The sequence below is a fragment of the Salmo trutta genome, chromosome 4 (assembly GCF_901001165.1).
Source record: "Salmo trutta chromosome 4, fSalTru1.1, whole genome shotgun sequence".
Taxonomy (NCBI): domain Eukaryota; kingdom Metazoa; phylum Chordata; class Actinopteri; order Salmoniformes; family Salmonidae; genus Salmo; species Salmo trutta.
Genome location: NC_042960.1, coordinates 59,028,398 through 59,100,486, shown reverse-complemented (window position 1 = coordinate 59,100,486; position 72,089 = coordinate 59,028,398). Strand labels below are relative to the sequence as shown.

General features: G+C 42.6%; 1 protein-coding gene and 1 pseudogene across 1 annotated transcript; one reads left to right on the top strand and one right to left on the bottom strand.

Moving 5' to 3' along the window:
* Positions 1 to 21,521: 21,521 nt before the first annotated feature.
* On the bottom strand, positions 21,522 to 30,205 carry LOC115191554 (hyaluronidase-like; annotated as a pseudogene).
* A 12,616-nt stretch (positions 30,206 to 42,821) lies between these two features.
* LOC115192732 (neural Wiskott-Aldrich syndrome protein) lies at positions 42,822 to 57,404 on the top strand. Its single transcript, XM_029751540.1, has 11 exons — positions 42,822 to 43,296; positions 45,641 to 45,775; positions 45,903 to 45,989; positions 46,085 to 46,181; positions 46,977 to 47,000; positions 49,665 to 49,884; positions 50,275 to 50,317; positions 52,773 to 52,926; positions 54,827 to 55,398; positions 55,482 to 55,590; positions 56,361 to 57,404. The coding sequence occupies exons 1-11, from the start codon at positions 43,192 to 43,194 to the stop codon at positions 56,420 to 56,422; spliced, it is 1,608 nt and encodes a 535-aa protein (XP_029607400.1). The 5' UTR covers positions 42,822 to 43,191; the 3' UTR covers positions 56,423 to 57,404.
* Positions 57,405 to 72,089: the final 14,685 nt, after the last annotated feature.

Here is a 72,089-nt window from a genome sequence, read left to right as displayed (position 1 = left end):
GCATTGAAGCTTGTTTGGAGGTTTGTTAGCACAGTGTCCAAAGAAGGGCCAGATGTATACAGAATGGTGTCGTCTGCGTAGAGGTGGATCAAAGAACACAGAAAATATTTGGCCCGAGAATTGAGCCCTGTGGCACCCCCATAGAGACTGCCAGAGGTCCGGACAACAGGCCCTCCGATTTGACACACTGAACTCTATCAGAGAAGTAGTTGGTGAACCAGGCGAGGCAGTCATTTGAGAAGCCAAGGCTATTGAGTCTGCCGATAAGAATGCAGTGATTGACAGAGTCGAAAGCCTTGGCCAGGTCAAGGAAGACGGCTGCACAGTACTGTCTTTTACTGTCTTTTCATGCACCCATGACCAGCTTGGAAACTAGATTGCATAGTGGAGAAGGTATGGTGGGATTTGAAATGGTCGGTGATCTGTTTGTTAACTTGGCTTTCGAAGACTTTAGAAAGGCAGGGCAGGATGGATATAGGTCTATAACAATTTGGGTCTAGACTGTCTCCCCCTTTGAAGAGGGGGATGACCGCAGCAGCTTTCCAATCTTTGGGGATCTCAGACGATATGAAAGAGAGGTTGAATAGGCTAGTAATAGGGGTTGCAATAATTTCGGAGGATCATTTTAGAAAGAGAGGGTCCAGATTGTCTAGACCAGCTGATTTGTAGGCATCCAGATTTTGAAGCTCTTTCAGAACATCAGCTGTCTGGATTTTGGTGAAGGAGAAGTGCTTGTGCAAGTTGCTGCAGGGGGTGCTGAGATGTTGGCCCGGGGTAGGGGTAGCCAGGTGGAAAGCATGGCCAGCCGTAGAAGAATGCTTATTGAAATGACCGATTATTGTAGATTTATCGGTGGTGACAATGTTTCCTATCCTCAGTGCAATGGGCAGCTGGGAGGAGGTGCTCTTATTCTTATTATTGATCCTCTGCCATATTCAACAGTCTCCAAGCCTCTGCCATATTCAACAGTCTCCAAGCCTCTGCCATATTCAACAGTCTCCATGCCTCTGCCACCTCGTTGTTTCGAATAAAAACAGTTAGCAAACAATCTAAATAGCTAACTTCTCAGAACAGTTGGTAAAATAACTGACTTGCCAGTCTTGCACTGAATAAACTGTCTTGACACGCTCTCTTGTCAAACGTATCTACTTTGGTGCTAAAAACACAGATATTGAATCTGTATATGTATCCTGTTTGAATGATATTCCAAATATTCGTGTGAGTTGTTTTTGAGTATCCGAAGGAGTATAAATACTGGTGCCACCCGTCTTGCATTACGTCAGAGCTGGGGCTCAATTGAGCTGAACATGATCCTGACTGTCAAGTCTGACTCAACTCAAAGCCAACTCAGAGTACAAGTTGCCTTTCTATCTGCTACGCAACACTTCTTCGTGATGAACCTGCATCTAACACAGAACAGATGGTGGACGTCTATTAGAAATCGGAGATTTGATGTGAACACACACACGCACTGTTTTCTAACTGTTCACGTGAATGTTAGTTTTGTATCAAATTCTCCTTTCATGCTATGCCCGCTGGGGACCATGGGACCACACCCCACCCCACCATCCTCCATCTTATCCACCCCCATTTCCCAGTGCCCCAGCCAACAGACATCCTTTGCGTGCAGTTAGTTTGGAGACAAGCGTCTTCCCAACAAGCGAGAGTCTGGGGGTGGGTGGTGGTTATGAGCATTTCAGAGAAAACCACATTCCCACATTCCCACATTCGGAGGGGTGGGATGGTTCTTTTGGCCTGGGGTTGAGATACTTGCTCCAGCCTCTAGATTCACTTTACAACCATCTTGGATGAAAGCCTGTCTCTTGACATTGGAGCCCCTAGCTCACTCTCTCACTCTCCAACTCTCTCTCTCTCTTTCTGGTTGGAAAATGTACTTGTCCATTGAAGATGCTATTTGAACTGAATTGCCATGTTTGTGTGAACATATGGCATGTGTTATGATTATGTCTATGGTTTCACCATGATGGAATTGGGCTCCAGATACAGTGTCTAGGTATAAGGAAAATGAACATCTCTCGCAATGTCTTGGTGTCCCACTGGTTATAGTGTGCATCCTGTACCTGAATACATTGCCCCAGTAAATCCTTTTTTACACTTCAATGAACAGCTGGCTGATGAAAGGTTATGTCGACCCTCTGATCAATTGAGTGAATGTCCCAAACCATGATGTCACGATAACAGATGTTACTCATACCTTTCACCTTTAAGGGCTGAGCCTCAAGAAAAAGGGTTCCAAAAAAGGGTTCTTCAGAACCTTTTCTGGTTTCAGTTAGAACTCTTTCTAGTTCCAGGTAGAACTATTTTGGGTTCCATGTAGAACCCTCTATGGAAAGGGTTTGAAATGGGACCGTTTTAGGTTGTAGAATGTACCGTTTTCTCTAAGAGTGTAGGAAACAGTGGGGTTGAGAACACCCAGACCCATCCAGATTCAGTGGGGTTGAGAACACCAAGACCCATCCAGGTTCAGTGGGGTTGAGAACACCAAGACCCATCCAGATTCAGTGGGGTTGAGAACACCAAGACTTATCCAGATTCAGTGGGGTTGAGAACACCCAGACTCATCCAGATTCAGTGGGGTTGAGAACACCCAGACCCATACAGATTCAGTGGGGTTGAGAACACCCAGACCCATCCAGATTCAGTGGGGTTGAGAACACCCAGACCCATCCAGATTCAGTGGGCTTGAGAACACCCAGACTCATCCAGATTCAGTGGGGTTGAGAACACCCAGACTCATCCAGATTCAGTGGGGTTGAGAACACCCAGACCCATCCAGATTCAGTGGGGTTGAGAACACCCAGACCCATCCAAATTCAGTGGGGTTGAGAACACCCAGACCCATCCAGATTCAGTGGGGTTGAGAACACCCAGACCCATCCAGATTCAGTGGGCTTGAGAACACCCAGACTCATCCAGATTCAGTGGCGTTGAGAACACCCAGACCCATCCAGATTCAGTGGGGTTGAGAACACCCAGACCCATCCAAATTCAGTGGGGTTGAGAACACCCAGACTCATCCAGATTATAGGTGGGGTTGAGAACACCCAGACTCATCCAGATTCAGTGGGGTTGAGAACACCCGGACCCATCCAGATTTGGTGGGGTTGAGAACACCCAGATTCAGTGGGGTTGAGAACACCCAGACCCATCCAAATTCAGTGGGGTTGAGAACACCCAGACCCATCCAGATTCAGTGGGGTTGAGAACACCCAGACCCATCCAGATTCAGTGGGGTTGAGAACACCCAGACCCATCCAGATTCAGTGGGGTTGAGAACACCCAGACCCATCCAAATTCAGTGGGGTTGAGAACACCCAGACCCATCCAGATTCAGTGGGCTTGAGAACACCCAGACTCATCCAGATTCAGTGGGGTTGGGAACACCCAGACCCATCCAAATTCAGTGGGGTTGAGAACACCCAGACCCATCCAGATTCAAGAAGGCATGTATCATCAATCCTGGATGAGGACCAATACCACAGTTTGGTCAAATAAAAGGCCAGAAGTAATCCAAGGCATCTCTTTTCGTTTTTTCACACCTGTTGTGAACAGCTAATGATTATTTTAGCAGCCTTTGTAAACACATGAAGGTTATCGATACATTCTTAAGGTTTTACAAACATGTGTTTTGTAGAAAGAGTTACCAAGACTCCTCTCTGACTGAAGGGAGAAACATGAGTTTCCTAGCCAACACAGCTTTTACAGTAAAGGATTGCAAAGTGTCACCGAAACCTGTTTTCTGTTTGAATGAGTGAATTAGCAGTGTAATGATCAGTGATAGTAGCCTATTAAACACAAAAACTATATTTCAAGTGAGAATTAGGCAGGTTATTTACAGTGCCTTTAGAACTTATTCATACCCCTTGACTTATTCCACGTTTTGTTGTGTTACAGCCTGAATTCAAAATGGATTAAGTATTTTTGGTGTCTCACCCATCTACAAGCAATACCCCATCATGACAAAGTAAAAACATGCTTTTAGAAATGTTAGCAAATTTATTGAAAATGATTTACATAACTATGCACACCCCTGAGTCAATACTTTGTAGAATAACCTTTGGCAGCAATTAAAGCTGTGAGTCTTTCTGGGTAAGTCTTTCCACACCTGGATTGTACAACATTTGCCCATTATTATTTTCAAAATTCTTCAAGCTCTGTCAAATTGGTTGTTGATCATTGGTAGAAAACCATTTTTAGGTCTTGCCATAGATTTTCAAGTAGATTTAATTAAGTCACAACTGTAACTCAGCCACTGTCTTCTTGGTAAGCAACTCCAGTGTAAATTTTGACTTGTAGGTTATTGTCCTGCTGGAAGGTGAATTCATCTCCCAGAGTCTGATGGAAAGCAGACAACCAGGTTTTCCTCTAAGATTTTGCCTGTGCTTAGCTCCATTCGGTTAATTTTTTATCCCAAAAAACTCCCCAGTCCTTAACGATTACAAGCATACCCATAACATGATGCAGCCACCACTATGCTTGAAAATATGGAGAGTGGTACTCAGTTATGTGTTGAAATGGATTTGGTCCAAAATAATAATTTGTATTCAGGACAAAAAGTTAATTGCTTTGCCAGATTTTTTGCAGTATTACTTTAGTGCCTTGTCACAAACAGGATGCATGTTTTGGAATATTTGTATTTGTATTATTCTGTACACCCTTCCTTCTTTTCAGTCTGTCAATTAGGTTAGTATTGTGGAGTAACTACAATGTTGTTGATCCATCCTCAGTTTTTTTCATATCACAGCGATTACATTCTGCAACTGTTTTAAAGTCACCATTGGTGAAATCCCTGAGTGGTTTCCTTCCTCTCCGGCGACTGAGTTAGGAAGGACGCCTGTATCTTTGTAGTGACTGGGTGTATTGATACACCATCCAAAGTGTCATTAATAACTTCACCATGCTCAAAGGGATATTCAATGTCTGCCTTTTTATTTTTACCAATCTACTGTACCAATAGGTGCCCTTCTTTGCGAGGAATTGGAAAATCTCCATGGTCTTTGTGCTTGAATCTGTGTTTGAAATTCACTGCTCGTCTGAGGGACCTTACAGATAATTGTATGTGTGGGATACAGAGATGAGGTAGTCATTCAAAAATCATGTTAAACACTATTATTACACACAGAGTGAGTCCATGCAACTTATTATGTGACTTGTTGAGCACATTTTTACTCCTGAACTTATTTTGACTTGCCATAACAAAGGGGTTGAATACTTACTGACTAAAGACATTTCAGCTTTTAATTTTTTATGAATTTGTAAAAATTTCATAAAACATAATTCCACATTGACATTATAGGGTATTGTGTGTAGGTCAGTGACCAACGAATCTAAATGTAATCAATTTGAAATTTAGGCTGTAACACAACAAAATTTAGAAAAAGTCAAGGGGTGGGAACACTTTCTGAAGGCACTGTAACTTACTAGTTGAACTACATGTACTGCAGGTAGCCTAGTGGTTAAGAGTGTTGGGCTAGGAACTGAAAGGTTGCTGGTTCAAATCCCTGAGCCCACTATGTAAAATATCTGTTGATGTGCCCTTATCCAGAGCAATTAGGGTTAAGTGCCTTGCTTAAGAGTGTCTGCTAAAGGACAGAAATGTAAGATATACTCCCCAACACTGGTAATGAGTCAGCTATAGATCTGAGTAGGTGACAATTAGCAATGATGGGTGTGAGATGTGCCTCTTGTTTTTCTGAGAGAGTGCAAACATTTCCAGCGCGACATAAGCCTATGTTACAGTTATGCTGTGTTGTGAATCTACAGTATGCTGCAAAAGCTTGGCATCCATTGAGTTTTGAAAAGTTTTATCTGAAACGATTAGTCATGAAATATTCCAACGGTCACTTGTTGACGAGTTGCAAACTGTTCTTATTGTGCCGAATGGTGCCAGTTTCCCCCTTGTTATATTATTGTTGGTAGAGTCACTTTAATTTATAATTGTAAGTTACTCTGCAATTGCCCAAAACTGTCCTGTCCGTCTCTTGTTTCTGTAACAGACATAGGTTCAAATATATATATAAAAAAAACATATATATGTGGGGTGGTGCTGCGCTTTATTGAGCTTGCCTGGAACCAAAACATAGTCCCAAAAGAGCAAACAAAGCCCATCTGTCATTACATGCTAGCTCAGTCAAAAACAAATAATATTTTAACCCCCATTACATCTGTAATGTTACTATGACTTTCTCATTGTCCTCTTTGACTGTGTATGGGTTGGAAATGGGCATTGCTTACCTCCTCAATCACATGAAATACTGCAGCATGGGTCCAGTGATTACAATACTCAATTTCCTTTGTTTCTGGCACACTATTATTCAATTCCAATACTTTAACGCTCCTGTTTTTCTTTTTTGAGCTATTTTTACCAACAAGTGTGAATGTAAGAGGCTATAATGGAAAATAAATGTTTCTCTTTCTATTTGTTTTGAATTTAATCCCAAATGATTTTTTTTGCACAACATAGACCTACGGCATAACATCTGAACTGCTACTATTTGATCAGATTAAATACTTTGTTTATCCTCAACAATTAAATAGTGTATCTTTTACAATCAATTAATGATAACTAGTTAATTTATTACCTTACTGAGAGTCAAGTTGCGTGCTTTGTTTACGTCTGGACATAAGTTAATGACGTGTTTTTCAGACGTACAGGAAGTAAAACTCATTGCCTTGTCTCTGGCTCCAGGGGGTTAGGAAGCAGCAGCGACATCAGCTGCAAGGAGACATCATGTTGCATCTGAAGTTGTTGGTGTTTAGGCCTTGTAAAGTATTTGTGTAAGAAGGGGCCTAAGATGTTTACCTCTGCAGTCTCCTTCTCTCCTCTAATTATCTCAAACAGATGAGCCTGATAGTCAGACCACAGAAATGAGAGACCAACAGATAAACAGACGGCTTACAGTAGAAAGGAAAGTCCATGTCAGAAAAGTCAATTTCCTCAACTAGTGCTGTGCAAGCGCGCGCGCACACACACACACACACACACACACACACACACACACACACACACACACACACACACACAATAAAAGTACACTACTAAATTGTCACCCAGTTTGCTTAGTCTTGAGACCCCCCATCTATAATAAAACGGGGTTTATGTGTTTTGTTGATCGATGAAAATATCAGGACTCATGTTGGCAATATTATGACCTTAAGTTAGTTCCCTAAGCTGTCAATAAGCATAATCCTTTAACAGTACTGAACACAAACACATGTCAAACTCGTTCACAAACTCTTTTTATGGACATGAGGGGACAATCATTTTCTATTTTTAACCATGAACAATAACCAATATATTGCTAAAGTTCTTTGACAGATACAAGTGCTCAATTAAATTGAAATATTACCCTTTATGTTTTTGTAATTTCTCCTCGTGGTGCATCACAAGTTTTAGGTTCTGGTGGTGGGGCAGGCAACTCGGATAGCAGTTTTGATTGAATATCGCCCTGGATCTGGACAGCCAACTTCACCTTGATGTTGACAGGCAACAGCATGCCTATACCTGAGTAAAAACCAAAGTGTATGACATTTGACCCAGTCAGCTGGCCGAGACCTAGTGTTAGTGGTGAATGGTAGTTTTGGAAAGGAGAGGTGGAGGGAGAAAATTGTTAGGGTGATCGCTTCATGCTTAATTTGTTATAAGCAGACTATTACAGTGGCTAGGCTTCAGTTGTATCCCTCCGAATCCAGTTTGGTATGAGTATAGTGGTGAGGATGATGATGGTGATGATCAAAAGATACCCAAAAGTTATGGAAATGAATCACAAACTTTGTGTATGACATGTTCCTGTAAAAAACAAACTCACGCGTGCACACACACACATACACATTATTCCTTTGTAGTATCCCCAATGTGTATGAGGTTAGGGTCCTCATGCCCTTCATGTTGGGTGTTTCTTTCCTGTCTTCCCCCCTGTGGGTCTGTCTGCTTGTATTGGACGTGACCATCACACTCCACCAAAAGTCAAGGAGGAATTCTATAGTCTACAGATACTGTAGCCCATTCCTGTCACTGGATCTGACTGCAGTCAAAAGCACAGCTGCTACCCTTGAACCTTTGATAGTGTGTGTTCAGAATGTTCAGTGCTGTTTTATGATTGTTTCAAGACTTATAAATGAACAGAGACTTAAAGGGGAATGGAAACACTTCAGGAAGTAAAGCTGAGCAAAGTGATGCCCTCAATCCACCAATAGAGGCTGCTGAGGGGAGGACGGGTCAAAATAATGGCTGGAATGGAGTAAATGGAATGGCATCAGACACACATGGAGTTCATGTGTTTGATGCCATTCCATTTATTCCATTCCAGTCATTACACTCCATTCCAGCCAAAATTATGAGCCGTTCTCATCTCAGCAGTCTCCACTGCAATCCACTAATACTAAACATGTGCTTGTAACTAAGAAAAATCTATACATATACAGTTGAAGTCGGAAGTTTACATACACTTAGGTTTGAGTCATTAACACTCGTTTTAGAACCACTCCACACATTTCTTGTTAACAAACTATAGTTTTGGCAAGTTGGTTAGGACATCTACTTTGTGCATGACACAAGTATTTTTTCCAACAATTGTTTACTGACAGATTTTTTTCACAATTCCATTTGGTCAGAAGTTTACATACACTAAGTTGACTGTGCCTTTAAACAGCTTGGAACATTCCAGAAAATGACGTCATGGCTTTAGAAGCTTCTGATAGGCTAATTGACATCATTTGAGTCATTTGGAGGTGTACCTGCAGATGTATTTCAAGGCCTACCTTCAAACTCAGTGCCTCTTTGCTTGACATCATGGTGAAATCTAAAGAAATCACCCAAGACCTCAGAAAAAAATGGTATACCTCCACAAGTCTGGTTCATTTTTCGGAGCAATTTCCAAATGCCTGAAGGTACCACGTTCATCTGTACAAACAATAGTACGCAAGTATAAACATCATGGGACCACGCAGCCGTCATACCGCTCCTAGAGATGAACGTACTTTGGTGCGAAAAGTGCAAATCAGTCCCAGAACAACAGCAAAGGACCTTGTGAAGATGCTGGAGGAAACAGGTATAAAAGTATCTATATCCACAGTAAAATGAGTCCTATATCGACATAACCTGAAAGGCTGCTCAGCAAGGAAGAAGCCACTGCTCCAAAACCTACATAAAAAAGCCAGACTACGGTTTGCAACTGCACATGGGAACAAAGATTGTACTTTTTGGAGAAATGTCCTCTAGTCTGATGAATCAAAAATAGAATTGTTTGGCCATAATGACCATCGTTATGTTTGGAGGAAAAAGGCGGAGGCTTGCAAGCCAAAGAACGCCATCCCAACCGTGAAGCACAGGGGTGGCAGCATCATGTTGTGGGGGTGCTTTGCTGCAGGAGGGAATAGTGTACTTCACAAAATAGATGGCATCATGAAGTAGGAAACATCTCAAGACATCAGTCAGGAAGTTAAAGCTTGGTCGCAAATGGGTCTTCCAAATGGACAATGACCCCAAGCATATTTCCAAAGCTGTGGCAAAATGGCTTAAGGACAACAAAGTCAAGGTTTTGGAGTGGCCATCACTAAGCCCTGACCTCAATCCTATGGAAAATGTGTGGGCAGAACTGAAAAAGCGTGTGTGAGCAAGGAGGCCTACAAACCTGACTCAGGTACACCAGCTCTGTCAGGAGGAATGGGCCAAAATTCACCCAACTTATTGTGGGAAGCTTGTGGAAGGCTACCCTAAATGTGTGACCCAAGTTCAACAATTTAAAGGCAATGCTACCAAATACTAATTGAGTGTATGTTAACTTCTGACCCACTGGGAATGTGATGAAATAAATAAAAGCTGAAATAAATCATTCTCTCTACTATTATTCTGACATTTCACATTCTTAAAATAAAGTGGTGATCCTAACTGACCTAAGACAGGGCATTTTTACTAGGATTGAATGTCAGGAATTGTGAAAAACTGAGTTTAAATGTATTTGGCTAAAGTGTATGTTAACTTCCGACTTCAACTGTATGTATTTTTGGTTAGCGAGGTATGGGTAGCGCCGTCTTGAAATGCATAGTAACGACTGACCAGTGTTCTTTCCTAACAACAGCAGTCAAGCACCCAAGCTAACTGGCTAACATTGGCTAGCTTGCTAACTACTTCCAGACACTGACAATTTTACTCGCCCTAGCAGAGCTGGTTGGCTGTTTTTATGTTATCCATGTCACGCGGAATGACGCTGGAGAGACGAAGCAGGTACGGGGAGTCAAACATTTAATTATAACGGACAGAGATGAGACAGGAACAGCGTCTGAAACAAATTCAAAAGACAAAAACAATACAATGCAGCAGCGGGGAACAGAGCTAGGGAACTGACAAATATAGGGGAGGAAATAAATAGGAGATAAGTGAGTCCAGGTGAGTCCAATAACGCTGATGCGAGTGATGAGGGAAGGCAGGTGTGCATGATGGATGGTAGGAGTGCGTGATGCAGGGTAACCTGGCGCCCTCAAGCGCCAGGGGAAGGGAAGAGCGGGAGCTGCGAAGGGTTAGGATGTTCATCATCATCATCTATGGCTGACTTTGTTTCCTCCATCCAACAGGTCCAAGCTTTCCTGTGCATTACAGGTTTGACATTGGGAAAACATTAAACAAATTGTTACTTCAATAGTCCACGTTACAATGCAATGTCATATTACCGTATACACCCCACTGTATCCTGTGCATATGCCAAAAAAAACGTTTATTTTGATCAAGACATTGATCTTGTTAACTTTTAACAAGGCACACCTGTTCATTGAAATGCATTTCAATTAGCAGGTTTGCCTTGTTAAAAGTTAAATTGTGGAATTTCTTTCCTTCTTAATGCGTTTGAGCCGATCAGCTGTGTTGTGACAAAGTAGAGGTGGTATACAGAATATAGCCCTATTTGGTAAAAGACCAAGTCCATATTATGGCAAGACCACAGTCCATCATTACTTTAAGACATGTCAATCTGCAAAATTTAAAGAACTTAAACAATATTTTCAAGTGTAATCGCAAAAACCATCAAGCGCTATGATGAAGCTGGCTCTCATGAGGACCGCTACAAGAAAGGAAGACCCAGAGTTACCTGCTGCAGAGGATAAGTTATTTAGAGTTACCAGCCTCAGAAATTGCAGCCCAAATAAATGCTTCACAGAATTCAAGTAACAGACACATCTCAACATCGACTGTTCAGAGGAGACTGCGTGAATCAGGCCTTCATGGTCAAATGGCTGCAAAGAAACCACTACTAAAGGACACCAATAAGAAGAAGAGACTTGCTTGGGCCAAGAAACATGAGCAATGGACATTAGACCGGTGGAAATCTGTCCTTTGGTCTGATGAGTCCAAATTTGAGATTTTTGCATCCAATCGCCGTGTCTTTGTGAGACGCAGAGTAGGTGAACGAATGATCTCCACATGTGTGGTTCCCACCGTGAAGCATGGAGGAGGAGGTGTGATGGTGTAAAAGGGGGTTTGCTGGTGACACTGTGTGTGATTTATTTACAAAAATGTAAATGTAAAAGGGGGGTTTGCTGGTGACACTGTGTGTGATTTATTTAGAATTCAAGACACACGTAACCAGCATGGCTACCACAGCATTCTGCAGCAATACGCCATCCCATCTGGTTTGCGCTTAGTGGGACTATCATTTGTTTTTAACCAGGACAATGACCCAAAACACACTTCCAGGTTGTTTAAGGGCTATTTGACCATGGAGAGTGATGGAGTGCTGCATCAGATGACCTGGCCTCCACAATCAACTTACCTCAACCCATTTGAGATGGTTTTGGATGAGTTGGACCGCAGAGTGAAGGAAAAGCAGCCAACAAGAGCTCAGCATATGCAGTGGCGATTTTAGCATGTAAATCTTGGTGGGAAAAAAAAAAAAGTGGAATTCATGCCAGCAAACCACTACACAACACAACACTAAACAATACATTCATTGCACTATAACGGTGACAAACGGTGCCCACAAACTGTTAGGGCCTACATAAAGCTGTCCCAACAGCAGTCCAAACACCTTACCACTGCTACACCTGGCTATCAGAGGAGACTTGTCTGGCAGCGAAACAGTTCATTCAGCCTCATTTACTGCCTTTTAAAAAAACATAGCTGATACTGTATGGCTGACGTGCTTAAACAAATGTGGTTTCTACTGACAGTTGAGATGTACAAACTATGGCATAAGGGGACGACAAGCAGATAAGAGGCAATCCATAATTTCGATTATGACTTTAATGAGCGAGCTAGGACGGATGTAGTCAAAATAAACTGCTGCTACTCTCTGTTATTATCTATGCATAGTCACTTTAATAACTCTACCTACATGTACATATTACCAGAGGTGTGGACTCGAGTCACATGACTTGGACTCGAGTCAGACTCGAGTCACAAATATGATGACTTGCAACTCGACTTTGACTTTAACACCAATGACTCGTGACTTAACTTGGACTTGAGCCTTTTGACTCGACCTGACTTGATACCCTCCCCAAGCCCAAATATTAAAAATGATGCTATTTAAAAAAGTGTGCAGCGCATCAACTCTTCATTTAACGGATTACAGTTTGAATCGGACAGCAGGCAACCCAAATTGTGCCAGCTGAGAAAAAGTTGCACATGGCAGTGCAGAGGAACGTCGGCGAGTGAATTCAGATGGAGCTCTTGGGAAGATGATACCCCAAATTATTATTTTTGGATATAAAGACTACGCTGTATCAACAAAAAATGGATTGAAACTTGCAAAACATGCGGAAGAAAATGACAGACAACTTCCAACTTTGTACGACATTTGAAGCTGCACAAAGAATGGTAAGTTGTGGCTAATATAGCCAATAGCTATATCATTCATAACTTTGCTAGTGTAGCATGTTGGCTAACCATGTTGGCCTCCACACGGTCAGTCAGTGCGAGAACGTGATCATTACACCCAAGATTGAGCTACAACTGGCTAGGCAGTTGGTAGCCTAAATCCTGCCTGATGTTACTGCTGTTCCTAAAGCCATTGACATATGTGTGTGTGTGTGTGTGTGTATGTGTGTGTGTGTGTGTGTGTGTGTGTGTGTGTGTGTGTGTGTGTGTGTGTGTGTGTGTGTGTGTGTGAAGGTTGGGCGATTGTGTACAAGCCTACATCGCCCGATTGTACCCCATAGTGATCCTCGATAGTCGATCGCTATTGGGGTGGGGGAGGGTCTTTATTATGGCTATTATGGCTATTATGTTGTATTCGGCGCATGTGACAAATAAAATGTGATTTGATTTGATTTAACTATTTGTTCAGCACTTTTGAAATGTACAGCGACAGATTTCATAACATGGGCCGTTCTTACAGTGTTCTCCCTGTACACAAAGTCTGAACCGTAGCATAAATAAAGGGGGCATATGAGCAGACAATGAAAGCTCTTACAATATTCGATGATTACATTTCTCAAAAACAGGTTATAGACTACATGTGCACCACCAAGTCAGAACAGTAGGTGAAATTAAGAGGTGAAAATAGACCATTTTTGGACTCACCTTGTTGTGCTGCGTTCACTTGAACAAGAAGGTGGAGCGGCGGTCCTTCGTGGGCAAATTTTGTCATCAAACTTTGTCATCAAAGTCTGGCATTCTCTGGATTCATGGTGCTTACAAGACAACTGGGAACTCGAGAAAAGAAAAAAAGGTTGAATCATGATGACGTCAGTGATCTTCAGGTCGTAGCTCTAGAAAGAGGCCCGAGTTCCCGATTTACAATTCCGAGTTGGATGAAAGTTCAAGACGTATTTTCCCAGTTGTAGCTCATTTTTCCTGAGTTTCCAGTTGTCTTGAACACACTAAAGTCAAATGTTGCAGTTCCGAGTTAACAGTTGTTTTGAGCGCAGCACAAATGATGCTTCATTGACAACATGGCCAATGTTGAATGTTTATCATTTTAAACTAGGAAAAGAGGCCCTTAATATTAGACTTGGGACCACACAGCCACTCCACTGAATAGCAGGCGAATGATTGTTTTGCAATTGATGCAGTTAGCCACTGATGGCAAGTTGGTGGTTGAAGATATCCCTCTAGTGGTGTGGGGGCTGTGCTTTGGCAAAGTGGGTGGGGTTATATCCTTCCTGTTTGGCCCTGTCCGGGGGTATCATCGGATGGGGCCACAGTGTCTCCTGACCCCTCCTGTCTCAGCCTCCAGTATTTATGCTGCAGTAGTTTATGTGTCGGGGGGCTAGGGTCAGTCTGTTATATCTGGAGTATTTCTCCTGTCTCCGGTGTCCTGTGTGAATTTAAGGATGCTCTCTCTAATTCTCTCTCTCTTTCTCTCTTTATTTCTCTCTTTCTCTCTCTCTGAGGACCTGAGCCCTAGGACCATGCCTCAGGACTACCTGGCATGATGACTCCTTGCTGTCCACAGTCCACCTGGCCGTGCTGCTGATCCAGTTTCAACTGTTCTGCCTGCGGCTATGAAACCCGGACCTGTTCACCGGACGTGCTACCTGCCCCAGACCTGCTGTTTTCAACTCTCTAGAGACAGCAGGAGCGGTAGAGATACTCTCAATGATCAGCTATGAAAAGCCAACTGACATTTACTCTTGAGGTGCTGACTTGTTGCACCCTCGACAACTACTGTGATTATTATTATTTGACCATGCTGGTCATTTATGAACATTTGAACATCTTGGCCATGTTCTGTTATAATCTCCACCCGGCACAGCCAGAAGAGGACTGGCCTCCCCTCATAGCCTGGTTCCTCTCTAGGTTTCTTCCCAGGTTTTGGCCTTTCTAGGGAGTTTTTCCTAGCCACCGTGATTCTACACCTGTATTGCTTGCTGTTTGGGGGTTTAGGCTGGGTTTCTGTACAGCACTTTGAGATATCAGCTGATGTAAGAAGGGCTATATAAATACATTTGATTTGATTTGATTTGATTTTGATTCCTTCCAAACCACTCATTGTTGAATTTGCGATTTCTAACTTATTGTGTAATGTTTATGTCCAATGGCCAATGAGAACTGATACGTTTCTTCATATGACAATGATTAAAAAGGATTTGCCAGTAGATTGTCAACTTTATTCATGATGATGACTGCTAGTTAAGATTTTTAAAGTATGATGTTGATGATGTTTATCAGTCCAATCTAAGCTACTGTAGATATAACATGATTTGACATCATTTTGTCTGTGGCCAATGACCTTGAGTCTTCTTGCATGGGCACTTCTAATGTAACTCAATGGCAGCTCCCAAGGGGCTTGCCTTTTCGAGCTCTACCCCTAGACTTGGCAGTGACGTAGTGTCCCCATGAGTGACAGAACACTGAGCCAATCACAGCACAACGCTCTGTATTTTCTGCTGGCTTTCCCCACCACCACAGAAAGCACTGAGCTAGGCTGAAAAACCTGTATTTTGGAGCTCCCTTACTCAAGAAAACAAAAAAGAGACCATGTTTGTATGCAGCTTTATTAACTCAATGATATATATATATATATATATATATTTTAACATTGTTTGCAAATTGATATGTGACACGTATTAATGCCAAAATAACATGCAAATCAGGTGGGGCACTGCCCTGAATGACGGGTTGCCACTGAGCATATGTGGGAACTCCTTCAAGGCTGTTGGAAAAGCATTCTTCATGACGTTGGTTGAGAGTATGCCAAGAGTGTGCAAAGCTGTCATCAAGGCAAAGGGTGGCTACTTTGAAGAATCTAAAATCTAAAATATATTTTCATTTTTTCATTTTTTTTAACCTTTTTTTTGGATACTACATGATTCCATATGTGTTATTTCATAGTTTTGATGCCTTCACTATTATTCTACAATGTAGAACAACCCTTCAATGAGTAGGTGTGTCCAAACCTTTGACTGGTACTTTACATAGGATGTGGGGTTGTGTTGTAATCAGTGTAACATGTGTCATGCTAATATAACCATCCTATTACTTGATGGCCCATAGTTCACCAATATGTCATGCAGGCCATTGTCTACTTGACAGACCTCACTGGATATTCATTCAGCCGTACTGATAGAAATCAATGCTGTATATAGGCAGCCAATGTGCTGAATTGGTCAAAAGTAGCTAACTATTTTGGTCGATTACCAACAGAATCATTGTTGAATCACAAAGCATAACAGAAATGCATACAGCATTTCTTATCTCTCTCGATAGTGGGGTCACATTCACAACTTGTGATTTCAGGTTCCCTTGAAATCAGACTGTCTACACCAGTATCTCCCTGAGTAATACATTTTTGTTATGTTACTGTACCGAATTCTATAGCTAGATGCATTTTTTTGGGGTGCAGTCGACCACTTAGTCAGCTAGCATTATCATCTACAAACCAAACACACTAATGTTAACAATCTACATATCAAGCTTCAACTAGCTATTTAATATTAGCTAGTTGAAATAAAGGCATGGGGCATCTTGTGGGGTTTGTGCAGTGTAGCTACATCAGGGATTGGGCGACTGACGTCACCCTTTTTGAAGGCCCATGGATCACCTTCCCACTTTTTATTTACTCAGTTGGGATCTCAACTTACTGTTGCAAGTTAGAATAGTAGAATACACAAAGTGCAATTTTGAAATTTGGTTGTGCATGAGCAGTTTTTCTCTTGTTATCTCAGTCGCTACAACCGCAAAAACATCTGCTAAATATGTGTACGTATGTGACAAATAACATTTGATTTGATTTGAATTAGCCCATGTCAGTTAATATGTATAAGATTGCTAAAATAGTTGACAGCTATCTAAACTTGTTAAAATGGTTGAATTACCGGCCGGTGGGCCCCAATTGATTTTGTCTGTCAGTTTCACTCAGATATCATATTAAAAACTGCTAATATTTCTCACCACCCTATTGCGAAATGTGTAGAATTGCAGGAAATTAGCTGTCAAATAGAAAATGTTCCTCTCAGCCCCAGCGCAAAACGGTCTGAATACAAATGTTAGTTAGCTTGAACATTGAATACACTAAGGTTAGCAGCTAACGTACCTAGCAGGCCCAAAACACAATCCTACACTTACCTACCAGTCCATTAGAATAGTGGCCATTTTGGCATCATTCTTCCACCATTCAAAATTAATTCCAATGTTTATCCGGTTTCTGTATTGGTCATGAGCAGTCTTTTTCTCACTTATTTTTGGGGTCGAGTTGATTCAGATTCAAGAACAGAGTATGATGCTTGTTTCTGTTGTCCCTGCTACAGGGACAGTTTATCTGCAAACAAGTTGGTTAGCTTATTGGCTAAGTCTGCACTGTGTTTGTTTCTGGCGGCTGTAATGTTAGCTTGCAAGTGACATATTAAAAATAAGAAACGGAAATATGACATTTACATAAGTATTCAGACCCTTTACTCAGTACTTTGTTGAAACAAGCGCCTTTGGCAGCGATTACGTCCTCGAGTCTTCTTGGGTATGACGCTAAAAGCTTGGCACACCTGTATTTGGGGAGTTTCTCCCATTGTTCTCTGCAGATCCTCTCAAGCTCTGTCAGGTTGGATGGGGAGTGTCACTGCACAGCTATTTTCAGGTCTCTCCAGAGATGTGTCTTGGCTGTCTTGGCTGTGTGCTTAGGGTCGTTGTCCTGTTGGAAGGTGAACCTTCACCCCTGTCTGAGGTCCTGAGTGCTCTGGAGCAAGTTTTTGGTCTGACATGCACTGTCAACTGTGGGACCTTATATAGACAGGTGTGTGGTTTTCCAAATCATGTCCAATCAATTGAATTTACCACAGGTGTACTCCAATCAAGTTGAAGAAACATCTCAAGGATGATCAATGGAAACAGGATGCACCTGAGCTCAATTATAAATCTCATAGCAAAGGGTCTGAATACTTATGTAAATAAGGTATTTCTGTTTTTTATTTTCAAAACATTTGCAAAAATTTATGAGGAAAAAAGAGGATCTGTCACCGGTTAGGCACCGGTTAAGTTGATTAACAAGGAGGAACCTATCTTCTCAAAGGGTCATCTCCACTTCTTTATTGTCATCCTAAAAATGATGTCGTCACGAGTTTGATGTCTAATTTAAACATCTCCATTTATCTGATTTCCAATTTAAATCAAATCAAATCAAATTGTATTAATCACATGCGCCGAATACCACAGGTTTAGACCTTACAGTGAAATGCTTACTTACGAGCCCCTAATCAACAATGCAGTTTTTTTTAAATGAAAGAGCAGCAGTAAAATAACAATAGCGAGACTATATACAGGGGCATACCGATACAGAGTCAATGTGCGGGGACACCGATTAGTTGAGGTAGTATGTACATGAGGTAGTATGTACATGAGTTATTAAAGTGACTATGCATAGACGACAACAGAGAGCATCAGTGGTGTAAAGGGGGGGGGGGGGGCAATGCAAATAGTCTGGGTAGCCATTTGACTACATGTTCAGCAGTCTTATCGCTTGGGGGTAGAAGCTGTTTAGAAGCCTCTTGGACATAGACTTGGTGCTCTGATACCGCTTGCCGTGCTGTAGCAGAGAGAACAGTCTATGACTAGGGTGGCTGGAGTCTTTGACAATTTTTAGGGCCTTCCTCTGACACCACCTGGTATAGAGGTCCTGGATGGCAGGAAGCTTGGCCCATGTGATGTACTGGGCCATTTGCACTACCCTCTGTAGTGCCTTGCGGTCAGAGGCAGAGCAGTTGCCATACCAGGCAGTGATGCAAACAGTCAGGATGCTCTCGATGGTGCAGCTGTAGAACCTTTTGAGGATCTGAGGACCCATGCCAAATCTTTTCAGTCTCCTGAGGGGGAATAGGTTATGTCAAGCCCTCTTCACGACTGTCTTGGTGTGCTTGAACCATGTTAGTTTGTTGGTGATGTGGACACCAAGGAACTTGAAGCTCTCAACCTGCTCCACTGCAGCCCCGTCGATGAGAATGGGGGCATGCTTGGTCCTCCTTTTCCTGTAGTTCACAATCATCTCCTTTGTCTTGATCACGTTGAGGGAGAGGTTGTTGTCCTGGCACCACACGGCCAGGTCTCTGACCTCGTCCCTATAGGCTGTCTCGTCGTTGTCGGTGATCAGGCCTACCACTGCTGTGTCATCTGCAAATGTAATGATGGTGTTGGAGTCGTACCTGGCTGTGCAGCCATGAGGGAACAGGGAGTACAGGATGGGACTGAGCACACCCCCCTAAGTGGCCCCTGTGTTGAGGATCAGCGTGGCGGATGTGTTGTTACCTACCCTTGCCACCTGGGGGCGGTCCGTCAGGAAGTCCAGGATCCAGTTGCAGAGGGAGGTGTTTAGTCCCAGGGTCCTTAGCTTATTGATGAGCTTTGAGGGCACTATGGTGTTGAACGCTGAGCTGTAGTCAATGAATAGCATTCTCACATAGGTGTTCCTTTTGTCCAGGTGTGAAAGTGCAGTGTGGAGCGCAATAGAGATTGCATCATCTGTGGATCTGTTGGGGCGGTATGCAAATTGGAGTGGGTCTAGGGTTTCTGGGATGATGGTGTTGATGTGAGCCATGACCAGCCTTTCAAAGCACTTCATGGATATAGACGTGAGTGCTAAGGGTCGGTAGTCCTTTAGGCAGGTTACCTTAGTGTTCTTGGGCACAGGCACTATGGTGGTATTACAGACTCTGATAGGGAGAGGTTAAAAATGTTAGTGAAGACACTTGTCAGTTGGTCAACGCATGCTCGCACTACACATCCTGGTAATCTGTCCGGCTCTGCGGCCTTGTGAATGTTGACCTGTTTAAAGGTCTTACTCACATCGGCTGCAGAGAGCGTGATCACACAGTCTTTCAGTACAGCTGGTGTTCTCATACATGTTTCAATGTTATTTGATTCAAAGCGAGCATAGAAGTAGATTAGCTCATCTGGTAGGCTCGTGTCACTGGGCAGCCCTCGGCTGTGCTTCCCTTTGTAGTCTGTAATGGTTTGCAAGCCCTGCCACATCCGACGAGCGTCAGAGCCAGTGTAGTATGATTCGATCTTAGTCCTGTATTGAGGCTTTGCCTGTTTGATGATTCGTCGGAGGGCATAGCGGGATGTCTTATAAGCTTCCGGGTTAGAGTCCCGCTCCTTGAAAGTGGCAGCTCCAGCCTTTATCTCAGTTCGGATGCTGTCTGTAATCCATGGCTTCTGGTTGGGGTATGTATGTACGGTCACTGTGGGGATGATGTCATCGATGCACTTATTGATGAAGCCAATAACTGATGTGGTGTACTCCTCAATGCCATCGGCGGAATCCCGGAACATATTCCAATCTGTGCTAGCAAAACAGTCCTGTAGCTTAGCATCTGCTTCATCTGATCACTTTTATATTGATCTAGTCACTGGTGCTTCCTGCTTTCATTTTTGCTTGTAAGATGGAATCAGGAGGATAGAATTATGGTCAGATTTGCCAATTGGAGGATGAGGGAGAGTTTTGTATGCATCTGTGTGTGTGGGGTATAGATGGTCCAGAGTTCTTTTTCCTCTGGATGCACAATTAACATTCTGATAGAAATTTGGTAAAAAGGATTTATGTTTCCCTGCATTAAAGTCCCCGGCTACTAGGAGCGCTGCCTCTGGGTGACCGTTTTCTTGTTTGCTTATGGTGGAATACAGTTCATTCAATGCTGTCTTAGTGCCAGCCTCTGACTGTGGTGGTATGTAAACAGCTACGAAGAATACAGATGAAAACTCTCTCGGTAGGTAGTGTGGTCTACAGCCTATCATGAGATACTCTACCTCTGGCAAGCAATTGCTCGAGACTTCCTTAGATATCGTGAACCAGCTGTTATTTACAAAAATAAATAGTCCGCCGCCCCTTGTCTTACCATACGCCGCTGTTCTATCCTGCTGGTACATCGTATAACTAGCCAGCTGTATGTTGATATTGTCATCGTTCAGCCACGACTCCGTGAAGAAGAAGATTTTACAGTTTTTAATGTCCCGTTAGTAGTTTAATCTTCTGCGTAACTCGTTGATTTTATTCTCCAAGAATTGCACGTTTGCTATCAGAAGGGAGGGAAGTAGGGGTTTATTCGATTGCCTACGAATTCTCAGAAGGCAGCCCGCTCTTTCTCCGCCTCCTCTTCATGCAGATCACGGGATCAGGACATGTTCCCGAGGAAGCAGTATATCCTTCGCGTCGGGCTCGTCAGAGTCGTGAAAGGAATAAAAGGATTCTGCTAGTCCGTGGTGAGTAATCGCAGTCCTGATGTCTAGAAGTTATTTTCGGTCATAAGAGACTGTAGCGGTAACATTATGTACAAAATAAGTTTAAAAAAAAGTTACAAACAACGCAAATAAATGAACAAAAAAACACAATCGGCTGGGGGCACGTAAAACGTCTGCCTTCTTCTCCAGCGCCATCTCATCAACACCAATTGTAACATCTGAGCATCACTTCCGTTGACACAATCCCTTCAGTTCTTCAATTCAGTCCACTCCCTTTTCAGACAAAATCCTTTATTTGACTTAGCATGATGCTGTGCCTGCCTACTGCACTACATGTCTAAATCATGTTTTATTGTCTTAGTGTTTGTACCAACACAAAACACTCTAGTGACTAGTCCCCTCTTTACAGTTTTAAACACTTGATGGTGAGGCAGAGGCCTAAGAACATGGCGTCTAATCAACACCATCATACCACATAGCCTGGACCCATCCCAATTTGCATTCCGCCCCAACAGATCCACAGATGACGCAATCTCTACTGTGCACTCCACACTACAGGAAACGGGGGGCTGAGCACGCCCCCATTCACATCGACGGGTCTATAGTGGAGCGGGTTGAGAGCTTCAAGTTCCTCTATGTCCACACCACCAAGGATCTATCATGGTCCACACACACCAACATAGTCGTGAAGAGGGCATGACAACGCTTCTTCCTCCACAGGAAACTGAAAATATTTGGCTTGGTCCATCAGATCCTCAAAAAGTTATACAGCTGCACCATTGAGAGCATCTTGACTGGCTGGATCACCGCGTGGTATGGCAACTGCTTGGCATTTTGACTGCAAGGCGCTGAGGGTAGTGCGTACAGCCCAGTACATCACTGGGGCCGAGCTCCCTACCATCCAGGTGGTGTCAGAGGAAGGCCATAAAAATTGTCCAGACACCCAAGTCATAGACTTTTCTCTCTGCTACCACATGGCAAGTGGTACCAATGCACCAAGTCTGGAGCCAACAGGACCCTGAACAGCTTCTACCCCCAAGCCATAAGACTGCTAAATATTTAGTTTAATATTTAACCAAATAACTGAATCTGTATTTACACATAAGCTGCTGCTACTGTTTATTATCTATCACTTTATTCCTAGTTATATGCACATACAGTATCAACACTCTTAGAAAAAAGGGTTCCAAAAGGTTTATTTGGCTGTCCCCATAGGAGAACCCTTTTTGGTTCCAGGAAGAACCCTTTTTGGATCCAGGTAGAACCCTTTTGGAAAGGGTTCTATATGAAACCGAAAAGGGTTTTCACCTGGAACCAAAAATAGTTGTTCAAAGGGTTATTCTATGGGGACAACCGAAGAACCCTTTTAGGTTTTAGATAGCACATTGTTTGCTAAGAGTGTACCTCAATTACCTCATACCCCTGCACATCAACTCGGTACTGGTACCCTGTATATATAGCCATGTTATTACCTCATACCCCTGCACATCAACTCCGTACTGGTACCCTGTATATATAGCCAAGTTATTACCTCATACCCCTGCACATCAACTCGGTACTGGTACCCTGTATATATAGCCATGTTATTACCTCATACCCCTGCACATCAACTCGGTACTGGTACCCTGTATATATAGCCAAGTTATTACCTCATACCCCTGCACATCAACTCGGTACTGGTACCCTGTATATATAGCCATGTTATTACCTCATACCCCTGCACATCAACTCGGTACTGGTACCCTGTATATATAGCCAAGTTATTACCTCATACCCCTGCACATCAACTCGGTACTGGTACCCTGTATATATAGCCATGTTATTACCTCATACCGCTGCACATCAACTCGGTACTGGTACCCTGTATATATAGCCATGTTATTACCTCATACCCCTGCACATCAACTCGGTACTGGTACCCTGTATATATAGCCAAGTTATTACCTCATACCCCTGCACATCAACTCGGTACTGGTACCCTGTATATATAGCCAAGTTATTACCTCATACCCCTGCACATCAACTCGGTACTGGTACCCTGTATATATAGCCATGTTATTACCTCATACCCCTGCACATCAACTCGGTACTGGTACCCTGTATATATAGCCAAGTTATTACCTCATACCCCTGCACATCAACTCGGTACTGGTACCCTGTATATATAGCCAAGTTATTACCTCATACCCCTGCACATCAACTCGGTACTGGTACCCTGTATATATAGCCATGTTATTACCTCATACCCCTGCACATCAACTCGGTACTGGTACCCTGTATATATAGCCATGTTATTACCTCATACCCCTGCACATCAACTCGGTACTGGTACCCTGTATATATAGCCAAGTTATTACCTCATACCCCTGCACATCAACTCGGTACTGGTACCCTGTATATATAGCCAAGTTATTACCTCATACCCCTGCACATCAACTCGGTACTGGTACCCTGTATATATAGCCAAGTTATTACCTCATACCCCTGCACATCAACTCGGTACTGGTACCCTGTATATATAGCCAAGTTATTACCTCATACCCCTGCACATCAACTCGGTACTGGTACCCTGTATATATAGCCAAGTTATTACCTCATACCCCTGCACATCAACTCGGTACTGGTACCCTGTATATATAGCCAAGTTATTACCTCATACCCCTGCACATCAACTCGGTACTGGTACCCTGTATATATAGCCAAGTTATTACCTCATACCCCTGCACATCAACTCGGTACTGGTACCCTGTATATATAGCCATGTTATTACCTCATACCCCTGCACATCAACTCGGTACTGGTACCCTGTATATATAGCCAAGTTATTACCTCATACCCCTGCACATCAACTCGGTACTGGTACCCTGTATATATAGCCATGTTATTACCTCATACCCCTGCACATCAACTCGGTACTGGTACCCTGTATATATAGCCAAGTTATTACCTCATACCCCTGCACATCAACTCGGTACTGGTACCCTGTACATATAGCCATGTTATTACCTCATACCCCTGCACATCAACTCGGTACTGGTACCCTGTATATATAGCCATGTTATTACCTCATACCCCTGCACATCAACTCGGTACTGGTACCCTGTATATATAGCCAAGTTATTACCTCATACCCCTGCACATCAACTCGGTACTGGTACCCTGTATATATAGCCAAGTTATTACCTCATACCCCTGCACATCAACTCGGTACTGGTACCCTGTATATATAGCCATGTTATTACCTCATACCCCTGCACATCAACTCGGTACTGGTACCCTGTATATATAGCCAAGTTATTACCTCATACCCCTGCACATCAACTCGGTACTGGTACCCTGTATATATAGCCAAGTTATTACCTCATACCCCTGCACATCAACTCGGTACTGGTACCCTGTATATATAGCCATGTTATTACCTCATACCCCTGCACATCAACTCGGTACTGGTACCCTGTATATATAGCCATGTTATTACCTCATACCCCTGCACATCAACTCGGTACTGGTACCCTGTATATATAGCCAAGTTATTACCTCATACCCCTGCACATCAACTCGGTACTGGTACCCTGTATATATAGCCAAGTTATTACCTCATACCCCTGCACATCAACTCGGTACTGGTACCCTGTATATATAGCCAAGTTATTACCTCATACCCCTGCACATCAACTCGGTACTGGTACCCTGTATATATAGCCAAGTTATTACCTCATACCCCTGCACATCAACTCGGTACTGGTACCCTGTATATATAGCCAAGTTATTACCTCATACCCCTGCACATCAACTCGGTACTGGTACCCTGTATATATAGCCAAGTTATTACCTCATACCCCTGCACATCAACTCGGTACTGGTACCCTGTATATATAGCCATGTTATTACCTCATACCCCTGCACATCAACTCGGTACTGGTACCCTGTATATATAGCCAAGTTATTACCTCATACCCCTGCACATCAACTCGGTACTGGTACCCTGTATATATAGCCAAGTTATTACCTCATACCCCTGCACATCAACTCGGTACTGGTACCCTGTATATATAGCCAAGTTATTACCTCATACCCCTGCACATCAACTCGGTACTGGTACCCTGTATATATAGCCATGTTATTACCTCATACCCCTGCACATCAACTCGGTACTGGTACCCTGTATATATAGCCATGTTATTACCTCATACCCCTGCACATCAACTCGGTACTGGTACCCTGTATATATAGCCAAGTTATTACCTCATACCCCTGCACATCAACTCGGTACTGGTACCCTGTATATATAGCCAAGTTATTACCTCATACCCCTGCACATCAACTCGGTACTGGTACCCTGTATATATAGCCAAGTTATCTTTACTCACTTTAATATTACGTGTTTTACTTTTCTATTATTTCTCAATTTTCTTCCTCTCTGCATTGTTGGGAAGGGCCCATAAGTAAGCATTTCACTGTTAGTCTACACCTGTTGTTTACAAAGCATGAGAGGAATACCATTTGATTTGATTGGATTTAATTTGATTTGAGGCTAAGTGAAGTGAAGTGACAGGATGACCATTATGTCCCCTAGCAGGCTGTTGTCCCTGGGCCAGGGTGACCAGTATGTCCCCTAGCAGGCTGTTGTCCCTGGGCCAGGGTGACCAGTATGTCCCCTAGCAGGCTGTTGTCCCTGGGCCAGGGTGACCAGTATGTCCCCTAGCAGGCTGTTGTCCCTGGGCCAGGGTGACCATTATGTCCCCTAGCAGGCTGTTGTCCCTGGGCCAGGGTGACCAGTATGTCCCCTAGCAGGCTGTTGTCCCTGGGCCAGGGTGACCAGTATGTCCCCTAGCAGGCTGTTGTCCCTGGGCCAGGGTGACCAGTATGTCCCCTAGCAGGCTGTTGTCCCTGGGCCAGGGTGACCAGTATGTCCCCTAGCAGGCTGTTGTCCCTGGGCCAGGGTGACCATTATGTCCCCTAGCAGGCTGTTGTCCCTGGGCCAGGGTGACCATTATGTCCCCTAGCAGGCTGTTGTCCCTGGGCCAGGGTGACCAGTATGTCCCCTAGCAGGCTGTTGTCCCTGGGCCAGGGTGACCAGTATGTCCCCTAGCAGGCTGTTGTCCCTGGGCCAGGGTGACCAGTATGTCCCCTAGCAGGCTGTTGTCCCTGGGCCAGGGTGACCAGTATGTCCCCTAGCAGGCTGTTGTCCCTGATCCAGGGTGACCAGTATGTCCCCTAGCAGGCTGTTGTCCCTGGGCCAGGGTGACCAGTATGTCCCCTAGCAGGCTGTTGTCCCTGGGCCAGGGTGACCAGTATGTCCCCTAGCAGGCTGTTGTCCCTGGGCCAGGGTGACCAGTATGTCCCCTAGCAGGCTGTTGTCCCTGATCCAGGTTGACCAGTATGTCCCCTAGCAAGGGTAGCATCTGGGGCATCTCACTGTAGACCCCCGTCCAGCCCTGGTAGCACTGGCAGGTGAACTTGTGCTTCATGGCCAGGATGTCGTGGTTGTTAAGATGGCCGCTCACGTGGAAGCTGCGGGCCCAGGTTTCTGCTAATGTCGAAGAAGCGGGGTCGGAGGTAGGCCCCCAAGTCGAGGCTCTTCCTCACACACTTGCCATTCTTCTTGTACAGGTCTTCGCTGCACAGCTTGGCTGCTGAAGTGACTTTGATGACATAGTAGCCTAAAGGGCCGTCAATGTACTTCTTCACGGCCAGGAAGTTTTCTGGAGGTACACGTAGACAGGCAGATACACAAACACATAATGATTCACAGCATAAGTATAGGTGTCACTGTAAGTATAGCTAAAAATAGGTCTGCTGTTAAATGGAAATAGTAGTTATGTTGAATGAACCTTCCTTCTGTCACCCACAGTATGTTCATTACTTCATGTACAGATCTAGGATCTTAATTCAATCCAGTTTGCTACAGCAGAAAAATAATCCTGCAACTACAAGAAATTTGGATTATGTGGATTATAATTCATTTACATTTTTGTAGGGGTTGATATATTTTTAGTAAGAGCAAATCAAGTCTGACATTTAAAGTGGACATTACAAACTTTAGAAGCCTTTTTAAACCTTGAATACACTACAAGTTTGGATTCTCAGCAACAAAAAAATAATCAAATTAAGATCCTACATCTGTACTGACTACCCTTTGATGCACTTCTCTTTTCTTCTCTAATTCATTGCCTCTTAAAACTGTAATAGAGGGAATTCAGGCTTAATTATGAAATGTCCCATCTGATACACAGAATGAGTTCGGTAAAAACATATCATCATTTGAATACGAAATAGTGGAAAAATTCCTCCTTTAAGTCCTTCACCCTGTACAGGTGTGGGATCTTAATTTGATCACACTTTTGTTTCTGAGAATTTTCCTGCACCGCCGGAAATGCAGATGAGCTTCATGATTTACATAAATTCACTGATAACTTGCACTAACACACGGTTCTATTAACAGTATTGCACTTTTTATTTAGCCTAATTTTGGCTAGCTAATAGCTTACCCACCGACTAAATGTTCAAATCCTGTTGCTGCAGGATAATTTTTCTGCCACAATACTGGTCAAATTAAGATTCAACATCTGTATATAATGCAAATTAATCCACATCCACACTTCATGTGTTACTGATGCGCCTCTTGTAAACAGAATGCAAAAGGACCCACAAAATCCTTTTCCAAAAGAACACCACAGCACTGTCTGTCTGATATAAATCAGGCCATTTCCAAGGCTCCTAATCTCATAAACCACAGTGACTGTGCTGAAACATACTATTTTAGGAGACACTGAGAACTGGCTAGGAAGGGAATCCCACGTTGAAATTGCTTGATGTCATGTCCTGTCATGGAACCCTGTAGACACTCGCAGCTCTTGCTTACTGCAGGCAACAAGACATTATTATGTAATTGTAATGATATTTTATATACTTTAACGTTGAAGCATGGGTCACATGTTTCATGACTCTCCATTTCATGGTTTCTCCCTGGAGTACAGAAAGAGGCACACTTTTTTCTTAACCAGCACTTTCACATCTGGGTTTGATGATTAGTTGAAATCACGTGTTGCCAGAAAGTAACAAAACTGTGCCCCGCTGTGGATCCAAGGGATTCGGGATTAAGAAACCCTACTCTATGGAACATTTTGAGTTCGAGCATCTTCGGAGGAGCCCCAAATACCATTCCCGACCCCCCAAGAGCTGCGCTCTCTCCAATAGTGTGGACCAGGTCACTCTAGGAGAGATATAAAAGATGTAACACTCCAAACACAGTCTTCCCCTCAAGTCAGAGTATGTTGAGGTCAATGCTTGCTCCTGCTCCAGTGTCCAGTATTGGTTTATATTTCATTGTTATGTTTTACCTCTTGACCCCTGAATGTCAGAATAGACATCATGGCCCAGTCTAGAACCAGCCCCTAGCAGCTACTCTCAATAGGAACTTTTATACACCTTAAGGGTTTAGATAGGTAAGCAATAACCCACCCAGGCAATCAGAGGGCAAGGTGAAATGTTATATTGCTTATAAGTAACTATCCAGTACTTTCAGATTTACTTAAGTGCCTAGGGGTTAGGGACTAGGTTTTGTTCCTGGACTACACCCAGGTGTTGTAAATCATTAAAGGTCATCTAAGGTCTCGTAGCTGAGACTGTGCATTCCATTCATAGCCCTGTGACAGTTCTAGAAGGTTCGGTTGATTAATAGCTTTTTATCCACCACACTGACTAGGTGGCAAAACATGGGGCGAGACGAGACAAGTTGCTTGACAGAAAAATGCAGAGGTTAGGTAGTTTATCACAATGACTGGCAGGCAATAAAACACTTGCAGCAATGAGAAAAATAGCTAACTTAAGAAAATGTGTTGGAATATTTATCCTTGTCCTAACATCTATTTTTGCTCTTGAACCAACAGAAACGGAAGATATCAGTTTCCCAATATCACCAGTGTTTAGTAATCTTTCTCACCTCTGAGAGGACCGTGAAGGTGTAAGCGTAGAAGAGTCTGTAGTAGACAAACACGGGCAGAGTGAAGTCAGTGTGTGTGATGGACGCAATCCTCATGGCCTCTGACTGGGTAGTGAACGAATTTGACAGTGTTGGCCGTGGACTTGAGTTCGTAGTAGGTACACGGAAGGATAGAGGTCTGTGCTCTCACTTCAAAGCCACACCAGGTGGTCATTATGGATGTGCTCCACGTTAGACATTCACTCATGCAGCGATGCAGGTGTGTCTTGACTCCTTAGTTTTTGAGGTCAGGGAACAGTTTGAAGCCCCAGAGGCCGTCAGGTCATCAACTTTCGGCTAACAGTAGAATGTTGTTCATCAAATCAAATCAAATTTTATTGGTCACATACACATGGTTAGCATATGTTATTGCAAGTGTAGTGAAATGCTTGTGCTTCTAGTTCTGACAGTGCAGCAATATCTAGCAAGTAATCTAACAATTCAACAACAACTACCTAATACACACAAATCTAAGTAAATGAATGGAATGAAGGCCTGTCCAGCCCTCTCAAATGCCTCCTTGACCTCCTTCTCCACCTTGATCTCAGGCCAGCCTAGATGGAGCTTTCGGATCTGCTCCTTGGAGCCCGAGTTGCTCACCCAGTTGCTCACCCAATGGGCCTCCAGTTCTCCCAGTCAATGACACCCAGGCCTCCTTGTGGAGGATGAGCTTGTCGCTGTCAGCCCTGGCCTTGCTCAGGTGCTTGGACAGGCTCTGGTTCTGGGGCAGGCCCCCATTGATGGGGTCCCCAGAGCTGGCGTAGTAAGGGTAATAGCCCAGGTGGCTGTGGTAGAAGATGGTGACATTAGGTCCACTAAGGGTCTCGTTGAGGTTTGCCACGATGTCGATGACACTGAGGTCCAGGTCCACCTTCAAGTGAAGGCGGTAGGACTCCGTGGGGGTGTTCCACACACTATGAAGGGCCGTTGAGGGATCAGAGAAGCCTGGGCATGCTTCATCTGCTCACTACCGGCTCTTTCCCTGACCCCAACCCACAACGCCACCACCAGCTGACAGCAGCCAATCAGCGGCATCGCCCACATGGATCAATAGGTCATCCTATTCCACATCAAAAGGGAAAAAGACAGGAGAGAAATCACTACATCTTTTTGCGGGAAAAAGTAAACACATCTTGTCTTAAGTGGGGTTGGTGAAAGGACAAGTGAGTGAGGGTCACTGAGCTGCACTGCTCAAGATTCCACACACTGTTCTTCTCAAAGAAAGGTTCCATTTGACTTGTCAAGCTCTGTGAAGTCTGCCGGACTCAGTTTGTCATGTACATGCATGCCTACATTTCCCTAACAAAGATGTATTGAGTTGGCCTTCATTAGTCAAATAAAATAAAATAAAAATGTATTTGTCACATTCACGTGTTTAGCAGATGTTATTGCAGGTGTAGCAAAATACTTGTGTTCCTATCTCCAACAGTGCAGTAATATCTAACAAGTAATATCTAACAATACACACAATCTAAAGTAAAATAATGGAATTAGAATATATAAATATATGGACGGGCAATGTCAGAGCGGCATAGACTAAGAATAGGATAGAATATAGTATATACATGTGAGATGAGTAATGCAAAATATGTGAGCATTATTAAAGTGACTAGTGTTCCATTATTAAAGTGGCCAGTGATTTCAAGTCTATGTATATCGGGCAGCAGCCTCTAATGTGCTAGTGATGGCTATTTAACAGTCTGATGGCCTTGAGATAGAAGCTGTTTTTCAGTCTCTCTGTCCCAGCTTTGATGCACCTGTACTGACCTCGCCTTCTGGATGATAGCAGGGTGAACAGGCAGTGGCTCGGTTGGTTGATGTCCATGATGATCTTTTTGGCCTGCTGTGACATTGGGTGCTGTAGGTGTCCTAGAGGGCAGGTAGCTTGCCCCCGGTGATGCGTTGGGCAGACCGCACAACCCTCTGGAAAGCTCTGCGTTTGCGGGCGGTGCTGTTGCCGTACCAGGCGGTGATACAGCCCGACAGGATGCTCTCAATTGTGCATCTATAAAGGTTTGTGAGGGTTTTAGGTGCCAAGCCAAATTTCTTCAGCCTCCTGAGGTTGAAGAGGCGCTGTTATTGTGACCATAATAAAGACATTTACATATCAAAGTGGGCCTTAATAAGAACTATTGTGTCTGTTGTATTTTGACAATGATTCTGCACGCATGCATAGCAACACACACACACTCCCTCTCTCACACACACACACTCATTCTCGCTCTCACACACACACACGTTGGTTTTACTATCCAAGTGGGAACATTTATTCGCATTCAAATTTATATTTTCCCTAACCCCTAACCCTAAACTCAAACCTTAACCAAACCCTTAACCCTAACGTTAACCCTAAGCCCAAACCTCTAACACTAAAACTAAACCTAACCCTAATACCAACCCCTAACCTTAATTCTAACCCTAACCCTAAACCTAACCCCTAAGCCTAAAATAGCATTTTTCCTCTTGGGGACCTGCGAAATATCCCCACCTGTCAAATGTTGCATGTTTTACTACCCTTGTGAGGACTTTTGGAACCCAAAAAGATAGTAAAGTGGACCACACACACACATGAGCACGCTCATTCTTTTCTAGAAAACTCTTTCCAGCTTCTTATGTAAGATGCCCCCACATCTAATTGCAATTGGCGCCCTCTCCCATTGCAGTTCCCTTTTTCCGAGTGCAGAGAGAGAAACCATGACCCCACTCTCAGGATACATGGCTACTGAGGTTGTCTCCAAGAGAGACATGGAAACTCAGTAGTCATTTTCGCCCACCACTAACACGGAGCAGGAGAGAGGGAAACCACTGATGGGAATGTGATTGCTCCATTAATTTAAGAATTCACTCACTCCTAGGAAAGCAGCTTTGTGTATATAGGCAATAGGCTCATTGTATGTTGTCAAATCAAATCAAGTTGTATTGGTCACATACACATATTTAGCAGATGTTATTGCGGGTGTAGCGAAATGCTTGTGTTCCTAGCTCCAACAGTGCAGTAGTATCTAACAGTGCAGTAATATAAAAAAAAATATTCACAACAATACACACAAATCTAAAAGTAAAAAAATGGAATTAAGAAATATATAAATATTAGATCGACAATAATCAAGATAGATTTCGGTATAATTTTGACCAGTAACTGATTCTGAGTAACTGAACGTATTTTGTTATTCATACATTTTGACCAGTAACTGATTCTGAGTAACTGAACGTATTTTGTTATTCATACATTTTGACCAGTAACTGATTCTGAGTAACTGAACGTATTTTGTTATTCATACATTTTGACCAGTAACTGATTCTGAGTAACTGAACGTATTTTGTTATTCATACATTTTGACCAGTAACTGATTCTGAGTAACTGAACGTATTTTGTTATTCATACATTTTGACCAGTAACTGATTCTGAGTAACTGAACGTATTTTGTTATTCATACATTTTGACCAGTAACTGATTCTGAGTAACTGAACGTATTTTGTTATTCATACATTTTGATCAGTAACTGATTCTGAGTAACTGAACGTATTTTGTTATTCATACATTTTGACCAGTAACTGATTCTGAGTAACTGAACGTATTTTGTTATTCATACATTTTTCAAACCAGAAAGAACCATATGGTTGTTGTTGTTTTGGGTAATTAAATACTGTTCCACTCCACAGAATTCAGGAAAATGAATATGTAGTTATAACTGAAGAGGAAAAGGCTTTAGGCAGGGAGTCCTGTACCATGCTTTGACAGTCAAACTGTACAGTAATCCCTGCCCAAGACAAACAGTCTGTGGTGAAGTCTTTCAGGCCGTCCTCAAACCAAAACTAGTCACAATGCCTCCAGGAACACCACTCGTCCTGACCACAAAAAAGACCCCCCCCCCCCCCCCCGAAAAAACAATGTCTCTGAGTCAAAAGGGACAAAAGACTCCACATTTGATGTCATGTCTTTCCTCAAATAGACACAATTGCACTCAAACGGGAGCCAGCTTTCCTGACTGTGCTGATTGATTCCAGATGAATGTAGCAGGGGTGAACTTTGAGAATGGAAGCTAACCTTTCTCTTAAAACTTCAATGAGCAGACAAAGCAAGTATCCTAATCACTTGCTATAGGATAGCATGATCTGTCCGTGTACATATAGACTATGTTCAATCAGCCATTATAAAAATGTTGTACATTATCCTCTATTAGTGTCATTACTTAGTAATACTGACAGTTATGTCTTGTATCATCACTAGCTTTCAGTTCATATACCTTTCATACTTTGACATATTTACATTTTTACATTTACGTCATTTAGCAGACGCTCTTATCCAGAGCGACTTACATGTGAACTGCAATTTTGCACGGAAAATAATCATCAAACTATTTTAGTTTGTTCCCATAAAATACTGGGAGCAGCTAAAATGAAATGAGTCCCTTGCCGATAGTTTGTGGTAAGAAAATAATATATATACTGTATATATACATATACATATATATATATATATATATATATATATATATATATATATATATATGTGGCATATCGTCACCATGTGTGTGCAATTGGCATATATGTTGGTCAGGGCAACTTATCCTCATCCATGGGGTGCATGAAGACCCTGTTCATACATGTATTTAATTCACAGGCTGTTCATGTAATTTGGAAAATATGTGACCAACATTGGAAGTAAATGACCCATCTTTAAGTACGATGCCTACGGGCTCTAGCCTCTGTGTAGAACAATCATAGTCATTATATCGCAATTACATTAATTGTACAGTGTTTACAGTAACATTTGTGCAACAAAACTGTGTATCCTAATGTGTGTGTATGTGTTTGTGTCGGTGTGTCCGGATGTGTGCGTATTTGGGAGGGTGCGCAGGTATGAGTGCATGCATGTGTACTGGCCAGCACTGCACTGTCTGTGGATCTTTTGTCAATGTGATAATGTGCTTCTGGGGGAGCTGGGATGGCGTGAGGTTGAATGTTGAAAAGAACGAGTGTGGAAATAAAAGTAAACATGTGGAGACACTAATCTGCACCACAGTGCTGGGCAGAACAGATGAGTCAGACTCTCTCTCTCTGCTTATTTTGGATCCAGCGCTGGTCTAGTCAGCATCCAGGGAGATGTTTATTGATGCTATCCCTGTGATCTGCATATCATGTGTAAGGTCTTTCACTTTTCCACCGTGTGTGTCTGTGTTCCTATCTGTGCAATCATGGGTCTAACAATTGTTATGAAACAGGTTGGCCTTGATGAAAGCAGGCTATTGTCGGCCTGTCAGGAACTTGATGCACTTGTCACTATTCCAGTTCTCATGAACATTATAACAAACTGTGCTCTAATAACACCCTCCCTACATAATTCACACATGCAATTGTGCACGCACGGTATGCACGTACACCACCACCCATGAACTAATTTGTGGGCTGTTCTAAAGCTTTGATCCTGTCTTCAAATCTTGCGGTCTTTCTACCCCCCTCTTCAGTTTGGTGAATATAATTCCCATATGTGATGGTGGTTGTATTCATATTCCCTGCCAGTTCATCTACTGTGGCACCATACTTTTGGTTCAATACGTCATCTCTGAGTTTCAATCTTAATGATCCTGCAAGTCTTAAATATTATCATTATCAGATGCTGCAATTTTGATCCCCTCATTGATATGTACTGTAAGGCCTGTGAAACTAAAAGCTGTAGACGTAAACACAAATGATGATAGAAATAAGCTTGATCTGAGCTGTGATTACTTCTTTATTTTTTAAATTATTCTTTATTTAACCTGTCACGAGTGTGTTTAGGAATGGACCAAGGCACAGCGTGAGTATCGTTCCACATCTTTTATTTGAATGTGAAACTTCGCAAGACAAACAACAAACTATAAACAAAACCCAAACCGTGACGACAGAGGTGCAACATGCACTAACTCAAAATAATCTCCCACAAACACAAGGGGGAAAAACAACTACTTAAATATGATCACCAATTAGAGACAACGATGGCCAGTGTCACGTCCTGGCCAGTATAAGGGTTAATTGTTATTGTAGTTTGGTCAGGACGTGGCAGAGGGTATTTTTTTTATGTGGTTCAGGGTGGTGTGTTAGTTAGGAGGGCGTTTGATTTATTATTTCAGGGTTTTGAGTTGTGGTCTATGTTTATGTATTTCTATGTGTAGTCTAGTGAGTGTGTTTCTATGTTGGGTTAATTGGGGTGGACTTCCAATTGAAGGCAGCTGTTTGGTGTTGCCTTTGATTGGGAGTCCTATATTAGTTGGGTGTGTTTGTCTGTGCATTTGTGGGAGATTGTTTCTTGTTTTGCTGAGTGAGTATTTCAAGACTGTTTCGTCGTTCGTTTCGTTTTGTTATTTTTGTATGTTCATTTTGAGTAAATAAATGTCGAAATGAGCGTACACATACCTGCTGCGTTTTGGTCCTCCATTTCCAACGACAAGCGTGACAGCCAGCTGCCTCTAATTGGGAATCATACGAAAACCCCAACATAGAAAAAAGAAACTAGAACACAACATAGAAAAATTAAACTAGACAAAACCCCCCAGTCACGCCCTGACCTACTCTACCATAGAAAATAAGAGCACCCTATGGTCAGGACGTGACATAACCAGTAAGGGCTCTTTGAGATTTGAAATCTCTTTTTGAAGAGCGTCCTGGCCAAGATAGGCAGCACCAAGTCATTACACAATTACAGACAGACAACATGAAAAACAACAAGTAATCTAGAAAAAAACATAGAAATCAAACGAGTATAACGAAATCATAAAACAACAAATTAAAACATTGACAGGTCTATTAAGGCGAGACCCAGATGCAGACACAGGAGGCAGATGGTTGGAGTCTTACAATGTTTATTAATCCAAAAGGTGTAGGCAAGAGAATGGTTGTGGACAGGCAAAAGGTCAAAACCAGATCAGAGTCCAGGAGGTACAGAGTAACAGACAAGCTCGTGGTCAAGGCAGGCAGAATGGTCAGGCAGGCGGGTACAGAGTCCAGAAACAGGCAAGGGTCAAAACCGGGAGGACTATAAAAAGGAGAATATCAAAAAGCAGGAGAAAGGGAAAACCGCTGGTTGACTTGGAAAAACATACAAGACGAACTGGCACACAGAGACAGGAACCACAGGGATAAATACACTGGGGAAAATGAGCGACACCTGGAGGGGGTGGAGACAATCACAAGGACAGGGGAAACAGATCAGGGCGTGACAAGGTCAAGGAATCAGCTTCAAAATCCTTCATCAATGATTTAAAAACACCAAACGGGATATAATACCATGAGTAAGACTTAGCTATGATCTAAAGCAGGGGTACTCAACTCTTATCCTATGAGGTCCAGAGCCTGGTGGTTTTCCGTTCTACCTTATAATTAAATCAGTCCCTGATTAGACGGGAACAATGAAAACAAGCACTGGAACTGGCTTCGAGGTCCAGAGTTGAGTTTGAGGGATCTAAAGTCTCACATACATCTTTCCAAGCTTCTACTGATTGTCTTGTCCCGTGGATTCTGAGGCACAGGTCCAGGTCCTCTTGAAACGATAAGTGTCCAACGATGCTCTCCTCTTTCCTAGATGCCTCTTTATCTGGGTTTTTGGGGTGCAGCAGTGCCCTTCACTTTAGATCCCCCCTGGGTCCCTTGGTATCTATGTGGCCAGAGATGCCCCTCTTTTGTTGGCTTGGCTCCTCCTCATTGACCTGGCTAAGTCAGGCAGTGGAGATGGCACAAAGGCCAGGCACAGGGGTACACCGCTCTTGCAAAAGAAGGGACCCATCTCTAACAGTCGCTCTCACTCTGCTAACTATCTCTTCTCAACTGGAGGATTTTAACCAAAGAGTGTTATGTTTCAAACATGAAAACAGATGGCATGTATCATCATAGACTTAATCAAATGGTCAATGGCTTCAGTTCAAAAGAGACCTGTTACAATGTAACAAAGCTTTTTATTTTTTACAATCACAGAATTTGCGTTCTGTTACAACCCACGACTACATCTACAAGGTAGACTCCGCACACAGGTACAGTAGATGCTTTCAGTTTTCAGGAAAGGAAATGTGTGGCTAAGGTGCATATGGATAAGGTGTAACGTGGATAAGGTGTAGAATATTACCATGGACGACAATTGTAATAAGGTGTATAATGTTTCCATGGACGACCATTGTAATAAGGTGTATAATGTTACCATGGACGACCATTGTAATAAGGTGTAGAATATTACCATGGACGACCATAGTAATAAGGTGTAGAATATTCTAACAGACCATATGGCAGAAATCATGGTAGTCAGAGTTAATCTTTATTTCAACAGTTCTGAAAATAGCTCTCGCAGCAGTTGCATGTACTTTTCGTAATGTAATATAATTTGTTTAGCACCCAAGAAATGTACTAAATTTACAATCTATTTACAAAAGTTATGGGCATGTCACACAAACATATGGACTACATGAGAAAGTAGGAAAACATTCTTTGGTAGTCACGGAATACTAACTAAAACTAACTGTATGCTGTTTGGTGCATATACATGTGCCATCAAAGCACATTCCTCCAACCTAAATATTTCCTGTGGAAACAGCAGAAACACCCGCTAACAGGGGGAACATTTTATTGCATTCCAAGACAACATAAAAATGGCTGACTGGGCATTCCTGTCCTCCCTCTATCTGATTGTGATGGGGAGTGATGAGGTGGTGAGCAAGGTCCTTCCCCTCAGCTGCAGAAACACTGAAAAGGCTTACAATTACAGAGCTCAGCTGTTATTGACATCGTGTGGACACTGGCAGACCTTGAGAATGGAAGAGCATTGTCTGGCAAGGTGTTCTTTTTCCAAAAAAACTTTAACCCTGTGGGACAAAGTAGTTGGAGCACGCATGTCGTCTATAGATGACCCGCAGTACCCTAATCCCTCAATGAGAACTTTGGCTGGACCCAATGACAACTTTTGGAGAACTTTTGACTATGGCTGTATCTATGAATGATTACACTCAGCTTTCTGTTTCAAGCAGTCATGAACATTGTGAATTATTGACCTGCACTGATAAGGGAAGGAAGGGCTCCTACCCTCAATACTTCTCATGCACTTATTTCCTAAAACATTTAATTAACAGACTAAGGAAAATAGAGCTCAAGGTGTCTAGAGATCAAATAAATATTGGTGTCTGCCCAACTTCTTTGTCACACAGGGGACATACAAGGAACAGATTGTGCCTATAGACCTTTTCATGGTGGTGGTTCATTCAGAATTAGGGTGAAACAAATTAAACAGACATCATATTTAGGACCTATTTAAATTGTAGTTATCTGGGTCTAGACACCAATTCTAAAATAGGAAACATCATAGGCAAGGTAATTACATCAAGCCCTTCTGTGGCAGACAACATTAAATTCAATGTTGTTGTATGAGTCCTTCTCTTCATAACCCAGGGGTCGAGTCAATTCATTATTTCATAAAATGGAAATGGCCTGCTATTGATACATTTCTTCCTTTCTTCATTAATGAAAATTCAAGCCAAATCCTCCATTGACTGTTGAAATAAATAGATCCCAGTCCTTGAATTGTAAGCGGTGTGTAACTGGCTGCAGGGAAGTCAGGTGCAGGAGAGCGGAAATGGGTAACAGCCGGAGCATTTTAATGATGCAAAAACAAACGGCACCCAGAACAGCAAAATACGGGTTGAAATAATCCGTCGCAACCCAGTCTAAATTGCACAAAACACTTACAACAAACAATTCCACACACAGACATGGGGGGAACAAAGGGTTATATACACGACAAGTAATGAGGGAATGTAAACCAGGTGTGCGGGAAAACAAGACAAAACAAATGGAAAATGAAAGGTGGATCAACGATGGCTAGAAGACCGGTGACGTCAACCGCCGAACGCCGCCCGAACAAAGAGAGGAACCGACTTCGGCGGAAGTCGTGACATGAATAAACCCCAGCCCTTAAATAGACCCCAGCCCTTAAATAAACCCCAGCCCTTGAATAGACCCCAGCCCTTGAATAAACCCCAGCCCTTAAATAGACCCCAGCCCTTAAATAGACCCCAGCCCTTAAATAGACCCCAGCCCTTAAATAGACCCCAGCCCTTAAATAGACCCCAGCCCTTAAATAGACCCCAGCCCTTAAATAGACCCCAGCCCTTGAATAGACCCCAGCCCTTGAATAGACCCCAGCCCTTGAATAGACCCCAGCCCTAACGCAGTGTCTACCTCCATCTAGTGGTGAATAATGAGTTGTCCTACTGTAAGTGAAAGAAAGGTTCAATATTAGAAGACATGAAAGTAATTGAAAAATTGACCATACCATCTGAAACAGAATACCTTATTATAATCAGCCTAAGGTCTGTCTATATGTTGACATGTGGCAGGTCTATGGTTGTCAATGTCAGTGATTTAACCGAGTAGGAGTCCTGATACAGACTCAGGTCCCCCCTCTGTCTATCTATTTTAATCTAAAAGGCGTAACTCCTACTCTGAGAAGCTTTATGAACACAGGCCCTGACTGCGTAGACCAAATAAGATCAAGTTAAATCTTTTTGCACTGACAGTCCCTTAACCATTTTTTTTGCAGTTGTAACTGTCGATGATAGAATGGTCACGCTGGAAACTAACAGATCCAGCCATCTTTCCACACAAAAAGGGTCAACTGCTGCTCTCCCACGCTTTTCTGCAACTACATTCCTCACAGGAAGTGAAAATATTGACTATTTTGGGTGTATTACGAACAAGTAATTACATAAAGGAAACCCTTGCAATTGTATTGTTCAAAACAATAAATGTAGTCCATTTGCATTGAAATACAAATGCTAAATTGTATATTGTTCTGACAAGAAACAAAACAAATGTCTGTTGTTCAGTTCTTCTTCATAAAACCTTTATAAGGTATGCATGAATGCAACATAAATAATGTGTACTTGTAAGCAAATGTGATGCAATAAAATTGGTAGCAAAATAAAAAAAGGGTTTATGAGGCTTTATTAAACCTTTGCATGTAATGTTACATATACATTGTTATGTCCAAAGTCTACTCTAGATAGTGATGATTTGGCTAAAACCTCTGATTGAAGTGTTTCAGGCTTTGTCTAGACTAGGAACACTGGCCTATGACGAGCCCATGACACAGAAAGGCCTAATTGTGCCCACCAACTTGATCTGACGTCTGCTTCATGAATGCAGCACAGAATCTACTTGGGATGTGAATTGATGAATATTCACCAGCCCACATGTTACCGTCACCACCTGAAATGACGTGACCCATCTGAGGGAGAAAAACATAGTGAAGAATTGATTTTGGTACTTAGTTTAGTTTATTAATTCGACCATTTAAAAAAACAAGCACACATAAAATGTGAAAAACCATGCATGCACATTAGTAAAACCATTGAGGATAACACATAATAATGTCTAGGAATGCACAGAAGAGGCCTAGGGAAAGGGAGGGGGGAGTGGTGGATGTCTCAAAACTAGGGTTCTTTCCTTTCTTCATTTCCTCTGTTCAGCCCATTCTCTTGTCTTAATTACATTCTCTCTGTCTCTCTTTGTTGCACAATCCACTGGCAGTAGTCTGTGAGTGTCGAACCACAGACAAAACAACACTAGTGGAAATTGTGTGCCCTCCGCCGCTATTTCTGTCACCTTTGTGTGTGTGTGTGGAGATCAAGAGATGTGTAAGTGTATGAGAGATAACGAGAGGTGGCGAAGAGGTCAAAAGGTGTGTGTGTGTGTGTGTTTGTGTGTGTGTTTATGTGTGTGTGCGTGTGTGCGTGTGTGTGTGTAATGGGATTATTTTCCCCTTAAGAGGCATTAGAAGAAGACAAAAAGGATCCATCAAACGCATTTGGTGTGTCATCACAGTGGTCTCTGATCTGTGGTCAGACTCGCTCAGGTGGAACAAACTTAAACGTGCACCTTTTTTCAATGCTGATTTGAATGTTATTGAGAAAATAGAAAGGTGTCAAAATTAATTTTTGTTTCGCAAACATCCTTTATGAATGTAAAAGTAATCCAAGAAGTTATCATCTACAGTAGTTTATAAAAAGTATCTGTAATCTGATTAAAATATTTTTGCTGGTAACATAACTGAATATGTTTTTTGCATGCATTCGTACGTGTGTGAGTGAGAAAAAGAGAGAGAGAGAATCTTGTGGCCACCACATAAAATTAACGTTTATTGGTTGTGTAAACAGATTTGCAGATGTTAGTGCAGGTGCAGCGAAAAGCTTCCATTTCAAAACAATACACACATAATCCATAAAGTGATTTTTTTTATTAAGAAGTATCAGAAAGAGCAATATCAGAACAAGCAATGTCAGAGTCAAATGGTAAGACTTATGATGCAGCAAGTCTCTCCCCGCTAATATTAGCCTAGTGTTGAATCCAATAACCTTTTAACGTCACACACCCAAACACACAAGAAGGGTTGCTAGCCTAATAGATTAGCGCTTTGCTAATAGCTCTCTGACAGGGTTTAAGGAAGGACCAGGTGGCACCTGGTAGGACACCCTCCTCAGATAAAATCTGTCCATCTGTCTACCTCTCTTCCTCCCTTCTTTATATGTTAGATGAAAGACATAGAGGAGCACTTAGAGGCAAATCTCCACCCCAGGGAGTATTGATTAAAGCTCAGTGTTTGGGGTGAGATAATGAAGCACAGGGCAGTGTGGTAGCATAAGACTTGAGGACATTAAACCTGAAAACACCAAGTGCAGTTGGAAAGGTTTCCTAAAAGCACTTTGGTTCTCCGTTTACACCTATAGCCAACCCCAAGGCCCCATGGCCCAACATATTTCATTTATATTAGCCATAGTTGTTTGCCGTTTAAGTTCATGTTGAAATTCCAGTGTCACTAAATGCTGTCTGCACCACAGATGAAAACTCATAGTCTTGTTTGGAGCAATTTTACTGAATGAATGATTATATAATAAAATCCTGAATAAGATGAACGTTTGAGATTTAGGAACACAGATGCCAGCTTGAGGCTATCAAGTAAAAAAGTGGTCGATTATTTTCCATTATTTTATTAAACAAGAGAATCTAAGAAATTACAGTCATATTTTATTCAATGTTAGTCATACTCAACTAATCATGTTCAAATTATGATATAGGTTTTGGACTTGTTTTAAAACTCCCAAAAATATCCATATTGATAGCAATTGAACTCACTGAACTCAGTTGTGTTTGAGAGAGAGAACTAGAGAAGAAGAGAGAGAAGCAAAATATTACTTATTTTGTTTTTATATAGCAGGTTCATGTGCTCAAAATGCTTCTAGATGTAATAAGTAGGTTATATGCTGTACATATGTAACATTGTATCCCTCTCTTTGAAAATATGACAACAGCAGTAGCTCCACCCTATAAATAGCAAACATGTTCAGCTGCCAAACGTTCTACAACGTTGCTGATAGAAACCACAAATAGAGCCGATGTGATTCCTTATTGTACATGTCAGAGAAGCATGTTTGCGCTACATATGATTTCTATCTGAACTTTCCAAAACGTTGTGTCCTGCTGAACGCGCCCCAGTCTCCGCCCAGCTCTGCGCGCACCCCTTTACATCGTAACGCATTCCTTTTGCAAAATCCACTGGGAATTAGGGCTAGACCATTCCATCCTTCGTGATATTTTGGGATCCTCATTATATAGTAACACCAGAACATTTACAGACGACATACAAATATATATTTTTGAATGCAAATTAATTTATTTCGGAAGAGGGGGCCTTACTCTTTCATTTTTATATTATTTTTTGGTTTCTCCACCCCCCCTCTTCACTGGAATGGTTGTTCCTTCACACTGCCTACCGTGCCATGTTGGATGGATGTAACGTTATCGATGTTGCAGCTGGAGTTACGAATGAAAGTTTAGATTTTGCCCTCTGCAGAGATTGGTGTTCCCACAGATTCTTCGAGGACCCTGGGGCATGGTGACGTTATTCAACAACCGGGATCCAAAAATATTTCATTTTGCAGGCCTCTAGCTACCTTAGAAACAACGTAATAAGACGATGCAGTTGCAGGCCATGGCGACCAAAGGCTGCACGAATTGTATGTAATATTCAAGAGTACAACAGTTAACTTTGTTTATCTGGAAATTATTTGGGAACATGAATAGCCATCCTCCGCAACGCCGGGTTGGAAATATTGGCTCCATACTCCTCACCCCGCAAGAGAACGAATGCCTCTTCAACTACCTGGGCAGGAAATGCATTGTAAGTTGTCTTGTTTACGACCACACTAAGCCCTCAAGTGCAATTTATCTACCTGTAACTTTGCGAAAATAATGTGTTAGGCTATTTTGAAAAATGTTAGTGTACTGTTATGTAGGCTAATGTTAGGCAATAGCCTGGCTGCAGGCCGATAAGACGCATAACAGCTCAGCAGCTTTTTCCATGGCTTTGCTGGAACGATGCAGGGAAGAGTATGGGAAAGGAGAGATGTTTGCCTGTCATAGGGATTTGTTGTCAAGAAATTGGCTTGGAAATGTGAACATTTGCCCCTGGCGTATTAGTTTACCCCGGTCTGTAAACAAATGCAAACGCCACTATTATAATTCAGTGCATACCCCATTATTTTAATAAACATAGGTCAACATTGTATCGGTTAATGTTGCACGCGACTGTGTGTGTGTTTCTAAATTGACTGCACTGCTGCTAATGTATTAAGTGCTGCCTACTGACGCACTGCAGTCTGGAATTTTTGCACTTCAATATTTTGTTTTAGTTTGACAGCCAATGCAACTTCCCGAGGGAAGACATTAGCCTGTGTGTTTGCACAATAGGGAATATGGTCAGAACTAGCCCAATAATGGACTAAAAGAGCCTAACGGTAATCCTGACAGTCCAAGGACCCTGTTCTGTTTAGAGGTGAATTGGCTCTGGCAGCCAAAACAACCAACTCCATCTAAACGAGAATCTATTCTCAATTGCGGTACGGTTCTAGAAACATAAAGCCCTCTACTTTCATATCATATTTAAAAAATGCAAAACATACTGTTTTAACAGTTGCATCTGACAGTATTTCTCAGTGAAAACCAGTTTGTGGTGTCCATCTTTCGTTTACACACAGTTGTTCAGATATGCTAATTAGCAAAGGCATTCCTCTGTCTTCCATCTGTTTTCCGTAAACAAGCTCTGTAACATGGAAATATGTCCGTGTGGGAACCCTAACCTCATAACGTTGTGTAGTCATTTGACATTTTAAAAAAAATATCAAAAAATCCCTTGTTGATATGAAAGATATACTGTACAAAAATATAAACACAACAATTTCAGATATTTTACTGCGACACAGTTCATATAAGGAAATCAGTCAATTGAAATAAATTCATTAGGCCCTAATCTATGGATTTCAAATGACTGGGCAGTGGTGCAGCCATGGGTGGGCCTGGGGGGGCATAGGCCCACCCACTTGGCAGCCAGACACAGCCAATCTGAATTTGTTTTTCTCCATAAAGGGCTTTATTACAGACAGAAATACTCCTCAGCACATCCCCGCAGACGATCCCAAAAGGGAAACGGGCAGCTTAATTCTCTGTCAACAGCTCTGGTAGACATTTCTGCAGTCAGCATGCCAATTGCAAGCTCCCTCAATACTTGAGGCATCTGTGGCATTGTGTTGTGTGACAAAATTGCACATTTTAAAATGGCCTTTTATTGTCCCCAGCACAAGGTGCACCTGTGTAATGATCATGCTGTTTGATCAGCTTCTTGATATGTCACTCCTGTCAGGTGGATGGATTATCTTAGCATAGGATAAATGCTCTAACAGGGATATAAACAAATTTATGCACAACATTTGAGAGAAATAAAATATTCTGGAATAGTCTACAGTACCCTGTCCAGATAAATAACGTTATATTAGGAGCAACACCATATGTCAAAGCTGAGTGTCTAGTAAGACAGCCATAGCTCGATGTGTGTTCTTTCTATCTCATTAACCTTTTTCCTACCATTTGGGAACATTTAGACTTAGCCTATGGTCTGGCCAGTGACCTTTCCTGTGTTATGATGAGGTGTGAGTATGGGGCGAGAAGTGCTTCCTCGTTTTCTCTCATACCTGCAATAATAAATCATAGACAAGGAAGAGGAAGCAAGCCGGAGTGGTATTTCCTCTTCCTTGTGGTCTCCTTGGTGATTGGCATTGGTCGCTCTCCGTGTCCATGGTGACAGAAAACCAAGCTTTGGTTTGTGTGGCTACTGGCTATGTCTATCATTCTCTATCAGGTCTGCTCAGGCTGTCTGATTTGCAAACCTTGTACTATATGCTCCCGGGGCATCTAATCAGTGTTTCTTGTTCGTGGATGTGTTCCTCTTCCTCTATACTGTCATAACTTACTTATTGGCCCCTAGAGGCATTCCACTAGTTAGGCTTGTTAACAATGGGGTTCATGTAACCAGTTGTAGAATGTAGTCAGTCAGTTTCCTGTAGAAAAAAAGTGACGTGCAATCCAACACTGCACTTTTGAATCACATTTTATTATCATTGTGTCACTATAGGGTATTTTACTTTGCTGTAAGTACCGCTCACACACTCCCATTGTGATGATGTCCTCAGACCCTGTGCACAGCGGTGGTCCAGGTGTATGGGGCAGACAGGAGCTCGTCCTGGGTAAAGAGGTGCTGCGGAGTGGCCTGTCTGATCAAGGATAACCCTCTGAGGTCCTACTTCATCAGGGTCTTTGACATCAAGGTGAGTGAGTGCATTAGAGGATGGTTGAAGTTAGCCTAGCCTCACTAGCTTAATACCTTTCCTGAGGAAATCCCTCTCTGTGCTGCCAATATAGGAATTTCAGTAACTGTTATTTCTCTCTTGTCAGGAAGGGAAAACCATGTTTGAACAGGAGCTCTACAATAACTTCTCAATCAACAGCTCGAGGTCCTATTTCATTTCGTTTTCAGGAGATGTAAGTATACTATCTCCACGTGAAAGCTTGTGGACGCAACATAGACAGTGTCTTTAAAAAAATGACTAATCTCTCTTTCCTCTCTCTATCGCCAGAACTGCCAGGTAGGCCTGAACTTCGCTAGTGAGGAAGAGGCCAAGCGATTTAGAGCCGCACTGAAAGACCTACTCGGCAGACGGCAACGTAAAACGGGTAACTACAGTGGCCCCGCGGGCTCAGTCTACACGCATTCTGCTTTCTCATCACCTCAGCCTTTGACCCTCTGGACAGGGAAAGCGAAGAAAGCTCAAATTTATCTCACTGCTCTACTACTAACAACCCCACAGGGCCCAATCCCAAATCAACCCATCATTCTGCCTTAGATGTATCTTGTAACTCCTCGAGGGGTTCATTTGGGGTCAACAAGGGTCTAGGAATGGGTTTGGAATTGAGCCCTGTGTCAGTTTTTTTTGCTGGTTGCTGTTGGAAAGTCAGTGGTATGTCTGTCTAGTCAAAACAGCAGAGGGTCTCTGTGTTAAAAGCTGTGATGGTGTTCCTTTCTGGCTTCCCTCCATCTCTCTCTGTTCCTCTCTGCTTGCCAGCCTTTGACGTGTGCTGCTCTTGCTGTGAGGAGTGAGTTTCCAAAGACGTGGGGCTGGGAAAGGGGCTACTGTAATGGTATGTTAGGGACAGCTAGTTTTAATTCTCTACTGTTTTTCCACGACAATTTTGTTTCTTGTGTTTGCATCTGTTCTGGAATTTATCCGCCAGCCAGGATCTGACTGGTCAGAGAACTGTCATTCTCTCCAGTCTGCAGTGGCTACCTTTCCAGACTTCCATCCTATTTCAGTCTGTCCATCTGACTCTCATAAACTAACTCTGAATGCTTTCCAAACACTTTTCTTCTCCTTTCACACTTTCATATACACTCTCTATCGCTCTGATAGCTGTGGCTTTTGCCATCTGAATTGGCTGAGAAATTATAATTGTGCCCGTTTTGTTTTGCAGAGAAAAGACGTGACCCTGCAAATGGTATGTTGTCCATTCTTTGAATTGTACCGATTTGTATAGTCCAAATGTTGATCTTCAACATGTTGTAGTGGGACACAATCCTTTGTTATTTTACATTACAAAAGCATAAGTCTCCTATAATCCGTCACGCAAAATAAAATGTACAGTAGTATGCATGCATGTACACACACACACACACCTTTGCGATATGGCATGATAAGACGGTCAGTTATTGTAAAGAAATGGGCTAAATCAAATTCGTATGAGTACACATGCATTCACTCCGAGTATGACTTTGTTGACATTGTAATGTTTAGCCCTAACATTGGGCTTTAGGGTTAATCTGTGCAGCATGAGGCCCCCTGTGTGCCATGTGTAAACCATATGGGTCTCTCAGTGCGTGTCCAACTGCCAACTCTCTCTCTTTAAATCAGCCTTCTCACAGATACTTGTATACCTTAAAGTTCATGTACTAATCACAGTCTATTGCATAGAATTTGGTATTTGAATGCAAATGGACCCAAATGTAGGGATTCTGTAGAAGGACTATTCTCCATGGTGGAAGGATATTGTTTGGGATATGTCAGTCCCATTATTGAGTGTGAAACTAACAAGGTGACATATTTGCCCTAGATTCACTCTTTGCTTTGGGAGTTATTTCCTTTTTTGCTTCCCTCTCCTCCTTCAATATGTTCATTTTGTTTTCCTTGTCATAATTCACTGTCATGTTGGCAGTGTGTGCTTTGGGAAAGGAAGCACGTTAATATTTATTGATATTGAATGATTACATTTCTGAGATTTTTGAAGCCTAAAATGGACAGGAGGACAACCGTTAGCTTGGTCTGTCCATCAATGATTTACGTACAGCCAAACAGCTACATCTGAATGGTACCACTGCATGGATTCTTTGCAAGTTCTTAATTGAAAGCTCCCAATGAAGTGGAAAGATGTGGGTGAACGTGTCTCAAGGCAAGGGAGCTTTCAAAGTCATGCTTGCATGTCCTCGTAGATAGCTGAGACTTCTAACATTTCTAGGGAATCCAGGGATTTGGTTGGGATTAGCTGTGGATTACTGATTATGTCAGATCCAACTGCATTTTGTGGAGATTAACATGGACTCAAGGAGCGAGCTCAAAGGCCTAGACTGGGGAGGTTTGACCACAGCCATGTACTGAGGGTTTCTGCATTCCAGAAGACTGTGTTAGCCCACTGATCTGAAGCCTAACCTAGGTATCAGCCAAGGTTATTCATCATGCAAGAGTAGTTAACAGACCTAGCTCCGTTACAGTTGGTCGTTGCAGTTTCAATCAGAAGGCATTATTATTATCAAGTTCCTAGACATAATCCATAGCAGCCATGTTGGTGCCTCCTGGGTAATATTGACCAATAACAGTCCAAGGAATTAGCTGAATTTTAAACCAAGCGCTAGATGTTCATCATGAATGGATGAATTGAATTGTCCAAGGCAGCAACATGGCTCCCAGCTCAGAAGTTGACCAAAACTGTCTTTGTGTGACTCTGGGTCTGACCTAACTGATGTCACATAAGTTACAACAAACACACAAACACCGGGAGGACAAACACTGGTTTTCAACCAGATTGATTCTGTCAACGTTTCTTTAGTCTTTCAGTTCTTTAGTCTGAAAGACTGCTGTGCTATTCACTGGTGCAGCCACAGGCAGTTTGAGAGCCTCGAGAGCCTCGCCGGTCAGTTAAATAAGAAATACATCAAATGAGTCCATTGGTCTTCCCAACGGTGTATCATCTGGATGGAACAAGGATGTATTGCACCAACCTCTTTATCAAGTCTGCCTTTATCAGAGTCATGGGACAGTGAGTTGAAGTTGGAAGAGTGGTTGGGTCTGCTTGGGTGTCCAGTGCTTCTTGTGGATGGGTTTTATATGCCGTTGTCCTGCCCTTGCCCTTTTGAGGAAGAGAAAGAGCGTGTGGTGCTAAAACAACTGAGGACTAAGCGTTGGCTGCGAGAGGTGTTTAACGGTAGGGTTGTTTTCATGCAGATCCCATTTCAATTCTAGTGAATTAAGAAATTAATGCACATGATTGACATAATGATGTAATTATTTTTTGGCATAAATGTAAAATCTTTCGCTAATCTGAATTAGAATTTAAATGGAATATATACTGACTTGTTTGCAACCCTGTGACATGCTGGTGTTAAGGTTCTAGATATTCACAAAGGTCCTGGCATGTGTGTAGAGGACAGCCCTCTGTTAGTGTAAAGACAACAATCTTGAAATAGTTCTAAATACATCAAAAGACTGGTGTTTAATTGTGTGTGGTCCTGCATTGTCAGCTGTGAGATTGACCTGGCCTGAACTGTTGATGGGTTTTAGAGACTACCATAGTCACAACACAGACCAAGTTATACAGTAAGGTTTTTACGGCCAGTCAAGTATGCAAATTAATGTTACTCTTGGGTCTCTTATGAATAATTAAAAAGGGCTGTATAATCGGACCTGTCTGTATTACAACTTGTTGGGTATGCTAAGAAATGAAAGAGTGACCTTTTGGATTGGCTTCCACTCATTTTGTGAGAGCTTCCCAGCACTGGTTCTGAGCTTCCCAGCACTGGTTCTGAGCTTCCCAGCACTGGTTCTGAGCTTCTAGTTCTAACAGTTTCTCCCTTTCCTCCTTCTCTCCCTCCTCCTCTCCCTCCTACTAAAGGCCCAGCTCTCCCTATGGCCACAGTGGACATCAAGAACCCGGAGATCAACAATGTGCGCTTCCACAACTCCCACCATCATCAACAGCACCAGCAGCAGCAGCCTCAGACACACCACATCAACAACATGCTGCACAGCAGCTTCAGCAAGAAGGAGAAGAAAGTCAAGGGCAAGAGGAAGAAGCTCACCAAGGCTGACATAGGCACCCCCAGCAACTTCCAGTGAGTGGACCACCCTTCTGTCTATAGAGTACACTTCAGACGGGTCTTTGTAGAGAGATGTAGTACAGCAGGAGGTTTCCTGTATGTATGTTATGTTCTGTGAAGTTGTTGTGTAACGTATTGAGCTCGTCACTCACGTTTGAGGGCGTGCTTCATTGTGTCTTGTGAACCTCTTCAATGGCTCAATTGTGTTTGTGTGCATTCAGAACTGCGCCTGTGCATGTGTGCGTGCACAGGCCAGTGGGTTTACATGAGGGTTTGTGCTTGGATGTGTTTGTTGCTGCATGTGTAATGCGCAGCTGCACGCGTGTTTATGAACCGGCTTGCGTGTGGGTACACGTGTATGTATGTGCTCATCCCTGTCTGTCCTGTGTGTCTGTCTCTCTTCAGGCACATCGGCCATGTGGGCTGGGACCCAAACACAGGCTTCGATGTGAGTACCACACACACACACACACACACCCTTCATGGGCACACAATGGTGACCTGTGTGGCCGACCCATGATTGACCCACACAATGGCCTCTGTTGGATACAGCGCATACTTATCATACATTCAATGCTGTCATACATGCCCCTCTTGCAACCCCAAATATTCCAGAAAATCTTTTGTCACTGTTTTGGGCAGCTATGCTTCAAAAACATGAAGTGATTTTGCCAATATTAGCCAGATTAGTTATTGTTAGGTCTATCATTGTCATGCCATTCAAACAACTGTCAGAGAAGTTGGCTTAAGCACATACAGTACAGGTCTAGGACCAGGCTAAGTAATAAAAATGCTTTATTACATTTGTAAAGCGCTTTTCATTTGACAGAATAATCCCGAAGTGCATAAAATAAAATAGAAAAACCAAATAGAAAAAAAATGGACACAACTAGACAGGACAACTGACACAAAGAACCCAGCTGACCCTACAACAGACAACTGACACAAAGAACCCAGCTGACCCTACAACAGACAACTGACACCAAAGATCCCAGCTGACACTACAATGGACAACTGACACCAAAGATCCCAGCTGACACTACAATGGACAACTGACACCAAAGATCCCAGCTGACACCAAAGATTGCAGCTGACCCTACAACAGACAACTGACACCAAAGATCCCAGCTGACACTACAATGGACAACTGACACCAAAGATCCCAGCTGACACTACAACAGATAACTGACACCAAAGATCCCAGCTGACACTACAATGGACAACTGACACCAAAGAACCCAGCTGACACTACAACAGACAACTGACACCAAAGATCCCAGCTGACACTACAATGGACAACTGACACCAAAGATCCCAGCTGACACTACAAGGGACAACTGACACCAAAGATCCCAGCTGACACTACAATGGACAACTGACACCAAAGAACCCAGCTGACACTACATGGGACAACTGACATCAAAGAACCCAGCTGACACTACACGGGACAACTGACACCAAAGAACCCAGCTGACACTACACGGGACAACTGACACCAAAGAACCCAGCTGACACTACAAGGGACAACTGACACCAAAGAACCCAGCTGACACTACAAGGGACAACTGACACCAAAGATCCCAGCTGACACTACACGGGACAACTGACACCAAAGAACCCAGCTGACACTACAATGGACAACTGACACCAAAGAACCCAGCTGACACTACAAGGGACAACTGACACCATAGAACCCAGCTGACACTACAAGGGACAACTGACACCAAAGAACCCAGCTGACACTACAATGGACAACTGACACCAAAGAACCCAGCTGACACTACAAGGGACAACTGACACCAAAGAACCCAGCTGACACTACAAGGGACAACTGACACCAAAGAACCCAGCTGACACTACACGGGACAACTGACACCAAAGAACCCAGCTGACACTACACGGGACAACTGACACCAAAGAACCCAGCTGACACTACACGGGACAACTGACACCAAAGAACCCAGCTGACACTACACGGGACAACTGACACCAAGGAACACATCTATGAACAGAATGCCTTCCTAAAGAGAATAGTCTTTAGCCCCGTTTTTAAAGGAGCCCAGAGTCTGTGGTGACTTCAGGTGGTCTGGGAAGGCATTCCAGAGGCTAGAGGCGGTCAAGCTAAAAGCCCGATTCCCCCAAGGAGCGGCGCTTAGTCCTGGGGGCGTGGAGGAGCAGGCTATCGCTTGACCTGAGGGTGCGGGTGGGGTTATGGAGGGTGAGCAGTTCTTGGAGATAAGGGGGGCATTTCCATGAATATACTGGAAAGTCAGCAGAAGGGTTTTGAATTCAATCCGGAGTGAGACAGAGGAAGACATCTAAAACACAGTCTGATTCTGCAGTCAGTGATGCATGTCACTAAGAACCAAGTGGACCAGAGAGCTTGTTAATGGACAGAATACAGTCTGTTTTAATGACAGTGATGAGCATGACTGATTGAACCCCGTTCCCTTGGGCTTAATTGCATATCTATTTACTTGACTAATCATGCATACAGAAGTATCACGCACACTCTTTCATGCCGAAGCAAAGAAGACTAGTTGCAGAGATCAGTATTACCCAAGTATGATTGAACAAACAAAAAGTAGTCAGTTAAAGGCCATGTGTTGTTGTGTGCACAATCTGGTGCAATACCCATGTTCATCCACAAGATGGCAGAGTGGCACTTAGATTGACAAAATCATTTGATTCTTAACGGCGCTTTATTAAGTTTTATTAGTTAAATGGAATTGGCATTGCATTTTTGGATTTGGCAGGCCATGGTTGTATGTAGAGCGTAATTTTAGCCATTTTCAAAACATTACAGATTCCATCCACTCAGGATTAAATGCCAAGAGAAACAAATATGTTGGTTTTGAATTGTCCTGACCCGGTCTTTCACTATCTCTATTTCTCTGCCCCAGTTGAATAACCTGGACCCAGAGCTAAAGAACCTGTTTGACATGTGTGGCATCTCAGAGGCCCAGCTGAAGGACAAGGAGACCTCCAAGGTCATCTATGACTTCATCGAAAAGAAAGGAGGGGTGGAGGCCGTCAAGAACGAGCTCCGTAGGCAAGGTAAGTTCACTGGAATCATCCTCTGAGTTCCTTGTATCTCAAGCAATGACGTATATAAAACCTGGAGATCTGATGCTATGCATTGGCCATTGAAAAGCCAGTCGGCCATATTGGCACTCCGCAGTAGGAGCAGTCCTCCATTTGAATGAATAATTCTACAGTATTTCAATTAAATGTTTCAAGGATAAAATTACATGTATTTAAGTATTTTGTTTTTGTAGTGTGGACAGTAACATTAGTATGTCTTACAAATATTTTCCTTAAAGTATATATATTTTTTATGTTTGTCACATAATTTAAAAGTATGCATTATGGGTTCTGTAATAGAATAAATGTGGCAAAAAGTAATGTAGGCATTAATAAATGCAATGCTAATCATCTGAGTTAAAGCAGTTCTGCATGCGACAATATGCCAGAATCCCTCCACAGTGATCAACAACTACAGAAAGCATTTGGTTGCAGTCATTTCAGATAAAGGTGGCACAACCAGTTATTGAGTGTAAGGGGGAAATAACTTTTTTTACACAGGGGAATTGGGTGTTACATAACTGTTGTTAATTAGCAATGAGACAATGACATGCTGTATGTTTAAGAGATGCGCAGGCTACATTTAAATATGCATTACTGTATTATTTTTCATTAGGCCTACATGTACATTGAAGTATTATTTTTAGTTGTCACTATGACAATGAACACTGAATGGTCTGAACCAGTATCTGTGGGTTGGAGACCTCATGAATGGTCTTGTTACCACCCAGTTAATAGCAGTGTACAGTAGGATGAGTTGAACAGTTGATTGACAGTAGGCCTGTAGAACAATACACTTTCCTCTAGTGTGGATGCTCACCAACGTTTTATAGTTTTTGGCTTTGTTGGATGGCCCGGGCCTCAACTCTGACACAACACAACTAACGTTATTATCACAGTAGGTCTAGATAATGTTAGCAAACCTGAATGAAATAAATATTAAATTACATTTTATACTTGTTTACTTGACTTTTATTATCTATAAATTGACTCTCAATTAATTTACTCTGGCAAGTTTGCCACCGGTGCTCTGCAGTAGGGAAGTAAAGTGGAAGCAGCAACGTAAAAAAATGCGTGGATAGCTTCCAAAATATTTTTACAATGGTGGGGAGTGTGAAGATGGAGGCACGGTGGCTTCAACACAGTGCCCCCTATCAGTCATCTAGTGTATATATATCAATCATTGATCTCAAGTTTCAAGGATTCCACCCACTGTAAATGTGATGAACTTCCTTGTAACTCTGAAGTTAATGAAGTCAATGGTGAGAATGCACTCCACTGGTAATGAGATGGTGAATGCCAGACGGGGCTTATTCATGTGGTCTTTTCCCAGGGCCGCCCAGGTGGTGTGGTGGGTAACTATCCGTGTGTTTCCATAGAGTGGTGGTTGGTGTGTTTCTGCCTCAGGTGTTGACTGTGTGAACTTTGACCTGCATAACTGGATAAAGCTGACTGCTGTTTGGTTTGTCTGAATTTAAAATGAACAAAACTGAAAGGCTATAATGTAAAATGTTGCCAGAAGTGAATTCCTGAGCTCAATGATTGCCAAGTTGCTGTGCTGTCGGGGGGGTGTTGGCTGTGGAGTGATTTTTAACAGAGTATCTGGATGACAGGGTTTGAATTGCGCATTAACTCTTGGGGGATAACCTATAATTGGGAACAACATTTTTGGGGAAGCATGCACAAGCATGCACACATTTTCAGTGCTAATAAAGTGAGAGCCCTGATTTTGTAATGGGATCATTCAGAACTCTCGTTCTCCCCAGTAATTCAAACCCCTGCTGAATGGGATATTGTGACTGTCAAATTGACCTCTCTCTCTCCTTTTCCATCTTTCTTTCTCTCCTTTTCCATCTTTTTTTGTCCTACCAAGCCCCACCACCTCCTCCCTCCCGGGGTGGCCCACCTCCTCCTCCCCCACCCCACAGCTCAGGCCCAGCTCCTCCCCCACCACCACCACCCCCATCGCGAGGTGGCCGGGGTGCCCCGCCCCCACCTCCACCCTCACGGGCCCCCACCTCTGCCCCTCCCCCCCCTCCCCCCTCCAGGCCTGGTGCCCTAGGAGCCCCCCCTCCTCCCCCGCCCCCCAACAGAGGGGGCCACGGCCACCACCACTACCAGCCACCACCTCCACCCTCACACGCCCCCCAGGCCCCACCGCCACCTCCCCCACCAGCAGCACCACCCTCCGGTGGCGGGGGAGCCCCTCCTCCACCTCCTCCACCACCACCCCCACCTGGACCCCCGCCCCCTCCAGAGCTGGACGGTGGTGTGGAGTCGCCCCACTCACCCCCGGGCTCGGGGGGTAAGTCGGCCCTGCTAGAGCAGATCCGTGGGGGCACCCAGCTGAAGAAGGTGGAGCCACCGGCCTCCAAGCCACCGGCCACCACCATAGGGCGCGATGCGCTGCTCAACCAGATACGGCAGGGCATCCAGCTAAAAAACGTAAGTGCCACTGTCTGCCTGTCTGTGTTTGAGTGTATTTCCATGTTTGTTTGTGTGATTAACTGTGTGTGTGCGTGTCTCAGGTACCAGACGGCCCAGACTCGGGCTCCCCTACACCGGCCCCCTCGGCAGGCATCGTGGGGGCACTTATGGAAGTCATGCAGAAGAGGAGCAAAGCCATCCACTCCTCAGGTAGGTTCCCACTGGCAGGTTTATTTCTTTCACCTTCATTTATCCAGATAAGTCAATTGAGAACCAGTTCTCATTTGCATTAACAACCTGGCCAAGAGGCATTGCAACAGTGAACAGGACAACGCACAATACCACTAAAAATAAAGTCTATACAGAGGAGTATAAATTCATGAATTATAAACCGAGTGGTTTGAACCCTGAATGCTGATTTGGCTGAAAGCTGTGGTATATCAGACCGTATACCACGAGTATGACACTATTATTTTTACTGTCCTAATTAGCAATAAGGCACCTCAGGGGTTTATGGTGTATGGCCAATATACCATGGCTAAGGGCTGTATCCAGGCCCTCCGCGTTGTAACGTGCATAAGAACAGTGCTTAGCCGTGGTATATTGGCGAAATACCACACCCCCTCAGGTATTATTGCTTAAATATACAGCAATGACGAATATTCACAGTGAGTTAGAGCAGAAAAGTCCAAGGCAACACAGCCGACTGTGTGATGGAAGTGATTCGGTTAACAGCACTTGCTTGATGAATGACCTGAAGACTTACGTTGACTCCCTGAGCTAATGCCTCGACTTTAGCTCAGTGGACGAATAGTCTTGTGCCATGCAGCCATTGGTGAGCAGCTGCAAGTCAAGATGCTGAATTGAAGTACTTGTGTTCTTTGAGAATGAATCCGGATTGTGTTATTACCAGTTGCCCTTAATATAAAGATGAAGATCTCTTTATATTTTGTTAACAAGTCTGCTTTGACATTTCCTAGATGAAGATGAGGATGATGATGATGAAGAGGATTTCGAAGATGACGACGAATGGGATGACTAGTAAAATTTCTCGTCCTCCTCCACAACACAACTGACACTAAACTGATCCTAAAATCTTCCAAAACCTGACTAAAATTGAGAATGTTCTATGATTTTGCGCTATTTATTGTTGCCTTTTTGCTTTTATTAACCTGTGCAATACCTTGTTCATTTAATCTGTAAAGTGTTGCCACATACTCTACAGAGGGTATCTCTGGTAACACTTTCCTGCAACTCTGTCATAGAATGCTCACATCACCGTTAAAAGCATGATATACAAATATTATAAGCTGTCATAACTGTTCATGGTAATACGCTGACTTGCTCAGGCTGACCACCGCATGTGACGTTGTGAGATTGCTTGTCGTAAGCTAATACAAATCACCAATGACACCTGGCGTCTGTTTAGGAGGGTGCAATGTCACGGAACGTCCAGAGATAGAAACGTATTGTGTAGAATAGTTATGATTCTCGGTCCTCAAGAATAGTTCTTATTCACTTACAGTATCAGCTAACATTATATTTCTATCTGCAACTTTCTGAACACTTAGCCCTATGGAATAATACACTGCTGCTATGTCATGCTTATGACAGCCTAAAGGCAGCAGGTACAAGTAGTACGGTATCTGATGGATTAACAGTGTTAAATTCTAGTTAGGATATATTTGTTTGGTGTGTTACTTTAAATGTTTTGTTCCCCTGTCTGTAAAGAAAGGGAGATATATATATATATATATATATATACACACACACGTAACAAACGAAAGAGGTCATTGTGTTGTTATTGTTGTTAATGCAAGATAACACTATTTTCTTACCCTACTTTTCTGTACCTTCAATTTTCCTAATGAGATCCTAGTTTAGCACAGTTATTTTTTCATATGGAGTCCACTTATTAGAATTGTAAGCCCAAATTGACTCGTGTAAATGTGTTCAATGCTTGTACGTTCAAAGCTGTTATATCTTGGCACAATTTCAAAATTGAATTTACTGTAAGAGTAACAGTGCAATGTCATAGTTGTGTTCCAACAATGTGCTAAAGTGACGGGGAAAACAAAGCTTATGATGGGCAGGATCAGTATACAGATGTAGGATCTTAATTTGAGCCAGTTTGCTACAGCAGGAAAATAATCCTGCAGCAACAGGAACTGTGAATTATTATTATTTTTTGTATTTTTCACCCCTTTTTTATCCCCAATTTCGTGGTATCCAATTGGTAGTAGTTATAGTCTTGTCTCATCGCTGCAACTCCCGTACGGACTCGGGAGAGGCGAAGGTCGAGAGCCATGCGTCCTCCGAAACACAACCCAACCAAGCCGCACTGCTTCTTGACACAATGCCCATCCAACCCGGAAGCCAGCCGCACCAATGTTTTGTAGGAAACACCGTACACCTGGCGACCGTGTCAGTGTGCACTGACCCGCACAGGAGCCCACACAGGGCCTGCACAGGAGTCGCTAGTGCACGATGAGACAAGGATATCCCTGCCGGCCAAACCCTCCCTAACCCGGACGACACTGGGCCATGTGTGTGCCGCCCCACGGGCCTCCCGGTCGCAGCCGGCTGCGACAGAGCCTGGGCTCGAACCCAGAATCTCTAGTGGCACAGCCTTAGACCACTGCGCCACTCGAGAGGCCGGAACTGTGAATTATTATGTGGATTATAATGAATGGACATTTTTCATGAGGGAAAATCAAGTCTGGAAATTACAAACTTCAGAAGCCTTTTTAAACCTCAAATACACTACAAGTTAAAAATGTCCTACATTATGTAAAAGTTCTCCAGCAACAGGATGATCAAATTTAAGAAATACATCTGTATGCTGCCTGCCAGTCATTGACTAATGGAATATATTCTATATAGCAGACACTTTTATCCAAAGTGACTTAGTCACAAGTGCGTACATTTTTTACGTATGGCTGTCCTGGGAATCAAACCCACTATCCTGGTGTTGCAAGAGCCATGCTCTACCAAATGAGCTACAGAGGACCAGAGAGGATCATGGAAGCTCTTAAAGTAGCTTCTGCATCAAGGAACTTTTATTAGAATCCATTTATGATTGACACTACGGAAATGTCCTGCTCGTTATGGGTTTACAGAGGTGTCCTGTATTAACTTTCAGAGGGGAAATTATCACTACAAAAATGTATAACTTATACAAAAATAGACTCATAGGAATCATTTTAGGTTTTGTTTCTTTTGTCATACTTACTATATCTGTTACAGTAAATATTATTCTCTCCTCCCTGCTGAAAATTAGAATAATATTTATGTTACTAGCTATTAGGTCAGTGTTCATATTCAGCAGCAGATCTAGAAACATCTTCCAGTTTTTCTTTAACTTTTATGGGATGAATCTGTAAATGCCTCCATACAAAAGCTAATAAGGAACCAAAATTGGCATTTGCACGAAGCGTCTACAAGGCTTTGGTTTCACTATCCTAAATGCTTTCATGGTGATAATGCTGATAATGATGCCTGTGAAACTCAATTTTACAGTATATACAGAAGTAGCCAAATGGATGCTGTTTGAACCGTATTGCCTGTCTCAATTTATACCATCCTTCGCCGAGGTGATTGCTGCATTAAGGAACCGTAATACTGACATCAAACCTTCAAAATAGGTTGGAAAAAGCAATGGAAATACTAAATTGTATACTTAAATAAATGTTAATATTTACAGAGACCTTGTCAAGTGTTCCTTTTTTTACATATTAAATTGAGTCCTATTTCAACTGGTATTTACCAAATATGTGTTTTAAAGATTTAAGAGGATAACAATGGATAATTTCAGGTACTTAACTTGTAGGTAATTTTGTGTAACCACGACTTTAGCCTGCAACATACAAGGTAAAATAGGACTGAAGTACAATGTTTTGATTGAGAGGATGGCAATAGTTGTTCTTCCTATTGTAGATGACTCCATTATGGACCCTATTCAGTCTAAGGCTGAAGCGTTACAGATTTTGTGATAGAAATAGAAAGGTAACTTCGGATTGAGCCGACATATGCAGCGTTTACCGTGAATGCAGTCTCCGCTTAAGCAGGAACATTGCCTTTAAATTTAAATCACGCTGTAAAGCTGAACTTCCGCGATACGGATTGAGTAGATCCCAATGATTGACAGGATGACAATAGTTGTTCCTTTTGTAGATGACTTCACTGAACTGCATTACTTTGCTTGAGTGAAGTTGTACAGTGAAAATATTCTATGCATTAGTTCCATTTACCCTGTGGTGGATCTTAGTGATTGGGTCAAAAAATCGATAGTTACATGTTGGGTTATTATTTTTGACAATCATTCTGACAATTGTGATACTCGTTTTGTGCTAGTTGGCTGTACCTGCACCAAAACTCCAGTATTTTTCCTTCATAGCGTGTTCTCCATCTTCTTTTTAAATGGGGAGACTTTGTTTTCAGGTCTTTTATTTCCACGACTGAATAAACCGTTTTCTCCTGGCTCTCTCGTCTTTCTGCAGCAGACATATGGTGAGCAATATGTTTGGAACATCGAATAACAATAAATTCATAGTATCGAATCGCAATACACGTATAGTGATAATATCGTATTGTGAGGCCCCTGGCAATTCCCAGCCCTAGTGCATCTGATATGTCACTTTCATAACATAGTGACACTGTAAGGCTACTCCTTGGTTTGTCTTTAACTCCATTCCCAGCCCTATGAATCTTGTCTAAATGACCATTTGCACAGTTAAAATCTCCATGTATGACTTTTACTGTAATTTTGAAGATATGAGACTACAATAATAAGGGTTCTCTCTGAGACTAGAGGGAAAACGTGTAAGCTTTGAACAGCTACAAAATTACCTGGAATGAATTGGGAACAGTTCCAAGATACACACGAAGCAGCAAGGTGGGATTAGAGGTGATTCAGTTACACATAGCACTGTGTTCTAATTTTGTTGCAAGTAATTTAAATCCTGGCGAAGATGGAACGAGGCTTATCTTTTGGTTCTTCCATAAGCCTAGATTCAGCCAGTTTGTAGTTAATATTTCTGTGATGTATGTAGCACATTTTTGCTGTGCCTTTGTAGTGACCCACCGGGCACATCAATCATTTCAATGTCTGGTTTTGATTTACACTTGGTTGAGTTGTCAACTAATGGGGATTCAATGTTAAATCAACAAACCATGTCATTAGATTTACGAAATTGCCTTATGTTGATGACTTTTTGCAAATCCAATCCATTTTCCACCTTCATTCAACGTCATCACCTTGAGTTTGTGTTGAAATGACGAGGAAATAACATTGATTCAACCAGTTTTTGCCCAGTGGGGATCGACACTGAGCAGCAGGTTTTACAGAAGAAGTGTTAACACTGCACATGAATTCTGAGTCAAAGACCATTGCATTTCTCTCAGGAATGACATAACAGATTTATAACAACTGATGACTGGTTGTGTATTTTCAAATTATGAATATTATAAACTGGGATGATATATAAACCATTTAACGGAACAATTCGCTTGCTCTTTTCTCCATCCTCCCCCAACCCACTGCCCATCAATCATGAATTGAAATGACCATTGAACAGGAGGAGATCTTACTGATTGTGCCTTTAATTTATATGCAATCAACTCCAGTATAGTATTTTTCACTAAATGACAGAAAAATATTTACATATCAAACAAAATGTATCCTCAACACAGGGGTCCCACAAGGGTGCGTGCTCAGCCCCCTCCTGTACTCCCATGACTGAGTGGCCACGCACGCCTCCAACTCAATCAAGTTTGGAGACGACACAACAGTAGTAGGCCTGATTACCAACAATGACGAGACAGCTTACAGGGAGGAAGTGAGGGCACTGGAAGAGTGGTGCCAGAAAAATAACCTTGCACTTTATGTCAACAAAACAAAGGAACTGAGTGTGGACTTCAGGAAACAGCAGAGAGAGCACGCCCCTATCCACATCGACAGGACCGCAGTGGAGAAGGTGGAAAGCTTCAAGTTCCTCGGCGTACACATCACTGATGATCTGAAATGGTACACCCACTACAGACAGTGTGGGGAAGAAGGCGCCTCTTCAACGTCAGGAGACTGAAGAAATTTGGCTTGGCCCCTAAAACCCTCACAAACTTTTACAGATGCACAATTGAGAGCATCCTTCCGGGCTGTATCATCGCCGGGGGCAAGCTACCTGCCCTCCAGGACACCTACAGCACCCGATGTCACAGGAAGGCCAAAAAGATAATCAAGGACATCAACCACCCGAGCCACGGCCTGTCCACCCCTCTGTCATCCAGAAGGTGAGGTCAGTACAGGTGCATCAAAGCTGAGACCGAGAGACTGAAAAACATCATATCTCAAGGCCATCAGAGTGTTAAATAGCCATCACTAGCCGGCTTCCACCCAGTTATGCAACCCTTCACCTTAGAGGCTGCTGCCCTATATACATAGACTTGAAATCACTGGCCACTTTAATAATGGAACACTAGTCACTTTAATAATGTTTAAATAATGTTTACATACTGCTTTACTCATCTCATATGTATATACTGTTTTTCTATTCTACTGCATTTTAGTCAATGCCACTCCGAAATTGCTCGATCTAATATTTATTTCGTAATTCCATTATTTTAGATTTGTGTGAATTGTTAGATACTACGGCACTGTTGGAGCTAGGAACACAAGCATTTCACTATTTCACCTGCAATAACATTTTCTAAATATGTGTATGTGACCAATAAATTTGATTTGATCTGATCTGATCTGATTTGAAGTGGGTGCAATATATAATAGGTGTAGACCTTACCGTGAAATGCTTACTTACAAGCCCTTAACCAATAATACAGTTAAGAAAATATTTACTAAATAAACTAAAGTAAAAAAAATTATAAAAAAAAGCAACACAATAAAATAACAATAATGAAATTATATACAGGGGGTACAGGTATATGTTGGTAGGGGTAAAGTGATTATGTATAGATAATAAACAGCGAGGAGCAGCCGTGTAAAAACAAAAGAGGGGGGGTGTAAATGCAAATATTCCGGGTGGCCATTTGATTAACTGTTCAGCAGTCTTGTGGCTTGGGGGTAGAAGCTGTTAAGGAGCCATTTGGACCTAGACTTGGCGCTCTGGTACTGCTTGGTGTGCGATAGCAGAGAGAACAGTCTATGACTTGGGTGACTGGAGTCTTTGACAATTTTTTGGACCTTCCTCTGACACTGCCTAGTATATAGATCCTGGATAGCAGGAAGCTTGGCCCCAGTGATGTACTGGGCTGTACGCACTACCCTCTGTAGCACCTTACGGTCAGATGCCGAGCAGCTACCATACCAGGCGGTGATGCAACCGGTCAGGATGCTCTCGATGGCAGCTGTAGAATATTTTGAGGATCGTTGACCCATGCCAAATCTTTTCAGTCTCCTATGGGTGGAAAGACGTTGTTGTGCTGTCTTCATGACTTTCTTGGTGTGTTTGGACCATGATAGTTTGTTGGTGATGTGGACACCAAGGAACTTGAAACTCTCGACCCACTCCAGTACAGCCCTGTTGATGTGAATGGGGGCGTATTCGGCCTTCCTTTTCCTGAGGTCCACGATCTTCTCCTTTGTCTTGATAACATTGAGGGAGAGGTTGTTGTCCTGGCACCACACTGCCAGGTCTCTGACCTCCTCCCTATAGGCTGTCTCATCGTTGTCGGTGATCAGGCCTATAACCGTTGTGTCATCAGTAAACTTAATGATGGTGCTGGAGTCGTGCTTGGCCACGTAGTCCTGGGTGAACAGGGAGTACAGGAAGGGACTAAGCACGCACCACAAATCGGCCCCCGTGTTGAGGATCAGAGTGGCAGATGTGTTGTTGCCTACCCCTACCACCTGGGGGTAGCCCGTCAGGAAGTCTAGCATCCAGTTGCAGAGGTAGGTGTTTAGTCCCAGGGTCCTTAGCTTAGTGATGAGCTTTGTGGGCACTATGGTGTTGAACGTTGAGCTGTAGTCAATGAACATCATTCTCACATAGGTGTTCCTTTTGTCCAGGAGGGAAAGGGCAGTGTGGCGTGCGATTGAGAGTGCATCATCTGTGGATCTGCTCGGGCGGTATGCGAATTGGAGTGGGTCTAGGGTTTCAAGGATGATGGGGTTTATGTGAGCCATGACCAGCCTTTCAAAGCACTTCATGGCTACCGACATGAGTGCTACGGGGTGATAGTCATTTAGGCAGGTTACGTTCACTTTCTTGGGCACAGAAACTATGGTGGTCTGCTTGAAACATGTAGGTATTACAGACTCGGTCAGGGAGAGGTTGAAAATGTCAGTGAAGACACTTGCCAGTTGGTCCGCGCATGCTCTGAGTACACGTCCTGGTAATCCGTCTGGCCCCACGGCCTTGTGAATGTTGACCTGCTTAAAGGTCTTCCTCACATCGGCTACGGAGAGCGTGATCACACAGTCGTCCAGAACAGCTGGTGCTCTCATGTATGCTTCAGTGTTGCTTTTCTCGAAGTGAGCATAAAAGGCATTTAGCCTGTCTGGTAGGCTCATGTCACTGGGCAGCTCGTGGCTGGGTTTTCCTTTGTAGTCCGTAATAGCTTGCAAGCCCTGCCACAACCGACGGGCATCAGAGCCGGTGTAGTAGGATTCAATCTTAGACCTGTATTGATGCTTTTCCTGTTTGATGGTTTGTCTGAGGGCATAGCGCGATTTCTTATAAGCATTCGGATTAGTGTTCCGCTCCTTAAAAGCGACACCTCTAGCCTTTAGCTCGGTGTGGATGATGCCTGTTATCTATGGCTTCTGTTTGGCATATGAACGCACGGTGACTGTAGGGACAACGTCATCAATGCACTTATTGATGAAGCCGGTGACTGAGGTGGTGTACTCCTCAATGCCATTGGATGAATCCCGGAACATATTTCAGTCTGTGCTAGCAAAACAGTCCTATAGTGTAGCATCCGCGTTTTCTGACCACTTCCGTATTGAACGAGTCACTGGTATTTCCTGCTTTCGTTTTTGCTTGTAAGCAGGAATCAGGAGGATAGAATTATGGTCAGATTTTCCAAATTGAGGGTGAGGGAGAGCTTTTGATGCGTCTCTGTGTGTGGAGTAAAGGTGGTTTTTCCTCTGGTTGAACATGTGATATGCTGGTAGAAATTTGGTAAAACGGATTTAAGTGGATGAGTATTTCAGGACCAATGAACCTCGAGAGAGATAGAGGGAGACAGTTGGTGAGAGAAATAGCTTGGCTGGTGTAGATGTTAAGTCATTAAGTTGTTTATAAGCAGTATCGATTTTGAAGGGGGTCACATTGAGTGTGTAGGAAGATCAGTTATTCATAACATTTCACAACCCTCTTACAGTGAGGAAAAAAGTATTTGATCCCCTGCTGATTTTGTACGTTTGCCCACTGACAAAGAAATTATCAGTCTATAATTTTAATGGTAGGTTTATTTGAACAGTGAGAGACAGAATAACAACAAAAATATCCAGAAAAACGCATGTCAAAAATGTTATAAATTGATTTGCATTTTAATGAGAGAAATAAGTATTTGACCCCCTCTCAATCAGAAGAATTTCTGGCTCCCAGGTGTCTTTTATACAGGTAACGCGCTGAGATTAGGAGCACACTCTTAAAGGGAGTGCTCCTAATCTCAGTTTGTTACCTGTATAAAAGACACTTGTCCACAGAAGCAATCAATCAATCAGATTCCAAACTCTCCACCATGGCCAAGACCAAAGAGCTCTCCAAGGATGTCAGGGACAAGATTGTAGACCTACACAAGGCTGGAATGGGCTACAAGACCATCGCCAAGCAGCTTGGTGAGACAGTTGGTGCGATTATTCGCAAATGGAAGAAACACAAAAGAACTGTCAATCTCCCTCGGCCTGGGGCTCCATGCAAGATCTCACCTCGTGGAGTTGCAATGATTGTGAGAACTGTGAGGAATCAGCCCAGAACTACACGGGAGGATCTTGTCAATGATCTCAAGGCAGCTGGGACCATAGTCACCAAGAAAACATTTGGTAACACATTGAAAATGGGTCGTGGATGGGTATTCCAGCATGACAATGACCCAAAACACACGGCCAAGGCAACAAAGGAGTGGCTCAAGAAGAAGCACATCAAGGTCCTGGAGTGGCCTAGCCAGTCTCCAGACCTTAATCCCATAGAAAATCTGTGGAGGGAGCTGAAGGTTCGAGTTGCCAAACGTCAGCCTCGAAACCTTAATGACTTGGAGAAGATCTGCAAAGAGGAGTGGGACAAAATCCCTCCTGAGATGTGTGCAAACCTGGTGGCCAACTACAAGAAACGTCTGACCTCTGTGATTGTCAACAAGGGTTTTGCAACCAAGTACTAAGTCATGTTTTGCAGAGGGGTCAAATACTTATTTCCCTCATTAAAATGCAAATCAATTTATAACATTTTTGACATGCGTTTTTCTGGATTTTTTGTTGTTGTTATTCTGTCTCTCACTGTTCAAATAAATCTACTATTAAAATTATAGACTGATCATTTCTTTGTCAGTGGGCAAATGTACAAAATCAGCAGGGGATCAAATACTTTTTTCCCTCACTGTATCTCACTGCAAATTGTACCCTATTTGAATTAGAATCAGTACCTTCCGTTATTCTTTGGGGTCATGGACTTTTTTATTATTTTATTCTGGTCTAATAATTTTCCCATTTTCAACTGACAGCCTCATGATGATCCATGCTGTAGTTTGTTTGGTCTCTTAGCACACTGTCAAGCCGTGTGCATCAGTGCTCTAAAGGCATTAGTCTTATCGAGTCGGGTGAAAATGTCCAGCTATTTATAACTGCATTAAGTGCGAGGAATTCACAGGTTTACAAAGGCTGTCATCTGTTGATGGCACTGTTTACACTAAGGCTGTTTAATGACTGTTTAATGACTTTTGGAAGAGTGTTTCAAGAAAGTTTCACTCATTCAGAATTCCCTTCAGTTAAGAGGTTATTTGCAGCATTGTATGGAAAGGACAACTGAGCTTTGGGGTACACTCCAGTAGGTTTATCCGGTGTAAAAACCAAAGCACACCTTACCCCATGGGCATATGAGTCTGAAGGGTTTGGGTTGGTTAATGCAATATGTTGAAAGTTCCATCTAGCCTATCAGAGGGCAAGCTGGAGCTGTTGTTATTTCACCATTATGAATAAGGATCTCAAGAACCTGAGTGGGCGTACTCTGCTGCAATGGCCATTGTAGTCACTCTGTCTTGATCTGCCTCAGCGACCTGGCCTCCATGTTCCAACAACAGCTCCATGATATCAGAGCAGCCCACCTTGCCCGCCTCGTGGATGGCAATCGACTGCTGCAGTCTTCAGACAGACTTCAAACAGACCTGCTCCTCACAGGCTCCTTTCGTGATCAGGGCTTATGCCATTTCATACAACCCAAATCTAACAGCTGACCGGGAAAAATCTCAACAAATGTTGAATAGCAGTGGAATAATATACTAAGAGTCATTCCAACAGTGATACTTGTTGTGATGCCAAGGACACAGACTTTATACCAGGGATCATCGACTACATTCAGCCGCGGGACGATTTCTTTATTGAGCGGATGGTCGAGGGACTGAAACATAATTCGAAATAATTTGTAGACCGCAAATTAACAGGAAGAAGCCCAAACAGATATGTTACACTAAACATAATAATTTCAAACCTTGCTTACATTTGTATACAATCACATGTCTCTCTATTATGCATGGGAATACTTGTATTTTATTGTATTTAAAAAAATTTGCTCAGAAAACTTGGGAGACCAAATAAAACCATGCGGAGACACTCCATGGTCAAGTAGCATCTTCATCGTCCACCAGACCAGCCATAGCTGCTAGAGTTAGCAATGTTTCTCGCTCTATTGTCTTCTTCTCCAGGGCCAACGTGAACGACGCTGTTGGAAACAACACGAGATCATGAACCAGTTCCAGTTCCTCATACTAGGGGCACGTCCAAATCATGTGGTCTATAAATCAGTAAATATCCACGGCCATAGATTAATTAGATATGCAGTCCATAATAATATATGCCATTTAGCAGATGCTTTTATCCAAAGCCACTTACAGTCATGCCTGCATACATTTTACGTAAAGGGGTGCCCCAGCGGGAATCGAAACCCACAACTAGGGTTGTTGTGGTGACTGTATTACCGGCTGTCACGAGTCACGGTAATTAGGCTTCTCCAAGCTCTGATGCTGCTGATGGTCATTAGTAGCCTACCAAACTTGCTAATTGCCTGGTACTCATCACTCTATTGCCCCTCTAATCACTCTGACATCAATGCAAATGTGATCGGAAATCTAATCAAACACTTCATGAGAGCCCATAAGCGCATGTTGCCCAACATTTCTATAAGCTATGCATTTGCGTAAGATTACAGAGTGATGGTCTCTACTAAAAAGAGGAAGATCCCATCAGCTTTCTGTAGGCTAGGCCTACTAAATTTAATTCTCAACTTTCCTAATATTAAGCACATTGCTTATCTTTACAACAGGAGTATAGCCTACATGGATGGCATGAAAATGAAGCACAGGAAAAGCTTCCTCCATTCGCTATTTAAGTGCATAGATTACATGTATTTTTTCTGTTGCCCCTGTTTCGAGAAACAAATTTCACACATATATTATTTAGTAGATGTCACGACTTCCGCCGAAGTCGGTCCATCACCTTGCTCGGGCGGCGTTCGGTGGTTGACGTCACCAGCCTTCTAGCCATTGTCGATCCACTTTTCATTTTCCTTTTGTTTTGTCTTTGTTTTACACACCTGGTTTCAATCCCCCAGTTACATGTTCATTATTTAACCTCTGTTTTCCCCATGGTGGTTGTGCGTGTTTATTCGGTGTGAAGTGGTCAGTACTTCTGTGAGCTGGTGTGTTTCCCAGTGGGGAATTTATTGTTGGTTTATTTCGAGTAAAGTTACGTTTTTACTCAGTTCTGTGTCCTGCGCTGACTTCGCCCGACCCGCTACACACTGACTCTTTACACTATATGTAAAGACAAGATTAAATGAAGAATATTCTGATGGGTGATAATATTTGCCTGTCACGTGTGAATTATATATTATCACTTGTGAATGATGCCCAGCTTAAGGCAAGAAACAATGCCTTTTTTGTGACTTTTTCGAGTCATAGTCGCACACCTCATGTAGCCTCGCCCATAGGCCTATATGTTTAATACGGTTTGTATCACAACTAAAGTGGCCAAATAACTTCTTAAAATGAAGCAAATGAAGCTGCTTTACAAGGGGTGTAGAGCCTAACTGGTATACATATTCAGCGCGTGAGTTTCGGGAAGATAATTTTCACCATAGAAATTTACCTTTATAATAAAAGGATTATATGCATAATCGCATTTGTGGTCACTTTTGATAATGGTGTTTTCCCGCTAATTGAACATTTGCGATTATAGCGCACTTATAATGTGAAGAAATAGCCTAATAGTTTATCAACATTTTAAGCTAAACGTTCTGATCTGTTGGGTCAGCCACATTGCGTAAAAAAAGTGTTTTTGATGCTACTGGTTGTATTAATTTGGGATCTATTGCATACCACAACTGTCCCAGAAAATGTTTGGAATATTTATTTCTCCCACAGAATAGAATAGGTCAACTTTTGTACCATGGGGATAGTAAATTGACATGATAGTGCTTTTTCTGTTCGTTAGGCCTACTCATCTTGTTGGCTGACGAAAACTAAATGTGGACAGTTCTTCCAATATCTTCAGTACACACCTCAGAATTGGATAAGGACGCCGCAGTTGCGTAAGACCCGATCACATGATGGAGAGCCATGTGAATGAGGGGTGCTTCGGAGCGCGCAGCACTCTGGGCCAAGGGCACAAAGGCCACTGGCCGCAAAGGGCATGGATTTTTTTAGGGTGCATTATGGCCACACAAGGCGATGCCACCGGGATATTCGAGGCATTATCAAGTGCTTGTCAAATTGTGAATGAGAGACTGATAAAGTTTGTACAGACTGAACAAAAAACAAAGCAGAGCTCATGCCTTTCAAGCAACTTTTTTCAAATCATCATTAGAGTTGCATCATGCAGCTTTACAATGTATTAAAAATCAACACATATAGCCCAATGTTTGTAGAACAACTAAAGTTACATTATAACTCTAAATGAAGCATATAGGAGCACCTATTTCTTTGTTAACTGCGCAACACAGAAAAGCTGCATGTGCGCACTCCCTCAAATCGTCTGGAGAAAATATAATTTCTATTTTATTCAGCTTTGTTCAATTGTATTCTTCATGCTATAAAATAATGCCACGGAATTCTAAGCAAATCTTGTCTGCTAAATTAACAACTGTAGCCCACAGCCATTTGGCATAGCCAGATCAGGACTTAACATAAGGACAACTCAGAGTATGCTATTCTACATTTTCTTCATATCATGTTTATTTAGACATGTCTAAAATAAATAATGGATTTATTGTGAAGGTGTAGGCTATATTACATGGATTTATTAGACTTTTTAAAATGGTACCCTCTGCCTTGTACAGAGGGTACCAGCCCCTGTCACCTGCCTCACTGATGCCTGCTGGGAATTCTGGCAGCTCTTGGAGTGGGAGTATGTCACCTTTGTGGAGAATGTATCCAAATGAATGATTACTTTTCACAGGAGCATAAGTTTGTTAGCAAGAGGCTTCATGCCCATAGGGGGCACGTGCCCCCTCATATTTGTCCTGTTAATTATTATTATTTATTTCTTTCTCTGTGATACTTCTAGCCGCTTAGCAACTTAATTGCATTGTTCTTGTTTGCATACTGCACTACATCAGTAGTGGGAGATATACAGCCATGGATTGCTTTGTGTGGGCCATGCATTCATTTAGACGGCAAACGCAATATCATGTTTCAAAAATGGCTATTCCAGGTGGTTCATCGTTCGCGTAAAACACGAAGTGAATATGATGTTTACATGACCTCAGTAATCAGAACATTCACCTTGATCTTCAGATGTTTATCCCTGAGAGTATCAGAGCAGAGGAGATCATGTTTAATGTTTAAGCATGCATAATTCAACAATGACAGAGTTGTTGAACATGCAGGACATTAAGTACTTTCAGAAGTGAACTTTTATCATGGTGACAATCTCTAAAGGTGACAATTATTATTTTTTGGCATGACTCGAATGCTCATCTGAATAGCATGATCAAGCAGTTTATCTTCATCCATGTTGTCTGGATCCATATATTCAGAGCAAATAGCCATGTTAGTACGTGGCCAAGTATTGTTATGCTTCAAACCCTTAGGTATGCTTAACGTGCAAAGAAAATTGACTCTCCAGAAACATCTAAACAACATTTTCTGTTTTATTAGATATATTGTCCTATTCACCAGTCAGGCAGATTTTCATTCTCACCTGTGAAATCTAGTTCTGTTGAAATTACGGGAACTACCCAGCCCAGAAGGAGAGATTGTAGAGTGTAATTGTTGTCATGCCTGAACTGAATTCCCTCTCGATCAACACACACACACACACACATTAGGTGTCACCTGTTCTTGTTAAGGTCGTGTGTTTAGCATGCAGGCCATACCACAACGTCCAAATGTTGTGTCTTATGTACACTAGTTTTCCATAATGTCAACAGTAATAATGACAGAGTTTTTAATGTATAGAGACAGTTTTCATAACAGATGGCAAATATTAGACTTGTCAGAAAGTGAATTGTTCACAGAAGATCCATTTTCCCTGGCAGACCATGAAATGGGCTTGAAGAGCTCCCTGGTGGGTAGGGTTAACATTTGATTCATGTTTAGAAAGAAATCCAGTAGTTTGTTTTTTCGAGACACAAAGATGGTTCAAACTATTGTGCTGAAACGGAATAGGATCTCTCAGAAGCTTCATCAGAACTGCTATAGCTGCAGCATAAATTCCCTTTTAAAGGATAATTATCAAACATCCATACTTTACTTATTGCTTTTTGTCTGATATTTTACGAAAAGAATTACAGGACAAGTCTTTATCCAATCTCTAATGTAAAACATCCCCTAGCGCTTAAACATTGCAGATGTAAATTAGCTGTTAGCTAAATCTGGTGCAACGCATCTCACTTCTGAGACATGTTTTTGGTGTGCATTGTCCCTGTCCAAACAAATGTAATTAATTCATAAATAAATAAAAACTTGAGTCAGCCAATCAAAGGCAAAATGAGTTGGTTGGTGGGGACCAGGTGTGTTGGAGAGAGGGGTGTGCGCCTCTTTGTGCCCCCCGGGCCAGGATTGGGAGACACTGTATTGGACATAAGCAATATGCAATATGTAATCTGATATTCCAACATGGTTATTTTAGATGTGACCAGATACATTATTCCTTATTATATATTTTTTTCTGGGTGCATCTCTGATGGCTTGTACAGGTCTGGAACGATGCACCCATTTTATTTTATTTTCCTAGCCCAAGCTCACAACCTGGCTAGCACTGTAAAGCTGCTAACTGTTTCACTATTGTCACAATTGTTTCTTAGTGTTGTTTTGTCTTTTATTGTATGAATTTGTTGCTTATGGATGTTGTGTGGTTGGTTTGCCACCAGGTGGCATGTTTTGTTTTATCCTGCACTAAAAAAGGAAAAAAACGAAAGTAAAATATATGAAATGTAATGTAAAACATTTAATAAGCTAACATATGTAAAAACATGTGAAACAGAAATGCACAATATGCTCAACAATTGAAACAAATACAAGCTCCATAGTCAGTAAGGTGG

Coding starts and splice junctions, on each gene's coding strand:
- LOC115192732 (XM_029751540.1), top strand. CDS start 43,192: ATGAATAGCCATCCTCCGCAACGCCGGGTTGGAAATATTGGCTCCATA. Junction 45,990..46,084: donor TCATTTCGTTTTCAGGAGAT/GTAAGTATACTA, acceptor CTCTATCGCCAG/AACTGCCAGGTAGGCCTGAA. Junction 49,885..50,274: donor GGCACCCCCAGCAACTTCCA/GTGAGTGGACCA, acceptor GTCTCTCTTCAG/GCACATCGGCCATGTGGGCT.